Source organism: Moschus berezovskii, chromosome X, assembly GCF_049115385.1.
Source record: "Moschus berezovskii isolate FMDL1 chromosome X, NW_MosBer_1.0, whole genome shotgun sequence".
In the NCBI taxonomy this organism is placed as follows: domain Eukaryota; kingdom Metazoa; phylum Chordata; class Mammalia; order Artiodactyla; family Moschidae; genus Moschus; species Moschus berezovskii.
The window spans coordinates 126,667,284-126,739,372 of record NC_142488.1 but is presented as its reverse complement, the minus strand read 5'-3'; the positions used below and the strand labels follow the sequence as shown (position 1 = coordinate 126,739,372).

At 43.6% G+C, this 72,089-nt stretch overlaps 1 protein-coding gene across 1 annotated transcript; it reads right to left on the bottom strand.

Moving 5' to 3' along the window:
* Positions 1-37,793: 37,793 nt before the first annotated feature.
* On the bottom strand, positions 37,794-60,941 carry VGLL1 (vestigial like family member 1). The gene is made up of 5 exons (XM_055393843.2): positions 60,828-60,941; positions 56,347-56,565; positions 45,250-45,669; positions 43,536-43,595; positions 37,794-38,065 (listed from the first exon to the last, which is right to left on the bottom strand). The coding sequence occupies exons 2-5, from the start codon at positions 56,546-56,548 to the stop codon at positions 38,022-38,024; spliced, it is 726 nt and encodes a 241-aa protein (XP_055249818.1). The 5' UTR covers positions 56,549-56,565; positions 60,828-60,941; the 3' UTR covers positions 37,794-38,021.
* Positions 60,942-72,089: the final 11,148 nt, after the last annotated feature.

The following is a 72,089-nucleotide window of genomic DNA, read 5'->3' as shown; positions in this document are numbered from 1 at the left end:
GGACCCTGATTGTGTCCGACCTTTAAGTCAAGAGTCCTTGATCTCAGGGAAGATGTCCCAGCCACTGTCATTAGTGGTTCAAGCCAAGCACAGCAAACCCGTTTCTCTTATCATGTTATAGGTGACCATGTTGCCTACTTCGAGTCAGTGAGACAAAGAAGTTCACTGGGAGGTTTCTGGAAAAATTTTTCCTCTTTGATCAAGGAGAGAGGTAGAGAGAGAGAAAATGTCTGCCCTACACCCACTTCCTGATTTGGGAAGTTGTCAGGCCATTGATTGGGTAATGCTGAGAGCTACTGAGTACACCACTAAACTGTCTTTACCCACTGAAGGTAGCAGTGTGTAAGGATAGAGAGAAAGAAGGGTAGGGAGGGTCTTAAGCTGTGGTCTTTTCACTGGAACTGTTTCCAAACTTTTTAATATGTGAGAAAATGAAATGTATTTGTCATTTAAACCAGTGTTAGTTATTCTAATACTTGAAGCCCAAAGCAACCTAATTGATTGCTTCTGTTGTTCAGTAGTTCAGTCGTGTCTGATTTTTTTGACCCCATAGACTATAGCACTCCAGGCTTCCCTGTCCTTCATCATCTCCCAGAATTTGCTCAGATTCATGTCAATTAAGTCGGTGATATCATCCAACCATCTCCTCCTCTGTCGCCCCCTTCTCCTTTCGCCTTCAATCTTTTCCAACATCAATGTCTTTCAAATAAGTCGGCTTTTCTTATCAGGTGGCCCAAGTATTTGAACTTCAGCTTCAGCATCAGTTCTTCAAAAGAATATTCAGGGTTGATTTCCTCTAGGAAAGTGATACTTGACACAAATAAACAAAGCAACATGATACAAGACACAAATAAACAAAGTGACATGACCAAGAGCGCTCAGGTCATTGGCATCAGTGGAAGGACTAGATCTGGAATGAATATGGAGTTTGGAATTAAATCTGTATTTTTTTTTTTTGGTTCTTTTAAAAAAATTTTTTTATTGAAGTATAGTTGATTTGCAATGTTGTGTTAGTTTCTGCTGTACAGAAAGGTAGTTCAGTTATATATACATATTTTTAATATTCTTTGCCATTATGGTTTACCCCAAGATACTGACTATAGCTCCCTGTTCTATACAGTAGGAACTTGTTGTTTATCCATCCTCTACATACACTACTTTGCATCTGCTAATCCCTAATTCCCAATCCTTCCCTCCCCTACCTCCCCTCCCCTATGACAACCACAAGTCTATTCTCTGTTAGACCCATGTTTGAATCACTAATTTCCTGTGTGCTCTTGGGCAAGTTACCTGATCTCTCTGGACCTGTTTTTTCCTCTGTTGCATGGGGTTAATACGAGCATCCACCTCAGGCAGTTGTTGTGAGATTTAAATAAGATTACATAATGTGGCTGAAAGTCAGTGAATGTCAGCTCGTTCTGCTTCCTCCTTGACACTTGGTCCAGTGTAATCTTTTTTTTTCTTGATTTAACAAATATATTTATTGTAACAAATATAATTTTAACAGAGTAATAATTTGTAAATTGATTGTTTTATTTTTTACAAAATGTCTTTGAAACAATGCAATCTTTTGACCTTGTCTTTTCAAGCCACTCCAGTATTCTTGCCTGGAGAATCCCATGGACAGAGGGGCCTAGTGGCTACCATCCATTGGGTCACAAAGAGTCAGACATCACTGAGTGACTAACACTTTTGCATTCTTTCCTTTAGAACTATATTAGCAGTTGTGTTTTCATGATAAAATATTAACTGTATACAACCTCATAGTACTTAGAGGATTACTTTTATTTCATTATACACATTTTAATAATGTGTACAATGTGCCTCCTCTTGGTAAGTCCCCCAAAGGGTAGATTGCTTAGTACATTAGTTCAGTTCAGTTCAGTTGAGTCGCTCAGTCGTGTCCGACTCTTTGCGACCCTATGAATCATAGCACGCCAGGCCTCCCTGTCCATCACCAACTCCCGGAGCTCACTCAAACTCATGTCCACAGAGTCGGTGATGCCATCCAGCCATCTCATTCTCTGTCGTCCCCTTCTCCTCCCGCCTCCAATCCCTCCCAGCATCAGAGTCTTTTCCAGTGAGTCAACACGTCGCATGAGGCGGCCAAAGTATTGGAGTTTCAGCTTTAGCATCAGTCCTTCCAATGAACACCCAGGATTGATCTCCTCTAGAATGGACTGGTTGGATCTCCTTGCAGTACAAGGGACTCTCAAGAGTCTTCTCCAGCACCACCATTCAAAAGCATCGATTCTTCGGCGATCAGCTTTCTTCACAGTCCAACTCTCACATCCATACATGACCACGGGAAAAACCATAGCCTTGACTAGATGGACCTTGGTTGGCAAAGTAATGTCTCCGCTTTTTAATATACTATCAAGGTTGGTCATAACTTTCCTTCCAAGGAGTAAGTGTCTTTTAATTTCATGGCTGCAATCAGCATCCACAGTGATTTTGGAGCCCCCCAAAATAAAGTCTGACACTGATTCCACTGTTTCCCCATCTATTTCCCATGAAGTGATGGGACCAGATGCCATGATCTTCGTTTTCTGAATGTTGAGCTTCAAGCCAACCTTTTCACTCTCCTCTTTCACTTTCATCAAGAGGCTTTTGAGTTCTTCTTCACTTTCTGCCATAAGGGTGGTGTCATCTGCATATCTGAGGTTATTGATATTTCTCCCAGCAATCTTGATTCCAGCGTGTGCTTCTTCCAGCTCAGCGTTTCTCATGATGTACTCTGCATACAAGTTAAATAAGCAGGGTGACAATATACAGCCTTGACGTACTCCTTTTCCTATTTGGAACCAGTCTGTTGTTCCATGTCCAGTTCTAACTGTTGCTTCCTGACCTGCATACAGGTTTCTCAAGAGGCAGGTCAGTTGGTCTGGTATTCCCATCTCTTTCAGAATTTTCCACAGTTTATTGTGATTCACACAGCCAAAGATTTTGGCATAGTCAATAAAAGCAAAAATAGATGTTTTTCTGGAACCTTCTTGCTTTTTCAATGATCCAACAGATGCTGGCAATTTGATCTCTGGTTCTTCTGCCTTTTCTAAAACCAGCTTGAACATCTGGAAGTTCACGGTTCATGTATTACTGAAGCCTGGCTTGGAGAATTTTGAGCATTACTTTACTACCGTGTGAGATGAGTGTAATTGTGTGGTAGTTTGAACATTCTTTGGCATTGCCTTTCTTTGGGATTTGATTGAAAACTGACCTTTTCCAGTCCCGTGGCCACTTCTGAGTTTTCCAAATTTGCTGGCATATTGAGTGCAGCACTTTCACAGCATCATCTTTCAGGATTTGAAATAGCTCAACTGGAATTCCATCACCTCCACTAGTTTTGCTCATAGTGATGCTTCCTAATGCCCACTTGACTTCACATTCAAGAATGTCTGACTGTAGGTGAGTGATCACACCATTGTGATTATCTGGGTTGTGAAGATATTTTTTGTACAGTTCTTCTGTGTGTTCTTGCCACCTCTTCTTAATATCTTCTGTTTCTGTTAGGTCCATACCATTTCTGTCCTTTATTGAGCCCATATTTGCATACAATGTTCCCTTGTTATCTCTAGTTTTCTTGAAGAGAACTCTAGTCTTCCCCATTCTATTGCTTTCCTGTATTTCTTTGCGCTGATCACTGAGGAAGGCTTTCTTATTTCTCCTTGCTATTCTCTGGAACTCTGCATTCAGATGGGTATATCGTCCTTTTCTCCTTTGCTTTTGGCTTCTCTTCTTTTCACAGCTATTTGTAAGGTCTACTCAGACAGCCATTTAAGTTTTTTGCATTTCTTTTTCTTTGGGATGGTCTTGCTCCCTGTCTCCTGTACAATGTCATGAACCTCTGTCTATAGTTCATCAGGCACTCTGTCTATCAGATCTAGTCCCTTAAATCTATTTCTTACTTTCATTGTATAATCATTTGGGATTTGATTTAGGTCTTACCTGAATGGTCTAGTGGTATTCCCTGTTTTCTTCAATTTCAGTCTGAATTTGGCAATGAGGAGCTCATGATCTGGGACAGTCAGCTCCCGGTCTTTTTTTTTTTTTTTTTTTTGCTGACTGTATAGAGCTTCTCCATTTTTGGCTGCAAAGAATATAATCAATCTGGTGTTGACCACTTCGGTGATGTCCATGTGTAGAGTCTTCTCTTGCATTGTTGGAAGAGGGTGTTTGCTATGACCAGTGCATTCTCGTGGCAAAACTATTAGCCTTTGATTTTCTTGATTCTGTACTCCAAGGCCAAATTTGCCTGTTACTCCAGGTGTTTCTTGATTTCCTACTTTTGCATTCCAGTCCCCTATAATGAAAAGGACATCTTTTTTGGGTGTTAGTTCTAAAAGGTCTTGTAGGTCTTCATAGAACCGTTCAACTTCAGCTTCTTCAGCATTACTGGTTGGGGCATAGACTTGGATTACTGTGATATTGAATGGTTTGCCTTGGAAACTAACAGAGACCATTCTGTCGTTTTTGAGATTGCATCCAAGTTCTGTATTTCGGACTCTTTTGTTGACAATGATGGGTACTCCATTTCTTCTAAGGGATTCCTGCCCACAGTAGTAGATATAATGGTCATCTGAGTTAAATTTGCTTATTCCAGTCCATTTGAGTTCACTGATTCCTAAAATGTCGACGTTCACTCTTGCCATCTCCTGTTTGACCACTTCCAATTTGCCTTGATTCATGGACCTAACATTCCAGGTTCCTATGCAATATTGCTCTTACAGCACCAGACCTTGCTTCCATCATCAGTCACATTGACAACTGGGTGCTGTTTTCACTTGGGTCTGTCTCTTCATTCTTTCTGGAGTTAGTTCTCCACTGATCTCCAGTAGCATATTGGGCACCTACCAACCTGGGGAGTTCATCTTTCAATGTCATATCTTTTTGCCTTTTCATGCTGTTCATGGGGTTCTCAAGGCAGGAATACTGAAGTGGTTTGCCATTCCCTTCTCCAGTGGACCACATTTTGTCACAACTCTCCACCATGACCTGTCTGTTTTGGGTGGCCCTACACAGCTTGGCTTATAATTTCACTGAGTTAGACAAGGCTGTGGTCCATGTGATAAGATTGGTTAGTTTTCTGTGACTGTGGTTTTCAGTCTGGATGTTCAAGCTGGTTTTAGAAAAGGCAGAGGAACAAGAGATCAAATTGCCAACATCCGCTGGATCATCAAAAAAGCAAGTGACTTCCAGAAAAACATCCATTGCTGCTTCATTGACTATGCCAAAACCTTTGACTGTGTGGATCACAATAAACTTTGTAACATTCTGAAAGAGATGGGAATCCCAGACCACCTGACCTGCCTCTTGAGAAACCTGTATGCAGGTCAGGAAGCAACAGTTAGAACTGGACATGGAACAACAGACTGGCTCCAAATAGGAAAAGGAGTACGTCAAGGCTGTATATTGTCACCCTGCTTATTTAACTTGTATGCAGAGTACATCATGAGAAACGCTGGGCTGGAAGAAGCTCACACTGGAATCAAGATTGCTGGGAGAAATATCAATAACCTCAGATATGCAGATGACACCACCCTTATGGCAGAAAGTGAAGAAGAACTCAAAAGCCTCTTGATGAAAGTGAAAGAGGAGAGTGAAAAGGTTGGCTTGAAGCTCAACATTCAGAAAACAAAGATCATGGCATCTGGTCCCATCACTTCATGGGAAATAGATGGGGAAACAGTGGAATCAGTGTCAGACTTTATTTTTTTGGGTTCCAAAAGCACTGCAGATGCTGACTGCAGCCATGAAATTAAAAGACACTTACTCCTTGGAAGAAAAGTTATGACCAACCTAGATAGCATATTAAAAAGCAAAGACATTGCTTTGCCAACCAAGGTCCGTCTAGTTAAGGCTATTTTTTTTTCCCCAGTGGTTATGTATGGATGTGAGAGTTGGACTGTAAAGAAAGCTGAGCGCCAAAGAATTGGTGCTTTTGAACGGTGGTGTTGGAGAAGACTCTTGAAAGTCCCTTGGACTGCAAGGAGATCCAACCAGTCCATCCTAAAGGAGATCAGTCCTGGGTGTTCATTGGAAGGACTAATACTAAAGCTGAAACTCTAGTACTTTGGCCACCTCATGCGACGAGTTGACTCACTGGAAAAGACTCTGATGCTGGGAGGGATGGGGGCAGGAGGAGAAAGAGACAACAGAGGATGAGATGGCTGGATGGCATCACCAACTCGATGCACATGAGTCTGAGTGAACTCTCTAGTTGGTGATGGACAGGGAGGTCTGGTGTGCTGTGATTCATGGGGTCGCAAAGAGTCGGACACGACTGAGTGACTGAACTGAACTGAACTGAACCCTCTGATGGAGAAAGATAAGAGGCTTATGAAAACTTCCTGATGGGAGAGACTGACTATGGGGGAAACTGGGTCTTGTTCTGATGTGCAGGGCCATGTTCCGTAAATCTTTAATCCAATTTTCTGTTGATGGGTGCAGCTGTGTTCCCTCCCTGCTATTTACCTGGGGCCAAACTATGGTGGAGGTAATGAAGACAATGGTGACCTCCTTCAAAAGATCCCTTGCATGCACTGCTATAGCCCATGCCCCCAACCCTCCAGCAGGCCACCATCGACCCAGAGCTTTGCCGGAGACTCCCGTACACCCACAGGCAAGTCTCCTGTGGGGTCACTGTTTCTTTCTCCTGGGTCCTGGTGCACAAGGTTCTGTTGTGCCCTCCGAGGGTCTATTTCCTACACTTTATTGCTGCCTAAAATACCTGCTAAACTTGCTAAGTAATCACATTTTCTTAAACAATTGAACTGAAACATGTATTTATCATTCATAATACTAGTTAGCCGGAGAAGGCAATGGCAAGCCACTCCAGTACTCTTGCCTAGAAAATCCCATGGACAGAGGAGCCTAGTAAGCTGCAGTCCATGGGGTCGCTACTAGTTGGACACGACTGAGCGACCTCAATTTCACTTTTCACTTTCATGCATTGGAGAAGGAAATGGCAACCCACTCCAGTGTTCTTGCCTGGAGAATCCCAGGGATGGCGGAGCCTCATGGACTGCCATCTATGGGGTTGCACAGAACCGGACACGACTGAAGCGACTTAGCAGCAGTAGCAGCAGCAGCATACTAGTTAGCATTTATTGAGCACCTACTGTATGCCAGGTAAATATCATTTCATTATCAGAACCCTGAAAGATAGGTATTATTGCTATAATAAAATAATAACTTTATTGTAATCAGTATTAATATCAATATCGATAGCATCAACATTAATTAATATCAACATTAATGGTAATATTTGCTAGTGTTAACATTCATTATTAATGTTGATTAATAATATTAACATTAATATTGATTATGAATTGATATGCACTGTGTGCTATGAATTAAGATAGATATTATTCATTCATAGTATTATGAATAAATATATTGTTTGTTATAATAACTTTACAGGTGAGGAGTGGGGGTCAGTAGTGGGCTGTAAGTTCTCCAGGTGTGCACAGTTGGTAGTGGGTATTCAGTTACAACACAGCCCAATTCCAAAGCCTGTGTTCTTTCCACTGTGCCACATAGCTTCCTGTCATAACTAGAGTAACTGCCTTAAGGAAGCTGCTCCAGGTTTAAAATGGAAAATATATCTACAATAACATATTTTAAGTGTCTCAGGGGTCTTATAATTCTTTGGTTCCCCAAATAATTTAAATAGTGCTAGATACTCACTGAGCATTCCTTGATTGACTGCTTGATTGATAACGGACTGGTTGATAAACAGCAATGATCTCTTACTTACACCCATTTCCTTCTGAAGAAATGTTTATGGGCCTGACAGTGATGTGAATCTTATCATGCTTTCCAAGATATGTGTTATATTTGGCTGCAGGACATCCACAATGGCTGCAGGATGACCTCATAGCAATGACAATGCTATGAGACTTGTGAAAGTCTCGAGGATACAATTAACAAAAAGAAAGCTGATCACATAATTTTTTTTAAGGTTACATATAGCAGTACCTTTACACAAGGAAAAATGAAAAGCCTGGAGACTTGATTCTTCATTAGTCCTTCATGCCGAAGTCGAGAAATGGATATGAATCAAAGTAGTTTGTAGAACTAAAATCTTAAGTGTCATGGCCGTAACTCTCCAGTAGATGGTGAAGTGAAGTCGCTCAGTCGTGTCCAACTCTTTTCGACCCCATGGACTGTAGCCTACCAGGCTTCTCCATCCATGGGATTTTCCAGGCAAGAATACTGGAGTGGGTTGCCATTTCCTTCTCCAGGAGATCTTCCCAACCCAGGGACTGAACCTGGGTCTCCCACATTGTAGGCAGACAGATATATAAGCTGAAATTCTTGACATTTTATATATTCATGAACCTGAAGGAATAGAATGAATGGGGGTAAGAGTTGGTGTGTATTTCATGAAGAAAATTAAGTTTGGTGTTTAAAAGAATGTATTGCATTTTTATTTGTGTAATTTCAGATTGGTGGCCTGTGGAAAACTAGAGAGAAGAAAAATAGAGCCTAGTTCTTGTCCAGTTGCTAACTTACTGTGTGACTTTCCTTCCACTCTCTGGAATTCCGTCCCCCCTTCTGTACAATGAAGGTTTGATCTTGTGATCTGTAAAGTCCCTTTATGTCCAAGTCAGCCCATTTTCTTTCCTTCTACTCCCCAGGTCATTACCGCAGAAGGAAGAGTGGACGTTCTTGAGAAAAATCCCTTTGAGAGAAAACATCCCATCTAATGAACCTGGAGGACCTTACACAAAGTGAACTTAGGCAGTCACAGAAGGACAAACACCACTTAATAGGACGTCTATGAGGAATGGACTTCCCTGGTGGTTCAGATGGTAAAGCGTCTGCCTACAATGTGGGAGACACGGGTTCAATCCCTGGGTTGGGAAGATCTCCTGGAGAAGGAAATGGCAACCCACTCTAGTATTCTTGCCTGGAGAAGCCTGGTAGGCTACAGTCCATGGGGTCGCAAAGAGTTGGACATGACTAAGAGACTTCACTTTCACTTTTCACTTTTCATGAGGAATCGAAAACAGACAAACTCATAGAGGCAGAGAATGGAAGGGTAGCTGCCAGGGGCTAGAGGAATGGGGAAAGAAGGAAATATTAGTCAAAGGGTACTAAATTTCACTTATAAAATGAATAAGTCCTAACAGGGAACTATATTCAATATCCTGATATAAATCATAATGGCAAGGAATATAAAAAAGAATGTATATATGTATAACTGAATCTGATATATAACTGGACCAATGCTGAAGGTGAAACTGCAATATTTTGGCCACCTGATGCGAAGAACTGACTCATTGGAAAAGACCTGATGCTGAGAAAGATTGAAAGCAACAGGAGAAAAGGGTGGCAGAGGTTGAGATGGTTAGATAGTATCAGCAACTCAATGGACATGAATTTGAGCAAACTCTGGGAGATAGTGAAGGGCAAGGAAACCTAGTGTGCTACAGTCCATGGGGTCACAAAGACTGTGTTATTGTGGATTGTACTCATCAGTCTCCCATCGAAGACAATGAAGCTTCACTCAGTGGCTGTCTAGTGTTTTGTCTAGAGCAGCACTCCCCTTCTGGAAAAATGCTCTTTTCTCCACTCCCACCATGTGATGGAAGGAACACTGCTATGTACAACAAAAATAACTGAATCACTTTTCTGTACAGCAAGAATTAACACAACATTGTGAATCAACTATACTGCAATAAAAAAGATGAATAAGTGCTAGAAATCTATTGTATGGAATAGTGCCTGTAGTTAATAATACTCTATTGTATACTGGAAAATTTGCTAAGAGAGTAAATCTTATGTTTAAGTGTTCTTATCACAAAATAATAATAATAGTAAAAGAACTGGGAAGAAACTTTGGAGGTGATGGATATGCATATGGAAAAAGTTCTCATGATGGTTTCACAGGTGTATACTTACCCCAAATTCATCAAGTTGTGTATGTTGATATTTAATGCACAGCTTTTTGTCAAACAGACCTCGGCAAAGTGGTTTGAAAAAAAAGAAAATACTCTGTCTTGAGTTGAAAGTACATGGAGACTATAAGGCTCTTCATTATTGGAGCAAATAGAATGTTTCCTGTGTGTATTAGGATTCTTGTGGCTGCCAGAGACTTAAACCCAGCTGGAATTTTACTAATGCCAAAATGGGAGCCTTCTTGTTCAATGTAACGAAGCCACGGGAAAGTCGAGGCCAACTGAAACAAAAGCCTGTGATAACTGACAGGATTCTCTTTCTTTCTCCCTTTCCTCTCCCTTTCTTTTTCAGACTCCCATCTCTGCCTCTCTAAGTGTCAGTCTCATACTCTCAGACTAATATCTTGACACACAGCTGGATACATAGTAACTGGCCAGATCTGTACTCATATCTCCCAGAGTTGCTGTCAGAGAGGAATTTCTACCAGTTTTTCCTAAATATATTAGAAGTCTCAGGAGAAATTTTGATTGGTCTAGCTTGGATCATGTGCCCACATCTCTACCAATCACTGTATCCAGGCAACAGAGTTTGGCAAGAACATAGCAGTGTTCCTTCCATCACATGGTGGGAGTGGAGAAAAGAGCATTTTTCCAGAAGGGGAGTGCTGCTCTAGACAAAACACTAGACAGCCACTGAGTGAAGCTTCATTGTCTTCGATGGGAGACTGATGAGTACAATCCACAATAACACCAAAAGACTCTTTTTGTACTCAGGGGATGCTATAGACTGAATGTGTCCCCATCAAAATTCATATGTTGAAATCCTGATGCTCAATGTCATGGCATTAGGAGGTAGGGCCTTTGGGAGGTGATGAGGTCAAGAATGTGAAGGCCTCATGAATGGGATTAGTGCCCTTATCTCAGAGAGATCCCTTGCCCCCTTCAACCATGTGAGGACACAGCAAGAAGATGCCATCTATAAATCAGGAAGTGGGCTCTTACCAGACATCAAATCTGCTGGTGCCTTGATCTTAGGCTTCCAGCCTCCAGAAGTGTAAGAAATAAATTTCTGTTGTTTACAAGTCATCCAGTCTATGCTAATTTTTTTATAGCATCCAGAAAAGATTAAGGAGAGTCATGGAAAAACAAATACATTGCTACGTTGAATGCAAAGGGCTGAGGGTTTGAATGTGTTTTACCAGTCTCTTTTCTACAATGCAGACTTGCAGTTTGGTAAGAGATATCCATTTTCTATAATGTCTCTCAAGGATTAAGCAACAGAAACTTCATCCATTTTTATTATTCATAACAATACTTGATACTTACACACTATGGCATTTTCATCAAAGGATCTCAGAACATACAATTAGCAAGTATTAGTCAGTTTTCAGATGGGAAGTCAGAGGTGCTGAGAAGGCGAAGCCAGGCACTGTGAATCTGCCTGGGATGGTAAACTTCTGGAAAGTACCTTTTCTAACCCTGGCCTACTCAGCCAGTTCAGAGGGGAGGTGCCCTCCAGTTCAAAAGCACTATTCCAGTCAAAATAAAGAAAAGACAAAGGTCATGCTTTCATGGAACCTGAGATTCTCAGATATGGAAGAGTACTTGGAGGTCAGCTAATTTCCCATCTCTGCATATTTTTTCCTAGATCATCAGCCATCTAGAGGTTGAACCCTATTCACTAAGCAACACATTTTATTCCTGAAATGGGAATTTCATTCTTTACATTGGAATCCATCTTTCCCAGGCAGTGATTTTTTTTATCCACTCTTGAAGACATGTTCTGTGACTGACACCCAGCTAAGTGTAGGGCTACGGAGTGAGTAAGCACTGGTCCCTGTCCTCCAGGATCTTGGTGTCTAGTGCAGGATAGCTGTCTATGGTTTAGTGATGGGAACCCAGAATCACACATGCTGACCTCTGTCCAGAGAGGAAGCCCTCCTGGAAGAGCTATCCCCATAGTTGATTTTTGAAAAGATGATAGGAATTTGCCAGATGAGCAAGGATGGATTCTGGATGAGGTGGAGGTGAGACTGGTGTATGCACAGGCTCAGAGGTGAACAAGAGAATGACTAATGGAGAGAACCACAGGTAGTTCGGTGTGATTGGAGAAGTGATATTTGAGGTTTAAGAGGCCAGGTTGATTCAGAGAGATGTGGGTGGTCCTAGAGATTGCCACACAGAGTGAAAGAAGTCAGAAAGAGAAAAAAATATATCGTATAATATCACACAGGGAATCTAGAAAAATGGTAGAGATGATGCAAGGCAGAAATAGAGATACAGATGTAGAGAACAAACTTATGGTTACCAAAAGGAGGAAGTGGGGTGGGATGAATCAGGAGTCTGGGACTGACATATATACACTGCTGCTGCTGCTAAGTCACTTCAGTCGTGTTCAACTCTGTGCGACCCCATAGATGGCAGCCCACCAGGCTCCCCCGTCCCTGGGATTCTCCAGGCAAGAACACTGGAGTGGGTTGCCATTTCCTTCTCCAATGCATGAAAGTGAAAAGTGAAAGTGAAGCCGCTCAGTCGTGTCCGACCCTTAGCGACCCCATGGACTGCAGCCTACCAGGCTCCTCTGTCCATGGGATTTTCCAGGCACATATATGCATTACTATGTATAAAATAGATAACTAATGAGAACTTAGTGTATGGCATAGGGAACTCTACTCGGTGTTCTGTGGTAACCTAAATGAGAAGGAAATCCAAAAAAGAGAGGATATATATATACGCGTGACTGATTCCCTTTGCTAAACAGCAAGAAACTAACACAACATTGTAAAGCAACTATCAGTTCAGTTCAGTTGTGTCCGACTCTTTGCAGCCCCATGGACTGCAGCACTCCAGGCTCCTCTGTCCATGGGATTTCCCAGACAAGAATACTGGAGTGGGTTGCCATTTCCTCCTCCAGGGGACCTTCCTGACGTAGGAATCTAACTTGTGTCTCCTGCATTGGCAGGGACATTCTTTACCACTGAGCCACCTGGAAAGCCCATAAAGGATAATAAGGGAATATACTACAAACCTCTCTGCAGTCCTAAATTTGCAGGAACTTGTACACAAATATTCATAGCGGCTATTTATAATAGCCCCAAACTGGAAACTGCCCAAATGTCTTTCAGTAGGTGACTGGTTAAACAAATTGCAGTACATCCATACTCTGGAATACAGCTCAGCAAAACAGAGGAGTGTACCACTGACACATGGCAACAACTTGGATGAGTCTTGAGGGAATTGTGCTGAGGAGGAGAAAGCTGATTCCAAAAGAATAAATACTGTATAAGTATTATATAACACTCTCAGAATGGCAAAACTGTAATGATAAGAGAGCAGATTTGTGGTTCCCAGGGATGAGGAGAGACGAGGGGAGAGGATGGGTGTGGCTATAAAGGCATCACACAAGAGTTTTGTGGTGACTTCAAGGTCAAGCATTTTGATTGTGATGGGGGTTATACAAATCTTCACATGTAATAAAATTTCATGGAGTTATACACACACGCATACACAAGTGTATGTATATAACTGATAGAACGTGAATATGGTCCCTAGATTTTAGCGGTAGCAATTTCTTGACTTCCCTATTGTGCTATAGTTGTATAATAATAAAGAATGCTCAAACTACCACACAGTTGCACTCATCTCACATGCTAGTAAAGTGATGTTCAAAATTCTCCAAGCCAGGCTTCAGCAATACGTGAACTGTGAACTTCCAGATGTTCAAGCAGGTTTTAGAAAAGGCAGAGGAACCAGAGATCAAATTGCCAACATGCACTGGATCATCAAAAAAGCAAGAGAGTTTCAGAAAAACATCCATTTCTGCTTTATTGACTATGCCAAAACCTTCGACTGTGTGGATCACCATAAACTGTGGAAAATTCTGAAGGAGATGGGAATACCAGACCACCTGACCTGCCTCTTGAGAAACCTATATGCAGGTCAGGAAGCGACAGTTAGAATTGGACATGGAACAACAGACTGGTTGCAAATCAGGAAAGGAGTACGTCAAGGCTGTATATCATCACCCTGCTTATTTAACTTATATGCAGAGTACATCATGAGGAACGCTGGGCTGGAAGAAGCACAAGCTGGAATCAAGATTGCTGGGAGAAATATAGATAACCTCAGATATGCAGATGACACCACCCTTATGGCAGAAAGTGAAGAGGAACTAAAAAGCCTCTTGATGAAAGTGAAAGAGGAGAGTGAAAAAGTTGGTTTAAAGCTCAACATTCAGAAAACTAAGATCATGGCATCCAGTCCCATCACTTCATGGCAAATAAATGAGGAAACAGTGGAAACAGTGGCAGATTTTATTTTTGGGGGGCTCCAAAATCACTGCAGATGCTGATTGCATCCATGAAATTAAAAGACACTTACTCCTTGGAAGGAAAGTTATGACCAACCTAGACAGCATGTTAAAAAGCAGAGACATTACTTCGCCAACAAAGGTCCTTCTAGTCAAGGCTATGGTTTTCCAGTGGTCATGTATGGATGTGAGAGTTGGACTATAAAGAAAGCTGAGTGCCAAAGAATTGATGCTTTTGAACTGTGGTGCTGGAGAAGACTCTTGAGAGTCCCTTGGACTGCAAGGAGATCCAACCAGTCCATCCTCAAGGAGATCAGTCCTGAACGTTCATTGGAAGGACCGATGTTGAAGCTGAAACTCCAATACTTTGGTCACCTGATGCAAAGAGCTGACTCATTTGAAAAGACCCTGATGCTGAGAAAGATTGAGAGCAGGAGGAGAAGGGGACGACAGATGAGATGGTTGGATACCATCACCAATTCAGTGGACATGGGTTTGGGTAGACTCCGGCTTTGGTGATGGACAGAGAGGCCTGGCGTGCTGCAGTTCATGGGGTTGCAAAGAGTCGGACACGACTGAGCGACTGAACTAAACTGAACTGAGGGAAAGGCTGCTCATATCTTCCGTGTGTATTTCTTTGCATCCTCCTATGAATTTATAATTGACCGTGAGTACTCAGTCATGTAACTTCTTTGTGACTCCCTGCACTGTAGCCCACCAGGCTCCTCTGTCCATGGAATTTTCCAGGTAAGAATACTGGAGTGAGGTGCCATTTCCTACTCCAGGAGATCTTCCTAACCCAGAGATAGAACCCGACTCTTATCTTGCGTTGGCAAGCGGATACTTTACCACTGCATCACTTGACCCATTTTAATTATTTCAACATAAAGCATTATTTAAAAAACATTTGCAGACCTAGTGAAAGACTCCATATACGAAATCCTTAGTCAACTGAGAAAGGCTGCATGTGCTGCACTGTGCTTACTTAGTGGCTCAGTCGTGTCCGACTCTTTGAGACCCCATGGACTGTAGCCCGCCAGGCTCCTCTGTCCATGGGATTCTCCAGGCAAGGGTACTGGAGCGGGTTGCCATGCCCTCCTCCAGGGGATCTTCCCAACCCAGGGATTAAACCCAGGTCTCCTGCATCGCAGGCAGGTTCTTTACCATCTGAGCACGCATGCCTATTATTAGTGCTGTTATTACTCATCTACCTTCCTGGTCCCAACTTTTCTCCACATATAACAGCCTCAAAGGGGGTTTCCCAGGTGGTGCTAGTGGTAAAGGACCCACCTGCCAATGCAGGAGACATAGGAGACACGGGTTCAATCCCTGGGTGGGGAAGATCCCCAGGAGGACATGATAACCCACTCCAGTATTCTTGCCTGGAGAATCCCATGGATGGAGGAGCCTGGTGAACTACGGTTCATAGCATCACAAAGAGTCAGACATAACCGAAGCGACTTAGCACACATGCACAACAGCCCCAAAGAGTATTGTAGAAGTAAGCAGCTTTGCCCATCATGGTCACTCCAGGGAAAATCAAAATCTTTTTGTTAACCTAGCTGAGGTATACAGTCCTCTATCACTCTGCCTCCTTCTAGTCCTTCCTTGATTCAAGACAGCAAGATTTCTGATTGGACAATAAAACTTATTTTTATTAAAACAGTAAGAAGCACTTCAATAAGGGTGAGTTTCATGTCTAGTAAGAATAAGAGTTAACAAGAGCACCAGCATCTTCAGCTTTATATAATTGTATATGTATTAAATATAACAAGTGTGGTTTGTCATTAATTTATAGGAATTTAGACATAATAAAGACACTCTGCTCCCTTGCTTTGGAAATCAGCTTATTATTAATTCAAATATTTCCCACTTTACCTGGCCTCGGTTAAGAACACGGGCACTGACATGAGGTAAATAATGTATGTTTATGGATGTGAGAGTTGGACTGTGAAGAAAGCTGAGCGCCAAAGAATTGATGCTTTTGAACTGTGGTGCTGGAGAAGACTCTTGAGAGTCCCTTGGACTGCAAGGAGATCCAACCAGTCCATTCTAAAGGAGATCAGTCCTGGGTGTTCATTGGAGGGACTGATGCTGAAGCTGAAACTCCAATACACCTCATGCGACGAGTTGACTCACTGGAAAAGACTCTGATGCTGGGAAGGATTGGGGGTGGGAGGAGAAGGGAACGACTGAGAATGAGATGGCTGGATGGCATCACCGACTCTGTGGACATGAGTTTGAGTGAACTCCGGGAGTTGGTGATGGACAGGGAGGCCTGGCGTGCTGTGATTCACGGGGTCACAAAGAGTCGTACACAACTGAGTGACTGAACTGAACTGAACTGAACTGATGTCCCCGCTCTCACACTTACAGATTGTGAGAATGTGAACCATTTGTATTGAATCCTATAAGCCTCGTTTCCTTACCTATAAAATGAGGTCTTAATCACAACTACGGAGAAGGCAATGGCAAGCCACTCCAGTACTCTTGCCTAGAAAATCTCATGGACAGAGGAGCCTGGTGGGCTGCAGTCTGTGGGGTCGCTAAGGGTTGGACACGACTGAGCAACTTCACTTTCACTTTTCACTTTCACATATTGGAGAAGGAAATGGCAACTCACTCCAGTATTCTTGCCTGGAGAATCCCAGGGATGGGGGAGCTTGGTGGACTGCCGTGTATGGGATCACACAGAGTTGGACACGACTGAAGCGACTTAGCAACAGCAGCAGCAGCAATCACAACTAACCCAGACGGTTGCTGGCGTAAGCCAATGAGATTTTGAAAAACTGGTCATCATGACACCTCCTGGCATATAAAGTGAAAGTGAAAGTGTTAGTCACTCAGTCGTGTCCAGCTATTTGTGACCCTATGGACTGTAGCCCACCAGGCTCCTCTGTCCATGGGATTCTCCAGGCAAGAATACTTGAGTGGGTTGCCATGCCCTTCTCCAGGGGATGTTCCTGACCCAGAGATTGAACCCAGGTCTCCGCATTGCAGGCAGATTCTTTACCGTCTGGACCACCAGGGAAGCCCAATACACAGGAGTAGTTGTAGTATTATCATCATCATGATTATTATTTCACCACCCACCTCTTGTGGTGGCCAAGGCCTAGAACCCATGGTTTTAGGTGTCACTCGTTATTGTAATTCTGAGTGAGACTGGTTCTTTCATTCTGCACCCTCTCAAAAACTTTAGAGAATATCTTCAGGTTCCAAGTAAACCTGTACTTATTTGGGATCTACACTGTGGTTTTCACTGAGTTTCATTCTGATATTTAGGTTTAGTCAGAGGTAGAGTTCAAAGCGGAAAAGACGAAAGGCTCTTTTATGCAATTATAACTGAAAAAAAAGTTTCTACAAAATGGAAAGTGCTGAGTGTTGCACAAATCTGAGGTCAGTTACTTTCTCAGGCCAGACAACACTTAAAGCTTTAATTCACTCAGCACTCCCACCACCTGTTAGTCACACCATTCCCATGGCTAAGGCAATGCTTTTACCAATGAAAATTCCTTTCTGGATTGCCTTCTGGGTATAGAACTATAGAGACACACATTTTACATGCCAAACTAGAGAACATTTTGTCTGGTGCAGTCAAGAAATAAACCCCTGGGTGAATGGAAGATCCAGGAACATCTAGTTGAAGGATCCTGCCAACATAAAATAAATTTGGTGGATTATTCTTCTGCCTTGTTTATGAGTTTCACTTTTTCAATTTTGGGATGCATTGCTTGATAAGAGAATTAGGAAGAAAAGCAAGGTTACCAGATATGCCTCCCTCATCCCAGCTAATGGCATACTACTGAGTGTTTTTGATGCCATTTCTTTAGGAAGTTTTCTCTGACCTTTTCTCCAGCTCCATTAGGTTGGGGCCTATTGGAATCTGTAGGAGAGCAAAATTTGCCACCCCAAGATATCTCTTTGTAATGGGGATTATTTCAAGCTGAAAACAATCAAGGCACAAAATGACTCATGAAGAAGCTCCCCCTAACCACCTAAAGAGTGTAGCTTGAGGACCAATTCCAGGCTGGGAGCTACCATCATTGGAAACTATAGTGAGACCTAAGTGTGCACACAGGGCAGAACCCAGCAAAGTCTCTTATAAATCCTCTTTGTATCCTATTATCTCCACACAAAGCAGCAAGCATTTGTTTACCAAATATTTGCTTTTCCAGCTCCGTATGAATTGCCTTTCTCCCCTTTGAAGCCCCAAACCGCTACCCTGAATATCCTCTTTTGTCTTTAGCTGAAGTTAGTATTTAAGGTGAGTGTTTCAATCATTTGGGGAGTTAGTTTTCCTGGGTCTCTACCAAGTATATATGTTCTTAAACTTGGCTTGATTTTCTCCTGTTAATCTGTCTAATGTCAATTTAATTCTTAGACCAGCCAGAAGAACCTAGAAGGATAGAGGAAAATTTCTTACTCCCCAGTAGATCTCACAGTGTCTTGTTCCTTTCTTTCAGAGTGCTCATCACACTTACAATTAAATAACAAATCACATACTTGTGAGTGTAGTGTGGTTTTTTTCCTGCTAGACTGTACACTCTGTGAGGACAGAGCCTGTGTCCAGTTTGGCCACTGCTTCTGGGACTCCTAGCTCACAACCTGGCACATATTGGATGCTCAGTAAACATTTCTGAGTTAATCCAGTTTCCCCACTATCCTTGATCTGAACTAGCTTGATGACCTGTGCCTTGCCAACAAGAAACTTGAACAGAATACAAAGGAATCAATGAAAACTCAAAGCTTAGCCCAGGTTTCTTGCCAAGAGTTTATTTGCAAAGGGATTCCTTCCGTTTGTAACATGAAGGGCCCACATTTCTTTCCCAGAGGCTTGGATGAACTAGATTTATTTCCTCTTCTCAGGGGTGGAGTAAAGTGTTAAAGTACTCCTTCCTTCCTCACCTCCATTTTAGTTTCATTTTTAGCTTGCTAATCTGACCTTTAGTTGTTTTGTTTTTTTTTTCTAAAGACACCAAACACAAAGAGTAGGTATTTTACCCCAGTGTTATTACCAAAGTGAGACTACATCTATTTCTTAGAGTCTCTGTCGTTAGAGACCCGTTTGTTGTTCAAGGTTCCTGCTTCCCACACATATGCCAGAATGTGATCCATCCTTATCCCAAAGTCATTTTTTCTTGGAAAAGTTAGGCTGTGATGTTTATATGAATGTAGATCATTGAGTAAAGAATGGTGTGGTTTAAGCTTTGCTCAGGAAACCCAAGGACTTAACAAATGCCAGACTTCTGAATATACGACTTAGGAATTACTCCCCCAAATGAGACATTTGGTCCCATTTAGTTCAGAATTTACTAAATGCACCCAATTTCCTTCTCCACCTGGCTAAACCCCTATAACATTCAGGCAAAAACTGGAAGACCTCAGGCTGGCCTATGGTCAAGCAAAGTTCTGTACTGGGTGGAAGGCTGTCCTAGAAAATGAGGCCCCCTCACACTCACAAGGCAACTTATTAAGAATTACATAAGTTCAAAAAAGTCTGAGACACTTCTTGAGAACTCCTTTTAAAAATAATTATTATTCTTCACTCTTTGGCAGAATATCTTGGCAACATATTTTAAAATATAAGAAGACATTACTTTTCTGCCTCAGTTTCCAAGAGACATGGCTACTCCTAATGATCTTTTGATCTCAGCTTAAGATGCCACATCACCTTCTCCAAGAAGCCTTCCTTCACCCCCACCAAGAAGGTGTCTTCCTCTGTGCTTCAAAAGCTGTCCTGGTGTATCTGAGCTGAGCACTTAACCATGTACTCCCTTTTACCTGTTTCCTTCTGTCTCTCCCACTGGACTGAGATCCTCTGAAGGCAAAGAACACATCTTTTCTGGTCAATAAATTCTGCCCTGGGAATTCCCTGGCTGTCCAGTGGTTAGAATGTTGTGCTCTTACTGCTGAGGGCCCCGATTCAATTCCTGGTCAGGGAACTAAGATCCCACAAGCCTCGCAGCATGGTCAAAGGAAAAAAAAATCTGCCCTTTCTTGTTTCTGGGTCTTCACTCCTAATTTTCCTTCAAGGCTTTTGTTTAAGCGCTTCTCATATTCCCCACCCTAGACTGAAATCCTGAAGCCATGTGGCTTCCTAGAGTTACTGAAACCACAGATTTGCTAGTCTAGCTCCAGTGGTTATGGTAGTCGATATTTAATAACTGGTTTCCTGAAAAAAAAAAATCCCTAGTTATAGTGATCGCTGATTTCCATGGTATAAATACTTCTACCATGGTCAATTTCAAGCCATCAGTGTGCGGTCACTCAACATCGACTTGGGAAAAAGCACAATCAAAAAAAAATGATGAGGAAGTAATATACTTTGAGTACTTATTGCCTGTCTTAACTAAGTATATTTGATTTAATTGTAAGTTTTTATAATTTAATTTTTAATTTTAACTTTTATTTGTTTATTTGGCTGTGCTGGGTCTTAGTGGCGGCATGCGGGGTCTTAGCTGTGGCATGCAGGATCTTTAGTTGTGGCCTGTGAACTCTCAGTTGTGGCATGTGGGATCTAGTTCCCTGACCAGGGATTGAACCCAGAGCCCCACTCAGAGTCTTAGCCACTGGATCACCAGGGTAGTCCCTATATAATTTAATTTTTAATAGCAGTGTGTTCAGTAATCAGTTTTCTAAATTTCTGAATATTTATCCACTCTCCCGAGCCAGCAAGAGCTCATACCAGCACAACCAAGCTCCCTCTTACTTCTTTTCTAGGAGGGACAAAAGTATGGATTTGCTGGGCTGTCTCCAGTGAACATGGGTGAGTGTCTCCTCTGAGCTCAGTTCTGCTGTTTTACCACAAAGGCGTTGGAGAAGAAGAGATTTTCCTCTACCCTTCTTGGTTCTTCTGGCTGGCCTAAGAATTCAACTTACATGAAACTGATGAATATCAGAAAATCACACAAAAGTTTAATAAGACATAAACATGGGAGAGACCCAGGCAAAATCAGTAACTCCCCAAACGTATGAAACCCTCACCTTAAATACCATCTTCAGTTAAAAACAAAAGAGGATGTTGGTAGTGGTTTGGGACTTCAAAAGGGATGGGAAGGCAACTGACCTAGAGATGGTCAAGCAAATGTTTGGTAGATGCCAAGGGACAGAGTGGACTCTGATCTCTAGGCCCTGTTCTGCCTTCCACCCCCAGCCCATATTCTCTGCAGATGTCTCTATTCTGGAACCAGGTCTCTGAGTAAATTCTTTCAGGCACTTAGAGAGAAGGTCTTGAGTATTTGGGGCCTTGATTATTTTCAGCTCAAACCCCTGACACCTCATAGCCATATAACACCTCACAGCCAACTTCCTACCCACTAAGCTCATGCATCACTCCCTGCTGAGAAACTGAATGAAGCTCTGCTAAGCACCTTACCCTGTATTTGAGGAGCAGGTACCCACTTTCTTCCTAAGGAAGCAAGCAAAATAGTCCAAGTTTGGTGTTAATGCCAAATTCACACCAAATCCCTTACAGCAAAAGAAAATTCTTGTCTTTCCAAGCCTCAGACACTGATCCAATTATTTCAAGACCCATTAGAATTCATTGAATTCCAACACAATGGAAGAATTTAGACCTTTCTCTGAGGTTTCTTGGAATGGTTTTGACTATCCTAGAGCACCAGACCAGCTACCAACAGGATGTGTGTGTGTGTGCACGTGCTCAGTGTCCAACTCTTTTGACTCCATGGACTGTAGCCTTCCAGGCTCCTCTATCCATGGGATTTCCTAGGCAAGAATACTGGAGTAGATTGCCATCTCCTTCTCCAGGGGATCTTCACAATCCAGGGATCGAACCCATGTCCCCTGCATTGGCAAGCAGGTTCTTTACCTCTAGCACTACCTGGGAAGCCCCCGACAAGATAGAACTACAGAATAGTCACGATGTGTTTGAGACCAAATCCCAGTCACAATAGGCCTACTTTTCAGGCACTAGTGGAATGTTCTGGAAAAGAACTTTAAATAATCAAAGCAATACCTCACACACAATGGATGCTTCCTACCTATGTGCCAAGCACAGGATAAGGTCATCCTCACAGACTAATTCATAAGGCCTCATGTAAAGACCTCAACCGGGGGCACCCTCATCTAAATTGTCAGCATGCTGGGGCTGTTGCCAACCCAGTGAGATCAGACTGTAGTTGGGATCAAAAGTTTCTGCTTCATTATGTGTCAGAATGATGTCGTGACTCTCTAAGAATTCACAGTTGGGGGGAAAAGTCTCTCAGGGACAATTCTTTTTTTGCCAAAATGGTGCCATTCAGAGTTGTAGGAGATGTGGCTTCCCCAACAAGGTGCCCAAGTCACCTTGACTCACTCCTTTGAGAAGCACGGCAGGAAGACATCCTGTGGGCTTAGTTTTGCCCCTCTCTGACATCCGTTCAGAGAGTTGAAATCCGTTGGCTTTTCAGGGCAGTGGGTGACACTACCCACGGTCCTTAAAGATCTTCAATAGGCTGACATTTCGCATCATTTGCATAAATCAAAGTGACGGAGGTGCATGAAGTTGCTGAGTTGGGGAGATGATCATAGAGAAGAGAAAAAGACATTTCATGTTCTTACTGATGAGTGAAATAAGTAAATTTTGAAAAGGAAGTGAGAAGCTTTGTGGGAGGAACCTTCTCAGGGAGAGGGCTGCAGTGGTGCCTCTGTCTTGTACCCCAGTAATAAAACGCTGGGGAAATGCCTCAAGACCACCCATTATGTGCACCCTAAAACCTAACATGTAGAATCTACATTCTCCCTGGAAACAAGAGAGTCTTGATTAGGTAAATCCTGATCTCGGAATACAAACTCTCTGTGTCACATGGAAAATTGAATCTGGTTTCCTCTAAGTGAAACTTGAGTCTTGGTCCCCTATGGCTGTTGATCTTTATCTTTTCCTGCAAAAATAAAAAGTGGTTTTTATTTTCCTTACTGTTGGTGTGCAGAAAGAGCCTAAATCAGCTTCCAAGCTGCTTTGTTCAAAAGGATTTTCAGTGGAAGTAAACTAAATGTCCATAGACAGAGGAAGGATGAAGGTGATGGGGTCCATCTATACAATGGAATATTCAGTTCAGTTCAGTTCAGTTCAGTCGTTCAGTCGTGTCCGACTCTTTGTGACCCCATGAATCACAGCACGCCAGGCCTCCCTGTCCATCACCAACTCCCGGAGTTCACTCAAATCCACCTCCATCGAGTTGGTGATGCCATCCAGCCATCTCATTCTCTGTCAGCCCCTTCTCCTCCTGCCCCCAATCCCTCCCAGCACCAGAGTCTTTTTCAGTGAGTCAACTCTTCTCATGAGGTGGCCAAAGTTTTGGAGTTTCAGCTTTAGCATCAGTCCTTCCAGTGAATACCCCAGACTGATCTCCTTTAGAATGGACTGGTTGGATCTCCTTGCAGTCCAACGGACTCTCAAGAGTCTTCTCCAGCACCACAATTCAAAAGCATCAATTCTTCGGTGATCAGCTTTCTTCACAGTCCAACTCTCACATCCATACATGACCACGGGAAAAACCATAGCCTTGACTAGACGGACCTTTGTTGGCAAAGTAATGTCTTTGCTTTTTAATATGCTATCTAGGTTGGCCGTAACTTTCCTTCCAAGGAGTAAGTGTCTTTTAATTTCATGGCTGCAATCAGCATCCACAGTGATTTTGGAGCCCCCAAAAAATAAAGTCTGACACTGTTTCCACTGTTTCCCTATCTATTTCTCATGAAGTGATGGGACCAGATGCCATGATCTTTGTTTTCTGAATGTTGAGCTTCAAGCCAACCTTTTCACTCTCCTCTTTCACTTTCATCAAGAGGCTTTTGAGTTCCTCTTCACTTTCTGCCATAAGGGTGGTGTCATCTACATATCTGAGGTTATTGATATTTCTCCCAGCAATCTTGATTCCAGCTTGTGCTTCTTCCAGCCCAGCGTTCCTCATGATGTACTCTGCATATAAGTTAAATTACTCAGCCACAAAAAAGAACAAGATAAATGTCATTTGCAGCAATATGGATGGACCTAAAGATTATCACACTGAGTGAAGTAACTCAGACAAAGACAAATATCACATGATATCGCTTATATGTGGAATCTAAAAAAAATGGTACAAACAGACTTATTTACAAAACAGAAATAAAGTTGCAGATGTAGAAAACTAACTTATCCTTCCAGGGTGTAAGGGGAAGGGGATAAATTGGGAGACTGAGATTAACATACACACATGACTATATATAAAAATAAACGATTAATAAAGACCCACTGTATAGCACAGGGAACTCTACTCAATACTCTGTAATGTCCTATGTGGGAATAGACTCTTAAGTAAATATATGTATACATATAACTGATTCATTTTTGCTGTACACCTGAACCTAACACAACTTTGTAAATCAACTATACTCCAATAAAAATTTAAAAAAAACAACAAAAAAAGGAGTTTCAAGAGTTCAGTGAGTGTCCCAGTTCTCAAGTGTTTATATGCACAATAAATCATTGTGAAATACAAAAAAAAAAAAAAAAGAGTTCAGTGAGTGAATAGAAAAGGCAAGCAAGCAAACAAACAAACAAAAACCCCAAGTGGTACAGCAATTTGGGTCAGAAGTTGAAAAAACACAATTGTTAGGCCTCATTCAGGAAGGAAGATCTTTTTCATGTTAATCAACTACTAATTATAAAATAGGTGAGAGCAGGCGCTGTGAGGGACTGAAAAGGCGGAGGCTGGGGCGGTGCTACTTCATAATTTAGTCACCCTGGATTGGAGAGTGGGCGTTGTAAGATTTGGCACCAAACCCCAGAGAGTCACTCTGTAGCGTGGGTTTCTCTCACTTTGGGCTTTCAGTTTGGATACCATGGGGTGGGGGAACTAAAGTCATTGTCAGACCAAGTTATCACATTACTGATGTCCACTGCCCAGAACCAAGTCAAAGGGAGGGGATTTGTGGTCTAGGAAGTAACTAGAAGGAAAGTGATCTCAACGCTGCTTTTGTGTTAGAATTGCTTGGAGAGCTTTAAAAATTCCTGGTGTCCAGGCTGCACTGTGAATAAATTAAATCAGAATCTCTGGGAGGAAGACTCAGGAATCAGTTTTTTTAAGTTAATTAATTAATTAATATTAAATTACTGTTGATTGATTGTTTCACTTATTTACAGGTATTGGTATTTTTAACAGCAACAAAAACCTCCCTAGGTTGGCTTCCCTGGTGGCTCAGTGGTAAAGAATCCACCTGCCAATGCAGGAGACAGGTGATTTCAAGGTGCAGTCAAGATTGAGAATCAAGAATTAAATAGCAATAAAGCATAGCTAAAATAATCAAGTATTCTAATTTGTTCATAGTCTGTATTTTCTCTTATAGTTGGCATGCATCATGTGTGATTCGCATTGTTGCCTCATATTAGCATTGAGATACATGTAAACTGAATACCTAATCAAGGGTCCAAGTATGGGGACTGACTTTGAGCAGACAGTAGGCTGGCAAAGCCGATGCCCTCCTCAAAGAGATGGGCCCCTGTGAATTCATGGGCTTGGCACTTGGTGTAGTTGGCCAATCAGTTGCTACCAAGTGATCAAGGTGGAGCAGAGATCCGAGAACCAGACATGCAGGTGGATCTGGGATTCTGAGGAAACAGCATGGAGAGGCATTAAATATGGAAGCCCCCGGACTTCCCTGGGGATCCAGTGGTTAAGACTCTGCACTTCCAATGCAGGGAGTGCAGGTTCCATCCCTGGTCGGGGAACTAACATTCCACATGCTGTGCGGTGTGGCCAAAAAAAAAGAGAAACAAAAACCTATGGAGGCCCCCTAGATGGGATGATGCACCGGAACAGAATCAGAGAGGGAAGGAGCTTCATTCTGCCCCTAGAACTCTATAAAGTTCTTGATTTAGGTGCAGGCAGTAGCCACCCTCCTCTTTGGCGGGGGTTTTGGAGTTTGAGGGGATCTGCTAAGGCATCTGCTTCCTGGTAGGTCTGAGTTAGTTTCATATTCAGCGTGTTTGAGTCAAGAGCCACCTGTCAGATGGAGGACAAACTTCCAAGGTGCCTAAGACTTTTCTGGCTAGGAGAGCTGTGTGCTGCTGTGATGGGACTGGTACACCAGGCCATTCCTCCATGCCTGAAGTCCTTGTAGCCTTTGGGGTCTGCTTGTGAAGATGGAACCCAATAAATATTGCATTGCAGCTCATTTGAGGACATTCAAGGGCTTCCCTGATAGCTCAGCTGGTAAAGAATCCGCCTGCAATGCAGGAGACCCCGGTTCAATTCCTGGGTCAGGAAGATCTGCTGGAGAAGGGAAAGGCTACTCACTCCAGTATTCTTGGGCTTCCCTTGTGGCTCAGCTGGTAAAGAACCTGCCTGCAATGCGGGAAACCTGGGTTCGATCCCTGGGTTGGGAAGAGTCCCTGGAGAAGGAAAAGGCTACCCACTCCAGTATTCTGGCCTGGAGAACTCCATGGACTATATAGCCCATGGGGTCGCAAAGAGTCGGACACAATTGAGCGACTTTCACTTTCACTCACCTAACAACCCTTGATAGAGTGCCTGATGAATTTCAAGTGCTGGTGAGAGAGGACTTAGTAAGCTAAGCGGGGCTTTTGGGGGAAGAAAGGCTCACAGAACAGGAGGGGAACAATACAGAAAGAGTTCCTAGAGGTACTGAATCTTAGAGAATGACTAAGTGCTCCCTAGATGAAAAGAGCTGGGAAAGACATTCTAGGCAGAGGAGACAGAGAAGAAAAAGCATGTTTCTATTGGAGACCATGCGCAGATCAGTATGGCTGGGGTGTTAAGTGTTCAGATGTGTGAACTGAAGGAGACGGAGGGACCAAGAATGAGTCCCAAAGAGGAACTTCCCTGGTGGTCTAGATCCCAAATGTCCCAACTGAAAAAAGATCCCGCATGCCACACCAAAGATCAAAGATCATGTGTGCCAAATAAATAAATGCTTTTTCTTAAGAAAAAAAAAGAATGACTCCCAAAGAAACTGACCATCACACATTGCTGGTGGGGTAGTAAAATGGCAGCGGGTGTGGAGAGTGACTACTAATGAATACAAGTGTCATTAAATGATGCAGAGAAAACAGATGGCCGAACACATTTAAGAGGGACTGGTGCCTATGGGACCTCCAGTTACTTATGTCCAGTAGCTAGGAAGGTGGTGAGTCTCAGGCTCCTAGGAGAAGTCTTGGTAGGAGCTGGCGACTTTGGAGTCATCAACTTGGTCATCAATGGTCATTGATGTTATGGGAAAGGATGCCATCACTTAGGAAGAAAGTGTAGTGTGTGAGGGCTGTGGGCCAAGGAAAAATTCCTGGAGAATACTGACATTTAGGGGATGGCAGAGAAAGAAGAGTTCATGCAGGAGCCAAAAGAGGAGCCTCAGGAAGATTTGAGGAGAAACAGCCAAGTCGGAGGAGGGATTGTCATGAGATCCCAGGGCATTGAGATAAAAGATCCAATTTAAATACTATTATATAATTAAGTCTTTGCCCACATTCCTAGTACCAGTCTATACTGACCCTTTCATGCAATGATCAATTCTCTGTAATTAGAAAGTTCCCTTTAACAAGAGAATTTTTTCTAACAGAAACATTTTTTAATTGTCCTCCCCCCAAACCCTTTGCTACAAAATGCATTTAGAGGCAGACCTCGGATATATTGTGGGTTTGACTGCTGCTGCTGCTGCTGCTAAATCACTTCAGTCATGTCCGACTCTGTGTGACCCCATAGATGGCAGCCCACCAGGCTCCCCTGTCCCTGGGATTCTCCAGGCAAGAACACCGGAGCGGGCTGCCATTTCCTTCTCCAATGTGTGAAAATGAAAAGTGAAAGTGAAGTCGCTCAGTCGTGTCCAACCTTTAGCGACCCCACGGACTACAGCCTACCAGGCTCCTCCATCCATGGGATTTTCTAGGCAAGAGTAGTGGAGTGGCTTGCCATTGCCTTCTCCGGGGTTTGACTGCAGACCATGATAATAAATCAAATCTCACAATAAAATGGGTCACGTGAATTTTTTGGTTTCCTAGAGGATATAAAATTTATATTTACACTCTACCATAGTCTATTAAGTGTTCAATAACTGTATATCTGAAAAAACAATGTATATGCCTTAATTTTAAAGTACCTTATTGCCAAAAATTGCTAACCATCATCTGAGCCTTTAGTGAGTCAGAGTATTAACATCAGAGACCACTGATCACAGTTAACCATAACAAGTAGAATAACAATTAAAATGTTTGAAATATTTCAAGAATTAACAAAATGTGACACTGAGACACAATGTGAGCAAATGCTGTTGGGAAAATAGTGCCGATAGACTTGTTCGATGCAGGGTGGTCACAAACTTTTAATTTGTAAAAAACCCAGTATCTTCAAAGCACAATAAAGTGAAGCCCAACGAATAGAGTTCTGCCTGTATTTGCCTATTGCATATATGGTACATATTATAATGTCCTTTTTGGATAACTCTCATGCTAATAAGAGACATTTCTAATTAGTAAGATGTATACCAATAAATAAGCCATAAAGATATATTGTACAGCACAGGAAATACAGCCAATATTTATAATAACTTTATTTTTCTTAATATATATATTTTATTGAGGTATAGTTTGCTTACAATGTTTCAGGTCCACAGCAAGGTGATTCAGTTATACATATACACATACAATATTTTTCAGATTATTTTCCATTATAGGTTATTAACAAGGATATTGTTATATTGATATAGGATATCAATATCCTATATTGATATAGGATATTGACTATAGTTCCCTGTGCTATAGAGTAAACTTTGTTGCTTGTCGCATATCTATTTTTTTAATTAGAAATCTAGCATTCTTTTCATACCAAGTCAAACAACTGGAATCAAAACATCATAAATGTTTTAGCTAGGTAAAAATTCATAAGTTTTCTAAAATACATATTATACGTACTTTTTATATATGTGTATACAAAGGCTTTTCTACTATGCTTAGAAAGAACATCAAAAAAAGCGAAACTGGAAAACATAAGTAAATGAAATGGGAGCACTGAACATGAAATAGAAACAGTGAAACAAACTAGATAAAAGTAAAAGATCCTCATATAGTCCAGTTGTTTTTAAACATGACTGCTGATTAGAAACATACGTGGAGCTTTGAAGAAAAAAAACCATACTTGGGCATTTATATTTTATCTTATATTCCAAGATAATTCTGATACACATCTGGATTTGAAAAGGTGATTACAGATTTTTCTATTAAACGGTAGTTTTGGTGGTCTAGAAAATAATGACTTTAAGTGGAGTAAAATGTATCAAAATTCTGAATCACCATGTTGTCCACCTGAAACTAACATCATGTTGTAACTTAACTAAACCTCAGTAACAATTTTAAAAAAATACACATCAAATAAGCATCTTAGTCTCTCAAAACATGATTTAACTGCTAATGTATGAGCCATATGTCTGGTCACTGATATGAGTGGTGTGACTCCAGAGGCTTATCAGCACATCACTTGCGGATGAGATTGTTTTTAACAAGAGCATTGTAAGTTTCTCTTTTACAAGTCCCGGTCCCTGGGCGAGTTTCCTTGCTTCCCCTGCCCCTAGAAAGGCAGAGATCACCTATCTAGGGCAGAATTCATTCCTCCACACTCAGCAGCCCTGTTATTCCTGTAGATCATCCTGAAAATAAGAGGAAGAGGTGTGGTCCCCAGAAAACTGAAAAGTGAGCTGTCAGTGTGGACTAGGCACACATGCCCTAAGTTGCCTGCCTCACGTTTTGACAGTGATATTGAACGCTGACATTTATTAAGTGCTAACTCTATGGCTGGCATAAGCCTTTAATCATTTAGTGTTCAAAATTAACCTTATAAATATGGTTATCCTTCCCATTTCAAAGATAGGGGAAACAAGGCAAAGAGAAGTAAAGTGACTTGCCTGCTGCTGTCTAGCTGGAGCCTAGTAAGACTGGCAGCAATTGGCTTAACTGTGATCTACCGCCTCTCAGGAAGGGCTTCCCTGGTGGCTCAGTGGTAAAGAATCTGCGTCAAAGCAGGAGATGCAGGTTCAATCCCTGGGTTGGGAAGACCCCTGGAGTAGGAAATGGCAACCCACTCCAGTATTCTTGCCTGGGAAATCCCATGAAGAGAGGAGCCTGGCGGGTTACAGCCCATAGCGTCACAAAGTGTGACACAACTGAATGTGCATGCGTGCACACACGCACACACACACATCCCGCCCCTCAGGAAGCAGGAGCGCAAAGCAGCGCAGTGCAGGGGTCAAGTGAGTAAATTCGAAGTCAGCTAGTCAAGTCCAAGCTCTGTATCCTAACAGCTGGCTGTGCTACATTTGGCAACTTAGCACCTTCTCCGAGCCTCTGTTTTCTAATCTATACCAGGAGGATGTGAATACTCGCTCTGCGAACCTCACCCGTTTGTTGGGATGATCAAAGAGATGTATTCCAAACGAAGGCTTAAAACGACAAAGCTCTGTGCAAACGCGAGTAGGTGATACTATTATTTTCGCAGAACCACACTCGGCAGTGGACGCAGAGTAGGAGCCCAGCACCGCTGCTGAGGGGACCTCAGCGATCCCGGTCCATGCTCTGGCGACACGATCTGCACTTTACTGTAACTCTCTGCTTGGGAATCTGTCCGAGACTTGTTCGGGACTTGGCAACTCTGTCTCCACAGTACCTGGCTCAGTCCCTGGCCCTGAGAGAAGCCTAGGACAAGGTACCAGTTTGTGGGGGTGACAGTGGGAGCGGCAAGAGGAGGAGAGGCCGTAACAGCAGCACTTTGAAGGAGCCACTTTCTGGGCGGCTACAGCACCAACCTGTGGCCAGCAGAGGGCAGCAGAGACCCTTCCGAAGCCCAGACCGTGTCAGCGCCAGCGCCGGAACCCCGCCAGGAGCCCGTGCAGCCCGGGCCTTGCTGGAGATTCAGCCTCTCTCTAGGGAGGCCTGGCGCGCTGCAGCCCATGGGGTCGCAAAGAGTCGGACGCGACTGAGCGATTGCACTGAACTGAACTGAACCAAGGGGTGGAAATTGCGCTCCGTTTAACTAAAATGTTTTCTGACCCTTTAGCAGTTTGCGAACTTCGGCCTGAAACTAGGGCAACAGGAGTCGTTTTAGTCACCAAGGCCATCCCCAATGTTCTTCTAAGCCACCGCGTCCACGAGCTCTGAAACTCTCCGTGGAGGGACAGTGGTGCTGCCCGCTTCCTTGCCACAGAGCTCCATGAGTTTGACAAAAGGTATTATCAAATTTGGAAAGAGTTCCTGGCTTTAGAAGATTGAGAACTGGAAACTTCTGTTTTTTTTTTAAATAGTGTATTCAAAGTCCCTTAGAGAGAGCTGCCATCTACATATTATTTGATGTTCTATAGTTAATAGAAAGGCTCATAAGTCCGCACTGGGAGTCACTTAAAGTGGTTGAATGGATGGTAATTATTTTAGCTAGCAATGGAAAGAAGAGCCCAGCATACTGGTAAAGTGGCCTGCTTCTACTAATTGATGGGCCAACCTTATTATTTTATCCATTTGACACCAAAAGGCTGCTGGGACTAATGGCCTTTCGAGAGAAGGCAAAAGCTTTCTATTTATTCACCTTATTCTCTGGCTTTTCCAGGGTCCCATTTTAATACCCCTTAATTACTCTATAGCAGTTGAGTGAAGGGGTTAAGAGTAATGGGCTTTGGAGTCAGACAAAACCAGGTCTGCATCCCAGCTCTAACAGCTGCCTGGGCTGGGCCACTTACTACCGCTCTGAGCTTTAATTTCCTTATCTGTAAAATGGCAACTAATTCCTGCCTCGAAGGGTTATTGTAAAGATTCAATGAGATGATGCATCTAAAGCACTTAGCCCAGAGCGGGGACCGATGAGTGCTCAGTAAATCATAGCCCTTGATATTACTCAACTATTGTAAGAATGCTAAAACACACGCATATGCAATTATGAATTCACATTGAGGATAGTCAGTGGCCATGATAAAATGCTCAAATCAAACCCTCTTAAAGTAATGAGGTTCAGAGGGATGAGGTAATGCCCCAACGTTGGTCAGAAACTGCTAGAGATGGACCTTAAGTCCTGTCTGTCTGAGGCTAGAACTAAGTTTTCCATGTCAAATTTCTTCTGGAAAGGCAATCAACTCTTCCCTCCAGCCTGAGATGTCTCAGAGCCCTGGTGTAAGGGGCTGCCCTGCGTCCCCTTGGACATCCATCCTAGAGCCCACGGCTCTAACTGAGGCTGACTCCCAGGAAGCCGAGTTATTTGCCTAAAGTTACACAGTTGGCTGAGCAAGGAGACCTGGAGAAAGAGTGGGAAATCCATTGTTCCTTAGCCTTGACCCTGTAGTCCTGGAACATAGAGTATAATTAATATTCAAGGCATCCAGTTATTCATAAACATGGCACTGGGGATACAGTGATGATCAGGACAGACCCAGTTCACTGTCTAGTGGGGAAGACAGACAAGGGGATAGTCAACTGGGATAAACATGGGGTGTCCAGTGCTGTGATGGCTCCCAGGGAGCCATGGGACCTCAGAGGAGGACAGCTAATCCAGACTTAGGTGGAGGTGAGGGTGTGGGCCCAGGGAGGATCTGTTCTCTTTGTTGGCCAAGAGTAACATCAATTGGTCAGTGACACAGTGCTATTTGCATTCATTTTTTGACCAAACATTTACTGAACGAGGTCCCTGTGCCAGGCACTGTGCTAGGCACAATAAAATACAGAGATTACTCAGCTCTGGGTATTGCCCTTCTGAAAATTGGTGCTTTCCTTTAGGAAGTAGGTGGCATGGTGCTTTTCAGTTTATTCAGAATTATCAACTCCCTCACCTTCAGGAAACAGGTAACAATAAGTCTGAAAAATTCATTAGTTGGATTTCTGCCTGGTTAAAACATCTGTTGATTATTTGTTCTTTTTGCATCACCAAATTTGTTATTTTGTGAGCACAAAAGTACACCTGAATTTCTGGAACTTCTGCACGATTATAGGTTGTGATATTAACTAGTGGAGTCTTGAGCACTGATCTTTGCCTTTTGAGGATGAAATCAAACTCAACGTCAGTGATATTAAGCAGACATGTTAGCACTAAGGTTTGTCTCTTGGTTTTGGCTTCCATTTTTAAATTCTAGTTTTATTCCATTTAGAACCGTGACATTTTGCACCATAGGTTTGTTCTACCTGAGTATATAAATTTTTTAACCGTATATAAATAGAATCTTGCTACTTCTTTTGGAATTCCAAAGTATTTCTCTTTTTGGTAAAAAAGGCAATATACTTTCAGGGTACCAAACTCTTCTGACCTAGAGTTGGAAATGCTTCTAATTTCAATAATTCTAGAAGTTACTGATGTTAAGCCAGTTAAAGTGAACAGATTACCATTGCAGTTAGTTTTGGGGATACAAATCTTAGCAAAAGGGTTGGGAAATTCTGAAAAATGTATCCCAATTATCTTCCTCACAGTCCCTTTTCTGACATTAGTAAGTTAGATGCAAACTAACAGAAAATGAAAATGTCATGCTATTTTGGCCTATGTTATTTCAATGTATTTCACTTTCCAGCTTCGCAAAGAATATATTCAGAATATTTCCAATGAAATCCTCTGCAGTTGCCTTCACAACATGACCAAATCATTACTAGAAAACTAGGTTTTTGTACCATCTTGCAGGATCTTACTTCCCTGACTAGGGATCAAACACAGGGCCCCAGCAATGAAAGCTTGAGTCCACTGGACCACCAGGGAATGCCCTATAAATATATTCTAAGTGAGTGATTCTTTAAGAAAATCTCTGTGGGTGCAGGTCATTGTAGATTGTTTCATAGAGAGATTTTACGTGCAAGGAAATGGTCAGCTCCTGCATTCTGATATTATGATGAGCTCTGTGGCTTGATTTTCACCTTATCTGGAGAATTATAGATTCAGATCTGCAATCTGAAAATTCCAGATCTGCATTGACTATGGGGTTGGGGAGGCAGCAACAAGTGTGTCCCATCAGTTCTCTCTTTCTTCTTTCTGGGACATCGTTTAAAAGTTCCCACGACTAAGAAAAATATTTTTTAGACTTTAAAATGTGATAGAAAGCGCATCACATGAAATTTATCATCTTTAACTGTTCTAAGTGTACAGTTCAGTAGTGTTAAGTATAGTCACAATGTTGTACTGCATATCTCCAGAACTTTCTATCTTGAGAAAATGAAATTGTACCCATTAGACAACTCCCCGTTCCTCCTCCCACCTCTAACAGGTTTTATCAAGGGATCATCACCAATCTTTTATGGGTCAGTGTTCTCACTAAAGGGAATAATTGTTGCAGAAACTCTTCTCTCCCTCTCCCTGCCCACTACTGGGGAACAAAAGAAAGATTCTGAAGTAGTGATGTTTTATCTTTTGTTAACTCAGATCTCAGAGCTGAGTTATGTTTCCCACCATCATTTCCCACAAGGGCTAGGAGCAGAAGTTTTGAGACCTTGAAATGCAGGGGTTTTGTAATAATAAAAAGTTTAAATTAATTTTTTTAAAAAATTGAAATGGCAACCCACCCCAGTATTCTTGCCTGGGAAATCCCATAGACAGAGGAGCCTGGTGAGTTACAGTCCATGGGGTCACAAAAGAGTCAGACATAACTTAGCCACTAAGCAATAATCAAGGAAAAAGTTGCAAAGAGATCACCCTGGGCTAATAGAACATTTTCCTTAGAAAGGGGAGAGCTGGTTTGGAATTCTGGCTCTGAAGAATTTCAGGCTGTGTGACTACTACAGACTGAATGTGTACCCTCAAATTTCTGTTTTGACCTAACCCCCAATATGGTATTAGGAGGTGAGGCCTTTGAGAGATTAGGATGTCATGAGGGTGGAGCCCTCATGAATGAGATCAGTGCCCTTATGTAAGAGACCCCAGAAAACACTCTCACCCCTTCCTTTACCTGAGGACACACCAAAAAGAGTTCATGAACCAGGAAGCAGGTTCTCACCAGACACTAAATCTGCCTGTACCTTGATCTTGGACTTCCCAGCTGTGAGAAATAAGTTTCTGTTAAGCGACCTGTATGTGTGTGTTCAGTTGTGTCTGATTCTTTGCAACCCCATGGACTGTAGCCCACCAGGTTCCTCTGTCCATGGGATTCCCCAGGCAAGAATACTGGAGTGGGTTGCCATTTCCTACTCCAGGGGATCTTCACATTTTGAAAAAACAAATGGGTTACAAAATTATTTTCAATTATGTCAAGCTAAAGAAACAGTTATGGAAAGGGCAGAGATTATTGTTTATATGGGAGAAAGATGTGATACAAAGATAGCTACTTAGTTTTATCTCTGGAGGGGTTACTTTGTTTTCTGTGTTACACTTGATACTGATTTTTAGAATGGAAAACTGCTTCTACACAAGTCTCAACTGGCTTATTTGGAATTCTTGAAAGATAGTTTTTGCTTCCCGAAAAAAGGAAACTGTTACCTTTTATTGCTTTTTTAACCCAGGTACCATTCAAGTGAGTTTCCAGCCCATTGAAAACAATTCCCATTCTTTCAGATCATAAAGTTCAGGAATGGGTGTGTTTTGGGGGAGGGGTCGCAGCCAGTGAGTCAGAGTGGATCAAGCCACTTGTCAGTTTTGAGAAACTATAGAGAAAAATGTGTTTATGGGCTCTAGCCCTATTGGGCCTGACTTTCCAGTTTCAAACCTTGATCCACCTGATTCCACCCCTTCCCCAGACAGCTAGCATCTCATAAGATTATCAACTGGGAGTGTAGATTAAGCCCCACAGATAATATATGGGGCCGGTTTGTGTGTGTGTGCAGTCAGCAAGAGTAAAATGACAAAGGTAGTCAAATGCTTTTCAAGTTAGCTTTTTGGAAGTGAAGGGGAAAGTGAAAGGGGAAGGATGGTTCTAGACAGATGATCTGGCAGGGATTTACTTGTATCAGAAGAGCTGTGGTCTTTCAGACACGGGCCTTTTCTTTCCTTTGTTAATATGGGAAAATTGGCTACTGCTTTCAGCTTTATACAAGAGAACTTCCAGCTGAGTGATTTTCGGGAAAATAACATCCGATTACCCACGCCACACCAAATGCCAGCCCTCTTGAAATCATTTCTTTTTTTTATCCTAAATAGCATAATTAAGAGTTCAATTCTGATGGTACATGTTATCTTCTAACACAGATGAATCTTTCTACAGCGAGCCAAGATAAACACCCTTTTATAATGATGCATCACAAGTGCTAGAGTCAGCCTCCACCCAGAATTTTCCCAACCATCACCTAAAAACAAACAGCACTTTCGAAGGAAAATAACTTTGAAGGGAAATGTACTGGCTTTTTTTTCTCTTAGTAAATCTCAGAAACATATGTAACACATTGGAAAAACTGATGGAGACAAGAGAATTACTCTATCACTACCAAGGTTACCGATTCACTCATGTAAAAGCTGTGGTCTTTATTTACACAGCAGATGGGAGAACTAAATATCTAAGAGCCACCTTGATGGTAACCCTTGGTAAGTATTATGGTGGAGAGAAAAGAGCCCTGAGATCAGACCTGGGATCCAGCCTGGGCTACATGACCTTGGGCAGGTCATTGGCCAACTCTGAGCCTTAGTACCCACATGTATTACGTGAAGGTAATCATGTCAATCGCAGAGTTGCTGGCAAGTTTGCATGAGATCATGGACGTGAAAGAATTAAGAATAGCTTAATCCAGAATTTTCACTTTATTATTAACCCTTTGAGCTATGGGAACAGGGGGTGTATGTGTGGGGAATGCTGAGGGCAGGGATACCGGGATTGTCAGAGCTAAGAACCAAGCTCATGCTGGACAGTGAGCTGTCTACCAGATTGGAGATGGAAGAATTTGGAGCAATTGGTCATTTCATCCAGAAGAATCTGCAGGGAGGCCCCGCTGCCTGGTATCCACCCGGGTGGCCCCAGTGGTTCTGTGCTGAAAAGAAAGTGACTGTTTTCTCCATGTCACTGACAGTGCAAGAGCTACAGGAAAGATCCCGTGGTGATGGCAGTCAGGCGGGCCCCTATGTAAGGCTGTCAGGTGCAGACGAGCGCACGTGGGGTGTGGAGACCCAAGGTCCTCCTCAGAGGGAGGGCAGCCAAGTCATGGAGCTCATCTAAGGATGCTCTGGATCCAGAACTTACTCTAGGCCTGGCTTGGGAAGGGACAGTTTGCTTATTAATTTGCGAGTTCCTTGTCAGATTGCTCAGTGATTAGAATCAGTTTTTTGGAATTGAGTGATCAAATTTTCCAAGTGACAGTATCTCACTCATCAGGGCTAGCCTGAGACCTCTTCAGCTTCCATTCAAACTTCAAGGATGCAGGAAATGTCCTGCCTCCCAGCCACTCTCTGTGGGTCTTGCCAATGCCATTAACAGGGAAGCTGGGCATCATCTGGTTAAGGCTAGAAAGTGTCAGACTGTTTCTGGAATCTCTCTATTCAGTTGGAAGAGTAGGACAACCCCATTGGGTACCACGTGGTCAGTGTTGGCGTGGGCAAGTGTGCTGATGGAGGGTAAGTTGGCCAATTGCTAAGTAGGAGGGCAGTGAACACAGAGGGTGAAATTTGTCATTTTATTGGGAACAATCTACGGGTTTGCTCCCCACCACTAAACAGCTCTTTTAACCAGCTTATATGCTCGAGATTCACTTAACAAGTTTAAAAAAAACAAAACATGCTGCGGGGCATAGGTGCCAAGATAAAGTATAGAATTTCAGGGAGAACAGAAACTTGCTTTGAACCCAGTGCTCTTTGGTGGCAACAAGAGAAAAGGACGGTGATGTCTCCAGACCCTCTGGATTCACAGTAGAAAACCAGAAGGAGGTTCGGAAAAAGGAATTCTCTTCTTTAAACCCGTGTTCAGTAAAAGAACAGATCTCTTCTTCTCTCTGGAGACTGGCTTCCTGAAAAATAGAATAAGCTTGATGAGGTAGCAGCTGGCTTGGTGCCAAAGGAACCCAGGTTTGAATCTTGACCTCACCACTCCTAGCTGTGTGACCTCAGGCAAGTTATCTAGCTTATCTGAGCCCTCCTTTCCTCATCTGGTAAATGGGAATACTAATGATACCTACCGCCTACATGAGTTAAACACATGTAAAGCCCTTAGAACAGTATCTGGAACAGACAGGCTCAGTAATATTTATTAAAGAGGTAGTGTCCTTATACGGAGTAGAGTGGAATTATTGTGTGCTCACACTGCAGCTAGCTCACTGGGTAAGACCAAGGACAGAAAACTGACCCTGGCACTTACCTCCCTAAAACTTAACTCCCTAAAACTCCCTAAAACCCTAAAAGTTACTTAACCTCCCTAAAACTCCATGTTCGCATCTGTGAATGAGGATAAAAACAGCACCCATGGTGCAGCGAGCTATGGGTTCTTATTTTACCTCATTTCTGTGGTTCTTGCCATTCTCTGCACCTTCTAATGACCTTTGGTTCGTGGTGCCTCAGTCAGCCATTCGCCATGGTCACACACTAGACCTTGTCATCACATACACAGGTGGCACCCCAACCATCTCAATTTCAAACTACCATCTCCCAATGTCATTGGCTTAAGCAGTCTTATCACCACATTTTTACATAATCTCATCCTTCAATCCATCAACCTCTACTACCTGGCACCTTCCATCTGCCTCCATTTCCTTCTTTGAGCAGCTTAGCTACCATGATCCCGTGCTATGGTCCCTCATTCATCATGCTCACTTGTCAAAATCTCAACCCTAGATGAGCCAGAGTTTGGCTTCTCTGTGTGTAACATTAACCCCACAGCCCTGGTGAAAAAAAAATCACACAAGTCAGCCAGCTGTTTCACTTAAACTCATGATGTCAGCCTTTATAGCTGATTCAAAATCATTTGATTAGTATGTTTCCAACTCCCCACAAACAAGCCCGCAAATCTAGTGGCATCAGTGTCGTTATCCCCCATCTTTTGTCTGCTTTCAATGGTAGAATGTCCCCTCCTCCTAGCAAATGCCAATGCTCCCCCACATCCTTGCAATTGTCTCCTGCCATGAAGTTATTGTCATCCTCTTGTCATCCATCTCTTCATCTCTGTATAGGCTCTACGTTTATATTTTTTCTTTCTGGTCACCTGAGTTATTTTTTGGAGGCTAATTACTTTTCTGTATAGGCTCTAATATTTGCCTTCTTTAAAAAATAAATAAATAAAAGACCCTCTCCACCCCACTAATCTCTCTAGCTACTACCTTACTTTTATTCACCTCCCTCAATGCTAAGCTTCTCCAAGAAGCTGTTGCCATTTACTATCTCCACTTTCTCAGCTGCCATTCCCTTTTCAACCCACCCCATCCAGCTTTCATCCACATGCTATTAAGGAAAACTGCTCTTAACTCGGAGAAGGCAATGGCAGGCCACTCCAGTACTCTTGCCTAGAAAATCCCATGGATGGAGGAGCCTGGTAGGCTGCAGTCCATGGGGTCGCTAAGGGTCAGACACAACTGAGCGACTTCACTTTCACTTTCACACATTGGAGAAGGAAATGGCAACCCACTCCAGTATTCTTGCCTGGAGAATCCCAGGGATGGGGGAGCCTGGTGGGCTTCCGTTTATGGGGTCACAGAGTCGGACACGACTGAAGTGACGCAGCAGCAGCAGCTCTTAACTACATTATCAAAAATCTCTGATGCCACATCCAATAGAAATTTCTCTGGCCTTCTCTTATTTGATCTCTCAGAAGCCTTTGACACAGGTGATCACTCTCTGTTTGGAAACTTTCTCCTCTTTGAGTTCCTGTAACACCACACTCTCCGGCTCTTCTCCCACCCAGGGACTGCTCCTTCTCTGTATCGTCTGCTCGCTTCTCATGTCCCCCAACTTCTAAATATTGGCACACTCCAGGACTCTGTCCTCTGCCCTTTTCTCTGCCTGGGTGACCATTCAGTGGCTTGCAGTGTCGTTTTCATACCAAACAATCTCAAAACTTTACTCAGGCGCTCCCCCGCTTCTGAACTCCACACTTACATACAACTGTTGGAGGGGGCCATCCGCTTGCATGTTTTATCATCACCTAGAGTGAATGTGGCCAAGGCAGAGTTGTGTTCTACAATCTGCCTCATTTCCACACATGTACCAGTATCCACAGAGTTGCTCATGCAGGCAAATGAAAACCTAAACAGCCCGCATATTAACAGATCTCAAAGACATTCACTTCATCCAACGTCCATGACTGCCATCTGATTCGGGCCACGATCTTGTGCTTCTGGCCTCCTAACTAGTTCTTTCTCCAATGCATCCTCTGCACAATAGCTCTGTGGCCTTGTTAAATGCAAACTGGATCACACTTCAAACCCTGCCATACCTCACTGAGTCACTTAGAAGAGAAAATCAACCTCCCACCATGATCCAGAAGGTGCTGTGTCTCCCGGCCCCAGTTGATCTTTTGGGGCTCACTCTGCCCACACTCATGATTCTCCCATTCCTCACTCACTTCTGGTCTGGGCAGGGCAGCCTCCCCCATCTCCATCCCAGCTCTTCCTAAAGCTCCAGGCATCCCTCAGTCCATTTGGGTCCCTGCTCACACATCACTTCATCACAGAAGCCACCCTTGACCCCCTTTATCCAAAGCTGACCTCTGTCTTGCTCTGTTTCAACACTTGGTATGTTTCCTTCAGACTTACCATAACTTGCAAACATTTTATTTTGTCCTTTTTTTTTTTTTTTGGTGGAGTCTACCTTCCCCACTAGACTAATAACTGTGAGAGCAGGGACCAAGAGAGTTTTATACACTAATATATATATATATATATAAGTGCACCATGTCTGGCAATATTTTCTGTAGACATTGAAGGAATGTACAATGAACCACTGTCTATTTCTGCAGATTAAAAAAATCAAATTCACTGAATATTTTGGCACCAGTTTTGGGGAGTCCCTCCAGAGAGGTCCCTCCAACTATGCTTCCAGCAGATTGCTCTTCTCTCCACATGGTCTCTGCCTCATGTGGGTGTGTGGTACCCACTCGAGAAGACTAGACCATATTGGAGGGGCATATTTCCTTCAACAAATATTTATCTGGGGCCTAACAGAGGAAATCTTTCAGACTACCAAAATCCTTCCTGACAGTTTCATCTAGCTCACTTCAAAATCAGGTCAATATATGGGAAATCCCTGGAGGACCCATGGTTAGGACTCAGCGTTTTCACTGCAAGGGCCCAGGTTCAATCCCTGGTTGGGGAATTAAGATCCCACAAGCCATTTGGCATAGCCAAAACAAAACAAAATTCCCAAATCAGGTTAATATAAAAATATATCAAGACTCAGACATATAAAGAGGCTACTGAGTTCCACACCAAAACTACTCAACCAGGAAGTGATGGCGCAGAATCTGGGCATTTCACAAGCTCCCCTCTGGTTTTCAGCATCAGGCAAGATGGGGAAATGGGCACTGTGCTCTCTTAAGAATGTGGGTTTTGAGGGGTGTTCCTGGTCCTTTTTTCACCTAGGAAGTCACCCCCTTCCCACTCTCCATGTCCTGTTGCCTCCCTCTTCCCAGAGCCACAGTGGCAGAATAGCCAACAGGGGGCTGTTGGCATAGCCAGGTACCCATTCCACACTTCCTGTCAACTATTCTCCACATGGCCCTTTCTCAGGGTAATACTGCTCCTTTGCATGCTTTCCAAGTTTCTGCACCCCCTCATCTTACTCAGGATACTGTCCTGGCCCACAGATGGACAGTGAGCCCATATACAGTGAAGCAGTCATACCAGTTGCTAGTCTTCACTGCTGTACACTTGATTTAAGTTAGAATTGTTTTTGATGACTTATGTTTAATGTAATTTATGATGTTGATGATTATGACACTGTGAGAGCAGAGAAATAATTGTAGCCCTGCCACTTACTGTATGATCTTAAGTCAAGTCCTTTCACCTGTTTGAGACTCAGTTTACTCATCTATAAAATGGGTATATTCATTTCTTCACTCATTCAGCCTCTGTTTACTGCATGCCTCATGTAAGGCACCTAAGATGTCCTCATACATGAATCACAAGGTCATTGTGGGGACTGAGCTCATAGCCACCACCGATACATGGTGTTGCTGTTAATTTGGTCCTATGAGCAATTGAAAGCATCAGGCTTTTGGTAATTCTAAGGCTTACAATTTTGTAAATGTAAAAGCTCTTAACAAGTACTTAGGAGACTTGATAATCCTGATTTCATACATTAGAAGGTGAGCAGAGCTCACCCCTTCAGGAAGACTTCCAAGAAGCCTAATGAAACTGTGCTAAGGCTCTTGGATCAGCCCTAAATCTATCTCGTCACTTGGGCACAACCAATTCCTCACGGAGTGTGATTTATGACTTGCTTGTTTCACACAACGGCATCAAAAAAATTTAATTTATACTCTATCGGCAGATAGATTTTTACCATTTCCTTTTTTGATGTTCTTTTATTGTTTTCGGCATCTGCTCACTCATTCATTAGAAACATATGTTCTGACCTGCCACAGGTGCCAGGATGGGTTAGTACACCCCTCAAAGTTTTGGCCCTCAAGGAGTGGACATTTTAGGGAGGTCTATATATTTCGCTCACCCCCACTCCACACCAAACTGTAAAGTGCCAGAGATCCGAGGCTGTGGTGGCAGCTCTTCCCTTGATGCCTCTCAGACACACAGAGTGAGAACAGCTGAAGGCACACGGATGCCCTCCCTAAAGGCACTTTTTGCTGCCTTACCGTGTGCTGACTTACTAGAGTCATTTCCATTAGAATTTACATATCAATACATATATGTAAATTAATCCTCATCAGAAATCTGATGAGGTGGGCATTATTTTAATCCTCCTTTTATAAATAAAGCTACTGAGGTATGGAGAGGTGAAGAAATGTGGTTCAAGTTCCTGAAGCTAGTAACTAATGAAGGTGGATTCAAACCTGAGTCATAAAGGTCCTCACGTCAAACCAGAGATTATCCTCATCGGGCGGTTCTTACTGACACCACTTTCAAATTGAATGTGGAGCCCAGAGTCCTAGCCTTTGGTATCAGGTGGCATTTTCTGACTGCAGAGTCCTGGGGTGGCCCTATGTTCTAGGCTGAAAACTGAACATCTGGGAAAGAGCAGGCTAACCTTCATGAATTTGTTCATTTTCCTGCATCACCTTGGTTACCTCACTAAATCCAGCTCAGATAAAAGAACTTAATAGAATTGCTTTTACAGCCAAATTAGAAAATGGGCAAAACATTTTACAAGATACAAAGTCTATGGACTCTCTGAGACTTAAAGGTAACCAATTCTAAGGGTAAAAACACTAAATAACAGAAATGAGAGTCATTTGAGTTGCTGGAGATCCTGGTTTTTCTGCTGAATTTGTTCTCAGGATGCAGAGACAAGATATCAAAGACAGAAGCAGACACTCACTTTCAACTGCAAAGCTGGCACCAGCAGGTCCACCATCAGGGGGGAAATAGATTTTCTTAACTAGGAAAGAAAATATGATTGGGAATGAAATCAGGGACTGGGTTAGAAAGTGCATCGTAGCCCCCCCCCAGGAATCCCAAATCATGTGCTCCTCAATTTTGACATCTGACATGTTTTATCAGATGCTATAAAACCAGAGACACTTCTGTTTTGTATGCCCTTGGGGGTTTGTTCCCATATTATGGGCAGTGTTTCTGATCAAGGGTTGCTGACTTCCTCAACAGATCCTGGACTGTCAGCCACTGATTCATCCAGTGGATATCAGCATTAGTTGGAGAGTGTAAAGAGTTGGCAACTGTTGAGACTTTGGTGATAAACATTTGTTTGAGAATGCATTTAGAACTTTTGGGACTATGATAATGCCTGCATTGTGGCTTTGCCATGATGTGCCTGGCATATACTAGATGCTTGCTAAATCTTTGCTAAATTTGATTTGAACTGCATGGGACGCGATGATTTGGGCTGTGTTCTAACCATCCATCGAGACAGGTTCCGCTGTGTGTGCGCACAAGCATATACACACAGTTGGCCTCGTTTTCCCCTCTGAATCCAGCAGGAACAGATTTTTTAAAAAGAGTACAAGGGTGGGAATTCTCATAGGTTTCCCAAGCTTGACATTTTTATGATTTACTCTTTAAGTACATTGCTAATCAAACTCTGCAAATGATGGAACGGTATTTTAACAGGAAATTTGTTTTTGACATTAGGATGGAACACAGCATCTGACTTTAGGCCTCGGTGTAACATAAATATACTTAGTTCGGAAGTAAAAGCAGCTTCTGGCAATTTCTTTCAGGCACAGACCAGGGAGCTGTAAAAGAAAACTCATCCAAGGTGCAGAAAGCCAAAGATGGAGACTCAGCCCCAAGAAACTATGAAACATCTATTATTACCAATATTTCATGTGAAGGGCAAATCTTGTAGGAGAGTCGCTAGTTTTTTTGGTCAAAGTATACTTCAGCCCAATTCTTTCCCATCCTTTTACAAAGAAGGGAGTCTTGTTTCTCGATGGGTATTTTGCATCTAGTAGGTGCTAATTAAATATGTCGGGTGAGTGAGTAAATGGAATAAAACAGTGAATGAGCGTTAAGGAGGTTTTCGCTTGGGGGAGGAGTAGGGGTCAGGGAGCAAAAGCCCCAGACAGTCAGGCACCATGACGGTCTCCAGGCAGCAAGGGGGCGGCCTCCACTGTCGCTTTCAATTTTAATGTGTGGAGCAGATGGTCGGTATAGACGGCCCTTGTTTCTACCCAGGAGTCTGGCATTATTACAAGTTGCCAACCTGTTTGGAGGATAGTTTTGAGCCTGTAGGTGTACCACTGAGTTCTGTTTTACACATGGGTTATCTGGCAGTTCACAGTGAAGTGAATGCAAGACCCTAAGATTTTAGGCAGCAGCCCATCATTTTTCTAGGCTATGTCCGAGTCAGCAGACCAGGGTGAATATTCTGGGCCAAGTAGAGCTGGCTCGCTATCTATACAACGCTTTAGTCATTAAATAGTGATTATCGATACAGCCTAGATGTTTTGTCCCTCAGAAAGCCCCACAGCTGGAGAGGCAGCAATTAGTCTTCCCATCCCATCTCATGCCAACTCACTATCTACCACAACAAAACAGAAGCAACCCTCCAACAGGACTTGGAGGCATTTCCTTACAGTGGGCTGAGCTGGGAGGCAGGTTGAAGAGCAATCCCGTGCTTCCGGCCATCTGGGCAGAGTTGCCATCCTCCCACGAGGCAGATTCCTGAGGATGGGTTAGGCATCTCTCTGGCTGGAGGAGACTTAGGAGGGGCTCATATTTCCCCTCAGGCTGGGGCTCTGGAACCAAGTGCCCAGTGGAAAAAGCATGAGGGTAGCCAGGTTCTGGGAAGCTGGGGCTGGTGAGGGAGGAAAAATGCCACAGCTCGCCAGGCTGAACAGAGGGGCCCCCGGTCAGGGACAGTGGGTACTGATCCACAGGCATGAGACTAGATCCATTCAAGCTGCAGCTGGCGGCGCCATTTGCAAAAGATACTTCCGGCTGTGGCTTTGTCCACGGAGCAGAGAAACGCCACTGATTTGGAGGCATGTCACTATCTGGGAAGGAAAGATTTAGAAGACAGGTTTGTTTATTGCTTTCAAAATGGAATTAGCTTTTTTTATAGTTAACACAGGGGCTTCCCAGGTGGCTCAGTTGTAAAGAATCCATCTGTCAATGCAGGAGACTCAGGAGATGCCAGTTTGATAGATCTCTGGGTTGGGAAGTCCCGTGAAGGAGGAAATGGCAACCCACTCCAGTATTCTTGCCTGAAAAATGCCATGGACTTACACTCCAAAGGGTTGCAAAGAGTCAGACATGACTGAGCGACTGAGCATGCACACACCTACTATGTATGGTTAATATAATGTATTTTTTAATGTGAAAAATGTAGAGAAGGTTAAAAAAATCACTCTAAGCATTATATCCAGAGACTATCAGTGTCTATCTTTACGTGTATTTCTTCCTAGGATGTTTCTATATATGTACACATTGTTTTTCCAGTTGCTGTCATGTTATTAAAATATCACAAACATCCTACTATAGCAACAAATAGAACCAACACCAGCTTTTCAAATCACTGCATGGTATGCCATCAGAAGGCAGTAACATGACTAACAAACACAATACTTGGGCAGCTCAGTTATTCCACTTTTTCAGTTAACAACATTGGGATAAGCATCTTCATATATACATCTCTACATACTTGTCCGACTAGCCCCCCAAGGAAACTTTTCTAGAAGTAGAATTACTTGATTAAAGGTGATTTGTGTTGTTTGTTGCCATTGTTTGACTTTTATTTTATAGCTGGTGTTTTGAATACACTGAAGAGAAGAACCCTTCATAAAGTTTTGTGAAGCCTTTCCTCTTCAGTTTATTCCAAACACTGGTTGCCGGTATCATACAAGTCTGGGGTTGAAATTTCATTTTTAAGAATGGTCTGGGCCATGGGGATGTTAAGAGACTGGACCAAGTTAGCAAAGCAGATTAGTCAAGTAGAGATCGGAGCTGGAGGGGGTCAGTGATGGGTAGGAAAGTGGTTGTTTCGTGTGCTGTCATGTCTGACTCTTTGTGACCCTGTGGCCTATAGCCCACCAGGCTCCTCTATCCATGGGGATTCTCCAGGCAAGAATCCTGGAGTGGGTTGCCATGCCCTCCTCCAGGGGATCCTCCCAACCCAGGAATCGGACCCAGGTTTCCCACATTGCAAGCTGATTTTTTACCATCTGAGCCACCAGGGAAGCTCAGTTGCTTGGACTTCTTCCTATAAAAGCAAAATGTTCAAGGTCAAGCGGTGATTCAGGTTCTTCCTGTAAAATTCTTGTGGATGAGCTAATAGGGATGAAGTCTATTTGGTCTCAGAGACACTATTCAAATTGTGCCTCTAACAGCGGCTGAATTGGAGTTCTCAGAGTCTTGGGCAGCTTGACATGGATGGATGTTTTCCCCATTTTCAACACCCACTCAAGCAAGAGAGGAGGCGGCAGAGAGCCCTGGCAGATGGTGCTTAAAGCCTGGAGGTTCTCATCTATCCAAGATAATGAAGGGGGCGTGGGTGTGGAGACAAAGGGAGACTGGAGGGCTGGCGAGGCTGTTTGGCCCCTTCCCTTCCTCGTACCCAGCGTTCCTTCCCACTCAGCGTTCCTGAATGTTCAGTCTGCCTGGATCTTTTCTGATAGGTCTGCCCAATGATGCTGGAGTGTCTCGCCCACCAGCACAGCTTTTCACGTAATATAGATGGTAAGGGCGAAACAAGCCCTAACCTACATAGTACAGATATTCTGCTTAATTTTTCATATTGTTCATGAGCGATGAGCAACGGCTGGCTTCTTTTAATGAGATCAAGGGCAATGAAACAATTAGCAAGATTTGTTCCTGAGGATGACTGCTACTTTTGAAAACTGCTATCCGCCGGATAGCAGCAATTAGAGGCAGTTATCTGTGTGGGATCGTAGCAATTCAGGGCCGCTGTGTAGCACAGAGTGATTAAGCTGACCTAGGCTAATCACTGCTCCTGCTTCATATCGAATGAGGGTACTGCATGTCCTAAGCACAAATGAGAAACAATGTCTAGCTTCTGACAACTGGGCAGTTTCCATCTGAACTGGCCTTCCAGATCTCATACATAGTACCAAGGTTTGGAAGGCTGGAAATGTGGAAGGCAGGGCCCCAGCGTGTTTTGAATATTTCCTTTAACCGCTTCCCTTCCAGAATCGTCTGACTGAAAGGTTAAGGGGAGTGGGTGGATGTGCCTGTCCAAGGTCCCACTTGGTCACTTAGTGCACCAGAGCGCAGTTTGGATGGGAGCACGCTGGAAGACAGAGTCCCAATCCTGAATTCACAGCAACCCCACTGTAGGCCTTGGGGGCCCAGAAGAGTCAGCTTTCCAGGGCAGGCTTGGGTGCGGTGTCCCATGGAGTGGACACCCTGGATTTTGGTGGCCTCTTTCTCAGGCTTCTTGGACAAACTGCTCCAGTAACCACACCCATCTAGTCAGGGAACCACTGGACTGGCTCATAGTGGCCAGTGCAAATAAGTGGCCCTGGCGACACTTCCTTACCCGAGTCTCCCCTCTTAGAGCCCCAGGCAAGACTCCACTGCCTTCTCAAACCCCAGCCTACATTAATGAATGGAGAGCAAGCAAGGAACACTTTGGGGACATTTAGGGAAGGTTAGGTTTTTCATATTCTTTTTTTTCCTTCAGATGTGAGTCCATACTAGGCAGTGTTTACGAAATATTAACCACCCCATATATTATGATGTCTTAAAGTGGATGCAGCTTTAGTCATTTTTAAAATAGAAATATAATTGGCTTACAATATTGTTTTAGTTTCAGGTATACAACAGAGTAACTCAATATTTTTAGAGCTTATACTCCATTTAGTTATTCTAAAATATTAACTGTAGTCCCTGAGCTATACATTACATCTTTGTAACTTCTGTCCATAGTAGTTTGTACTTCTTAATCCCCTTCCCCTATTTTGCTCCTCCCCTCTCCCCCAGGCTGGATCTTTCTTTCAGTAGGAATACAAAAGTCTTCCAACCCCTGGACTCCTGCTCTGAGCATCTAGCCCCTGCCTCTTAGTTCCATCCATGCCTCTAGCATTCATGAAGCCCCTGGTTCTAAGACCAGGTCCTGTTCAGAGAGCACAAGTCCCCATTTCCTCCCTATCCCTTTCGGATGAAAATGTCAAGCTACTCTCCAACCTGTTAAGCAAACCCAGAGACATCACCCATGCCCACCCATAGATGCTTCTGAGAGCCCCAGAACCCTCTAGAAAGTACCTCTAGGCATCAAGGAGTTTGTTTCTACCCCGGAGGATCCTCCCTACACTCTGTCCTTGCATGGTGGCCCTGACACCCTGTTCCAGGCTGGCTTCTGGACACACCAACTTCAATATCAACCCCTCAGAGAGGCTCCCCCTTAACAGTCAATGACACCGAGCACATCCCCTCCCATGGATGGAAGGGGACAATCCATGTAAAAGGTTTAGCATGGTGCCCAGGACGTTATAGGCACTCAAGAAGTGAGAGCTGCTGCTGTGGTTAATATTATTAATTATTATTTTGGTTTAGAAACACAGTGTAGGCTCACATTCACGGGTTTCTCTCCTGGCTTGCAACACTCTACAGGATCAACCAGGAAAAAGCCAAGTGGTAACGCAGGGGGTCTGAGGAGTCTCTCTGCCCTCAGTCATCACAGAAGGGAGGGGAGGAAAGGCCAGAGCCAAGGAGTCTGGGAAGCAGCAGTGCTTCAGGACTGATATGGAGGATGGAGTAGATACTGGCTATAAAAGAGAGATTTCCAGGACTTCCCTGGTGGTCCAGTGGCTAAGACCCATGTTTCCAATGCAGGGGTCCAGGGTTCCATCTGGTCAGGGAACTAGATCCCACATGCCACAACTAAAGATCATGCCTGCTGCAACAAAGATTGAAGATCTGTGTGTCAACTAAGACCTGGTGCAGGCAAATAAATAAAAATTAAGGGAGATTTCAGAAGCCTTTGCTCCGTGTGTCAATTCCCAGAAATAATCCATCAAAGGTGGGCAGGAAAGACTGTAAATCTAGAGGAGCTTTTGTTTACTAAGCACTTACTATTGGCCAGGCTCTTTGTCTAGCATTCTGGATGCATCTCAGGTGAGCTTCACAGCCATCCAGATGAGAAAATAGAGACTCAAAGTGGTTAATGTAACTCGCCTAAGGCCACAGAACTAGCAGGTGGAGAGCTGGCTGAGTCTCAGCTTCACGCTTGGTCGGCTCTGCCTCCTATTATCTTGAGAATGCACCCACTCCTGCAGCTGGAAAGGTGGCAGATGAGCATAACGGGCATAACATTTCTGGCAGCAATTTATCAGCAGATATCAAAACCCTAAAACTCAGTGGACTTTTTGATGTAGTCATTCTACCCACAACAATATATTTTAAGAATATAATCAATGATGCATGCAAAAGTTGAGCTGCAAGGATATTCAATGTGATATTTACATACAGTGAAAGATTGGCAACAATCTAAATGTCCAAAAATTTTAACAGATTTGAAACACCTATAAAAAAGGATACTCTTGAGGCATAAAATGATGTCTTAGTAGAACATGAAATGGCAGTAAAGATATATATGGTTTATTACCCGTTAAAAAGCCAAGTGATGTTAGGTTGTAAAACTTAGTATGGGCGTCAGGATGTGCATGTGGTTTTGCGTCCTGAATGCTTCTCTGTGTTTTGTAAAGTTTCAAAACTTAACACAGTATCTTTGTGATTAGAAAAAGTTAGCTTTGCTTTTTTTTTTCCCCTGAAAAAATTAGTTTTAAAGTAAAGACTTAAGAACCCACTCGACTCAGTGAACCTGAGTCACAGCTGTGAAAGACCAGTGCATAATTGCCTGGCTGCCTCCCATCTATCTTTCCTTCCTTCCTTCTTTGTCCCCTCTGACTCCACCTGTAATATAAATGCTGCTTTATGATGAAGTTGAAGCTGACAACCCTCTGAAAACACACACACATATCTTGCCCATGAAGTTCCCAACTTTGGCCTGATCAATGTGCACACACAGACACTCCCCTCTCTGCCATTTTGGCTGGTGGCATTTGTCTCTGATTTATTCACTCCAGAAACAAAGAAAATATTATTTGTATTAGCTGAGGTTGAACTAACACTAGAGACAGAGAGACAGCTTGTGGGGGACAGCTGTGTTTCAGGGCACCCAGTGTGTGTGGGGGGAGAGTTTCCTACTCAGTCTCATCCCCTCCTTCACAACCACCTGTCTAGGCCCTTTGCTGATTAGCCAGCTTCCCTTTCCCAACTAAAAATGGAGATGAAATACAGAACATGTGCTTGTATTTTGAAAATGGCTAAGAGCCCTGTGCATGCGTGTTCAATTATGTCCAACTTTTTTTGCCACCCCATGGGCTGTATGCAGCTTGCCAGGCTCCCCTGTTCATGGGATTTTCCAAGTAAGAATACTGGAGTGGGTTGATTTTCCCCCTCCAAGGGATCTTCCTAACCCAGATCTCCTGCATTAGCAGGTGGATTCTTTCCCACTGAGCCACCTGGAAAGCCCAGTAAGAGCTCAGTATTTAGAATCGAATGATCTGGTTGTGAACAGCTGCCCCTTATGAGTTGTGGGACCTTGAACAAGTCACTTGATTCTCTGAGTTTCAGTTTCCTTATCAGGAAATGAGCATGGTGAGAGTTAACCAAAAGATTACTGTGAAGATTCACTAAGATAATTCATGTGCCAGCCCCTGGGAAAGGGCCTGGAACATAGGAAGCACTCAATAAATGTTTGCCATTAGAAACATTATTAGTGAGAGTGCTAATGGGCAACAGTGTGGATGACCTAGAGACTGTCCTACTGAGTGAAGCAAGCCAGACAGAGAAAGACAAATATCATTGATATTGCTTATATGTGGAACCTAAAAAGAACTTATTTATAAAACACAGACTCACAGACACAGAAAGTAAACTTATGGTTACCAAAGGGGAAAGAGGGAATATAAATTATGAGTTTGGGATTAACAGATACACTCTCACAGGGAACTATATTCACTATCTTGGAAGAATCTGGAAGGGAAAAGAATCTGAAAAAGAATAGATACGTATTATATACTTACATATAACTGAATCATTTTGCTGTACACCTGAAACTAACTCAACACTGTAAATCAACTATACTTCAATTTTTTAAATTGAAAAAATAAATATAAAAGAGAGAAAGAAACCCAGCATTTCTTCCTCACCCCCACTGGATTCTGGAGGAGAGAAGGAGACTGGCTATAAAAGACCTCGAAGGGCTCAGGCTGTACGAATACCTTCTCTCAGCAGCCCTTAAGTGAAGGGAGCCATCCCTGGGGCCCGGCTCATGGCTGGGAAAGGAAGAATACAGGGTGGGTTGTGCACCAAGACAAGCCCCCAGAAATGGTAATTTATGAAGCTTCTCCAAGTTACCTACTCTGAAATCGCCAATGTCCTTTTAAAAGGGAAATAATTCAGATACTTTCAGCATGTGTTTTCTTTTCTACAAGTAGGGCCAGTATAAATTATACCTAAGGAAATTAAAAAAACAACTTGGATTTGAAAAAAGCAGTCAGGAAATTCAATGGCATTTCCTAGCCACATGGGCCTGTCAGAGCACCCTTAAAATGTGGGTGAGCCCACCATGGGAGCCCATGAATGGGAGCCTGTTCTCAGCTTAGCTGGGGCCTCGCTGAGGCCAGGCAGCCTGGGGCAGGCCTGTAGGAGCTGAGAGGATGCTAAGTGTCGGTGATGAAGAGCCGCTTTATGGATTTCCCACCATTTTCGAAGCTGAGTGCAGTTCATAGAACACCTCCAGTGAGAACCACTGGGGACACTTCTTCTTTCAGGGGACCCTCCCCGGAGGCAACAGAGCTTATGAGAAATTTGACTCCTAACTGTGATAAGACAGGCCTTGAAGAAAAGAGGCTTTATCCTTCATTTGTTCAGTCAGCTGGACAAACACCGGCCTAGCTCACAACACATGCTGCGAGGGAGATCTCTTCACAGTCAGGGGATCTGTGAGACTATCACACGGAAAACGCGACAACACAGAAGGTAGGTAGAGAAGAAAGCCGCCTCTGTTTGGCCAGAGAAGGCTATCTTGGGCCAGATACAAGACCACATCCAAGCTCCCTTGGTGGGCAGGGGCTACATAGAATACAAAGCAAAGTCAGCAGAGTTAAGAAACAGGGCAGCGACCACCCAGCAGAAGCCAGTGGACAACTTGGAGGCTGAGGGAGGGTCCTGCTGCCTTGCAATCCTGATGGTTTGAAGGCGGGCCCTCACACCCACTGTAGACATTCAGAAAACCTGCCTTGAGCCTTCACACACCACAAAAATTAACTGCCACCTACATGGCACTTACTATGTGCCACTTGACATGAGTAATCTCACTCATCCTCCTTTAGTTCAATGATACTCAGTTTTACAGATGAGGAAACAGAGGCCCAGAGAGATGAAGTGATGCGCCCTGAGGTCACATGGTTAAACAACAGTAAAGCTGACCCCGCCCCAGGGCGCCGGGGTCTAAAGCCATATACCAAATGATACTGTCTCTCCAGTAACCCCATCAATGACAGACATCAGCACCCTGTGATCCAAATCACAATTTCATTCATTCACTAAATATTTATTGAGTACCTTCCATGTGTCGGACATTAGGGTGGTACTTGGAAAACAGCACTTAACAGACCGACAGAGTCTAGGGGGTAGGAGGAGATAAGAAACCCGTAAAATGCACAACATGCCCCATGGTGACGCATGCTAAGAGAAATAAAACAGGGAAAGACAGTGACAGGGTGGGGACTTCCATGTTTTAAATAGATTGTTCAGGAAGGCCTGTCTGAAAGATGACATTCTAACAGATTTCAATGAAGGGGAAGTCTTGCAGTTACCTGGGAAAGAGCATTTCAGGAAGAGGGGAGAGAGGAAGTGCAAAAGGCCTGAGGCAGTACTGTACCTGTCACAGGCTAGAGAGAGCAAGGAGGCTATGCTGGGGCGAGGGAGGTGGGAGGATAGTGAGATCAGAAAGGTGATAGGGGCTCAGGCAAGTGAGGGCCCCCTGAAAGACCTTGGATTTGATTCCAAGTAAGACGGAGAAGGCGATGGCACCCCACTCCAGTACTCCTGCCTGGAAAATCCCATGGACGGAGGAGCCTGGTGGGCTGCAGTCCATGGGGTCGCGAAGAGTCGGACACGACTAAGCGACTTCACTTTCACTTTCAAGATGAGAAGTTACTGGAGGATTTCGAACAGAGAAGTGATATGGTACAACTTTCTGACTGCTACTTTGAGAACAGACTGAAGGGGAGCAACGGTAGAAGCAGAGAGACTGATGAGGCAAAAATCCAGTGGGGAGAGGATGACTCTTCAGACTAAGGGGACAGCAGTGGAGGTGGAGAGACATGTTCAGAGCTCAGACAAACTTTGAAGGTAGAACTTACAGAGTTGTTCAAAGGGTTGGATGTGGGGTATGAGATAAAGAGAGGAGTTAAAGATGACTGCAATTAATTGGAAGGATGCACCTGCCATTTAGTGAGACTATGGACAGAGCAGGGTGAGGGGAAGATCAAGAGTTCAGCTTGGGGGACGTCCCTGGTGGTCCGGTGGTTAACACTTGGCATTCCAGTGCAGGGAGTGCGGGTTCGATCCCTGGAAGGGGAGCTCAGATCCCACATGCTTCTCAGTCAAAAAACCAAAACATAAACAGAAGCAATACTGTAACAAATTCAATAGACTTTAAAAATGGTCCACATCAAAAAAAAAAAAAATCTTAAAAAAAAATTCAGCTTGGGACCTGTTTGGTTTAGATTCCTATTAGCTATGTGAAGTGAAGATATCTACTAGGCAGCTGTGTAGATAAGTCTGAAATCCAGTCTGGGTAAAGATACGATATTTCATCAGCACAAAGGTGGTGTTTATGTAGATGGTATTTAAGACAAAGAGACTAGAATAGATCCCCCAGGGCGTGAATGTAGAGAGAGAAATTGAGATCAAAGTCCTAGGGCCCTCAAATGTTTAAGAGATGCAGCCTTGAAGAGAAGAGGACATTCAGCAAAGGAGACTGAGAAGGAGGGCTAAGCAGGGAGACAGGTGGAAAACCATGAGTGTGATATTATGGAATCCAAGTGAAGGAGGTTATTCCAACAGGAGGGAGCAATCAACTGCAGCAAATGCTGCTGATGAGTCAGCTAAGATGAGGACAGAGAAAGACCATTTGCTCTGGAAAGTGGAAGTCTCCCACGAGCCTGGATAAGAGCGGTTTCAAAGAGTGATGAGGATGACAGCCTGAGTGGAGCAGATCCGAGATAGCAGGAGAGGAAGAGGAAAGAGCATGCAGGGACACCTCTTAGGAGTCTGGCTGTGAAATGAAATCAAGAAATGGGACAATAAGCAACCAAGAATTGGTTATATCTCGGGTTGGGTTTACCAGGCAAGCAGGAGAGAGAAAATGAGGGATGACAAATTGCTGGTGCTGACAAATGATGGTCATATACTCAAGGCAATATGTTTAGAATTAACTCAGAGTCAAATAGCCAAAGTGGAAGATTTAGCTATGCATGAAGAGCCTAGGGTTCTGACCCTTCCTAGGAGCCAGATAGAGCCTCTGAATCCCATTGATCACATGGATGGGCTTTTACCCACGCATCAATTCCCCAAACGACTCAAGAGCAGCCATTCCTGCAGCTGCTCTGAAGTACTCAGTACACCCTTAGACAGCACCTCCGTGCTCTCCACCCAGCCCCTGGTCCCCAGCGTTAGCTTTAGTACCTGCTCCTACTATGCTCCCCTTCCACAAGTTTCCTGAACTCCAAAGAGTCTCTGAGAAAACCATGTCACCTGACTGGAAAAGTTATTTCTAGGAGAGAAGCAAATTCTGAAAGGCTAACGAGGCTAATACACCAATTCCCTATCCAGACCCAGAGTCTGGCCAGTCAAGAGTGATGGCTTCTGAAAACTGGTGAGCTCTTCACCCACAGGCAGAGGCCCCCTCCTGGGAGGCATGTCCATCCTCCAACGGGACCAGGGCATTCAACCCATAAGCTCGGCACCTTTTGGCATAGCTGTCTTGAAGTAAGTGTTTTGAGATGAGACAATGCTTTAAAAAAAAAAAATCACCCAATAGTGTGTGCAATAGACACCCCCAGTGCTGTTAAGGGCGGGGAGAGGGATGCGGATAGACATTCATTTTATCCACCTCCCTCTGGCCCCACCGCAGCTCCCCACAGCACCCACTATTAACTGAGAGAAGGCTGGGTATTTCTACAGGGGACACATATGCCCAAGTCCTTTGGTGTCCTTGCCCTGTCAGACCAAGGTAGTAATAATAATAATAATAATGGTGCTCTCATCGCATACTGAATGTGAACCCAGTGTTTAACATAATTGAGGACACAATGAAATCGGTATATTAATTTGATTCAAGTGTCCTTTTTTTCCATTTTTTTTTGCCCACGCCATGTGGCTTGTGGAATCTTAGTTCCCCAACCAGGAATGGAACCTGTGCCCCCTGCAGTGGAAGCATGGAGTCTTAACCACTAGCCCACTACGGAATTCCATAAACAGTGTCCATTTTCAAGCGAAACTTCTGAGAAAGGGGTGTGGCTTCTCACTAAACAGCGTGATGTGCCTTTAGCAAATATACACACATCTCAGAACATCAGAACTGTCCTTTGATGATAGCCCGATAGGGAATTCCAGCCCCTCCCTCCCGACATGCTCACCATTCCTCAGCAGCACATCTCCGCTCGGGCTGGAAGGGTTCTGTCCCTGGGGGCTCTTGACATTGCCCAGAGCTCTGGAGAAGTGTTCATCCACCACACTGCTAATGTCCCCTTGGAAATAGGTGAAAAGGACACAGCGGGAATTCCATTCAGTTTTGATAGGGCTCTGTGTGTGGACGGTGGTCTTCGTCACGTCTTCCATGGTGACTCAGGGGAGAGCTGCGGAGCAAACGCAAAATATTACTGGCACTCTTTTTCCAAGTGGTTTGGCTAAGTTGGCAGAAGTGGCTTCCTTGAGGACAAGCAGTTTGCACCTAAGGTTCAGGTTCTCTCACTGGGGCTCCCAGGAGCTGCGCAGCTGCTGAGCAGTCTTCAGGAAATAAGATAAAGTGCTGAAGGGGTCCTCTCTTATAAATGTGAAAGAGTGTCTGGGAACGTGATTAGAAGAGCATCAGGAAATAAAAAAAAAGGGGGGAGGGGGGAGAAAAAGGACACTGAAGCCAAAGACTGCAGTAATTTGCCAGCTGGGGAAGTGTCTGCCTCCCACTAGATTCCCCTGAACAAGGGCATGAGTACTCCAGTAGACCTTGACTAAGCAATCAGTAGATACTGACAATTTGTTTCCCTAGCAAACCTTGATTTCTACCTTGCCCACTTCTGTGCAGGAGCACCAAACACACCAAATTCTCCTGCTCTCCCTGACATGGTGATTCGTGTGGGATGGGGTCCTGCACCCACCCCCACCCCATCTTAGAATTAGCAATTACAATCAACCAGTCCTAAGGCCTCCAGACAGACATACTCTGCCCAGAATCACTTAGAAAATGTCAGAGCTTTAAATCCAGGTCCATATTCTGTTTTATTTTTTTTTTCGGCTGCACCGAGTGGCTTGCAGAATCTCAGTTCCCCAGTGAGGGACTGAACCCGAACCATAGCAGTGAAAGCCCAGAATCCTAATTACCAGGCCGCCAGGGAATCCCCAGACAGATACACTCAATGGAGCTAACATTTTGCACACTGATACTCTGTTGGGAAAGAGCACTCTGTTCACCAGGCTTCCTGTGCGCCTAGAGCGGTGCCTGCCACCTAGCTCAACATCGAGCATATGCGCCAACAGTCATCTGCTGAATTGCCTTCAACTTAGCCTCAATGGGTCCTACCTGTGAGCTCCTTGAGGGCAGAGGTTGTCCTTTTTTGCACCCAGGCAGGGACCAGGCACGCAGACGGAACTGCAGAGAGGCAGTGGCCTTCCTTTACCAGGGAAATAACAGGTCTGGGTGCTTCGTCACCTCTGGCCATCCAATCCAACTTGCCCAGAGTTCTGGCTAAAGACATTTTGAATCTAGTCATTCTGATGCATATAATGCAAATGACTAGAGTTGAATAGCCGGTCTCCTGGTCTAGTCTCTGAGATCCAGGAGGATGGGGGCCATTTCTTATTCATTTCTTTATCTCTAGCACCTAACGCCAAGTAAACAATGGCTGAGTGCTGAAATGCCATTTCGTGCAGAGAAAGCACAATGCAAGGAAATCACACCAATTAGGGCTCAGAGGACCTGGACTTGCCCTTGACTGGGTGTGTGCCTTTGGGGAAATCACAGCGCCTCTCTGGCCTTCAGATTCCTCTAGGGTAAAATGAAGAGGTTGGGGTAAAGGAATCCTGCAGCCTATTTTATTTTTCTGCCAGAAGTGTCAGTCGATTATCATGGGAACATTAGGAGGGAATCTGGGAGTAAGCAGAGGACCCTTCTTTAAAAGTTCTCCTTTCAGAATCTTAGCCTCCGTCACAGCTGGATTCTGTTGTCTCTAGAAGCTTTTGATTGAGCATGTCAATCTGTTTCCCACTGGGTGATAGACACGTTAAGCATCACCAGGCACCACCCTAGAAAAATGAATCCACTGTATTCTTATTTCAAAAAACATGGGAACCACCACGTTGAAAAACCATCTAGCTGTGTTTCTAAAGTTAAATGTACGCTTACCATAAGACCCAGCTTCTAGACACATGTAACCAAGAGAAACGAAAACAGATGTATGCACAAAGACTTCTACGTGAGTGTTCATAGTGGCTTTGTTTATAAAAGTGAAAACAGCCCAAGTGTCCATCACCAGGAGAACAAATAAACGAACTGTGACATTTTCATACAATGGAATGTTCTTCAGCCATAAAAAGGCACAAACTACATCCACCCAACAGCATAGATGAATCACAAAAACATTAACCTGAGTGACAAAAGCCAGACACAAAGACTGCATATTGTATGACTCCACTTACATGAAACAGACACAAATAATCTATGGTGATAAAAATCAGGACAGCAGTTGCCTTGAGGTAGAGCTTGGAAAAGAGTGAGAGTGGACTCACAGGGGTGCTGGAAATGTCTTACATCCTGAAGAGGGTGAGGGTTACATATGGATGCAGATGTGTCAAAACTCATCAAATTGTGCAGTTCAGATCTGCAAGTTTCACTGAAGGCAAATTATTCCTCAGTGAAAAAGCACAAGATATCTTCAGATACTTGGGAGTTCGAGCAATAAAACAAAGGTGTAATCCATGAGCACGTTATGGCATAAGTCAAAGTATAATCTCACTTACCTGTGGAATTTTAAAGAGCCAAACTACAGAATAAAATGGTCGTTCCCAGGAGCTGGGGGGGAAAGAACCAATGTTGTTTAAGGGAATAAATGTGCAACAAGCAGTGAACAAGCCCACACAGTGCAGTGAATCTAGACAATACTGCATTCTAATCATCAAACTTGCTAAAAGACTAGAATTTAATTATTTGAACCAATAACAAGAAAGGGTAATGATGCATCATGATAGAGGTGTTAATTATGGACATGATGGTAATTGTATGACAATATATAAATTTATCATATTAACATGTTGTACATGTTAAATCTACACAATGTTATCTATCAAATATATTTCCCAAAAATAGCAAATAAAATGAATAATAATAAAGCGATGGTATTATGAATGACCAAGTAATGATAAGCATGGATGCAGTCTTTTTGCTAAAGCTGCAGTTCACAGAAGACCTATTCTGTCTCAGAGGCTCCAAATATATTTTCTCCAATGTTTACAACCCTCAGACTAGGTGCTATTATCCCCATTTTAAAGATGAGCAAATCTGGGCTTAGAGAAAGAGGAAATCAAGGGCCGAAGTCATGCAGCTAGGTGGTGGCAGAGCTGAGGTTTGACCCCAAGTCTCCCTGGCTTTGGTGTCTGGCCTTTTCTCACCATCCCTTTCTACCTGTCGGGGCGAACAGTCCCTTCCCCTCCATGGGACCCCCATCCTGATCCAGTCCCCTGGCTCCCAGTCAAGCCGTCAGGCGGTCTGTCTGTGTGTTCTCATGGGCGTCTTCTGGAAGCCTTCATCTGCAAGGGCAACCCAGCACCTTTGTGGGTCTTGCCCTCTTACCCTCTTGCCAGTGGCTGGTGCTGTAGCTCAGGTATGACCCAGCCTGCCACCTCTCCTTGCTAAGTCTCCCTGAAGCCATGAGAAGCAGCTGGCTGGACCCCTGAGACATCAATGCCGTGAACCACGCTCCTAGCCTCCCTGGGCAAAGACCACAGGCTAGTTCCATAGAAATAGAGCAGATCCCCCTCACCTGGGGAGCTCAGACCTCACACAACTGCAGATCCCCAATAAATCTCAAGTCCTACACATGCCCCTCTTTTCTGTGCCAAACACATGGACACATACTCTAAAGGAAAGCCCTGGAGTATATCTCTGGATCACAGCTCACGAGCAGTTCCCTGGCTGTCCTCAGGGGATGAGGGTCTGTATTCAAGGGCTATTCAAATCTGTGAGCTGTTACCTGTTTTAATTCTTTACAGAATCACATCTCACTGAACCTCTGGAGTGACTTGAGCGGTTTCATCCCCACATGAACCCTCTTTGAAGGGTCTCTTTCCTGAGGAAGTGAACTGGTGGGGTGGGTCTGGCTTAGAAGGAGGTGCCGCAAAGCTGGAACTGAGGGTAGGACTTTAAGGCCAAGATGCTGCTGTATTGGTGCCTGGCTTTGTAGTGAAAGCCTCTTGCAGACAAAACCCTTGGCCTTGGCCAAGCTTTGCCAGCTGTGCAGTTCAGATAGTGTAATTACAATATTCCCCAGTGCTCAGAAATTTAAGACACCAAGTAGGCATTGAAATACTGCCTGGTTTTCGGCCCAAATATTTTGGGCCAAGAGGAAAGCAAGAGCAACAGTTTGGCCTCCATTCTACCAGGATGCCGACCTGCACACGCTTACCACCCTTCTGAGAAATGGTACCCAGCACCCCTGGGGTTGGGATGGGGAGTCTGAGAGGTTGTCACAGTGATCACTTGGAACAAAGCCCCAAAGGCACCGGAAGGCATCTCCTTAAGCAAAGCATGTGATGCCCCCCCTACCACCACCACCTTCCCCCAGCCCCAGTTCCTTCTCAGTTGAATTCCCATCCCTCCGGCCTCCCGCAAAGTTCCCACATCTCTCACCTTAATTCTCGACCATCGGTGGCGGAGACACAGCAAGATGCTATGGCCGGGCAAAGGTGTGTTTTGCTGGCCGGAGCTGCCTGGCCTGCTTTAGAGCAGATCGGTACTGGTCCGAGCAGGGCTTGGCGATCTTGTGCCCTCCCCTCGCTAACTTTCTACCCCTCTAGCTGAGCCTATACGAAGCATTTCCTGCTAGCTATCTATTAAGAATGCAGAAAATGTACTCCAACAAGTCAATCGGGTTGGGCACCTGCAGGAATGAGGAAAATAGGTAGTTCTTTTTTTATTTCTTTCTTTTTGCATTAAAAAAAAAGTGCTTAGCGATATTGTCTCTTAAAGTGGGCAGCCAATTGTTTGCCCGGAAACCACACACAGAGTAGTAGCGTCTCCAGCATCAGTGCTGGGGCTGGGATCCAACTGATGGGACTTTCAGTCTCCGAACCAAGAGAAAGTTCCTGTGGGAAGAGAAAGGGAGCCCAGCCCTCTAGGATTCTGGACTTTCTCAGGCTTCCATGGGCCCAGAGGGATCGAGGACTTCTCCAAACCTGCAATAGATGAAGCAGTTCAGGACTCCAGCTTCAGGCTCATAGCAAAGGAGTCCCAATCCACATTCTGAAAAATCTTCAGACCATCATTCAGACCCCAAAGCCTGGAGCCATTCTTTGCTTCGCCCATTCTTTGTTTCAACCATATTAACAGATATTTATTAAACACTTACTGTATGCCAGGCACCATTCTGGGAGTTTTGTTCCATAGTGAACAAAACAGACCAAATCCCTGCCTTCAGGGAATAATAAATATGTAATATGTTTTATGTTTTCCTACAGTATATGGACTTGTCAGGTGTCAGTAAGTACTATAAAGAGAAATTAATCAGCCAGGGAATAGGAAGTGTCTCATTTATCTAGGATGTTCATGAAAAAATTTTCTGATGAGGTGACATTTGATCAGAACCCTGGGTGGTGGGGGGAAGCATGTCAATACCTGCTTGCCTGATAACTGGGGGAACATCTAATACAAAAAGTGGGATCACACCCAACCTGTTCACAGAAGGGTGAGGAGGCCAGCATGGCTGGAGAGGAGGAGAGAGGAAAGATGCGGCCATGGCACAGAAAGCCTTCTCGGTCATGCTTAGGCTGTGGACTCTTCCTGTAAGTGAGAAGGAAACCCGTTGGAGAGGTTGGAGGAAACCATCAACAAATCTTGATACACAGAGCATCAAAACACATTCCCATCCCGTCCTTTTCTCAGTTAACTCCGTCCTTTGTCACCACCTCGGCCCTGCTCACTCTCCTGCAAACCCCCATCATTTTTCTGCAGGACCGCAGCTTCAGAACTCAGTACTTCCACTTTTCACCTTTCTAATTCTTCACCCCAAGACAGCTACAGTGATCATTTGAGGATGTGCATTAAACACTGTCACTCCTTGTTGAAAAGCTTCTAGTGGTTGTTCTTTCCTGACCTTGCCCCAACCTTGCTCCACTCCAGCCCCACTCACTGCTGACTGGTCCTTGACCCAGGATGCTTATCCCCCAGACCACCTCCTGACTCGCCCTCCTCTTCAATGAAACCTGGGCTCTGTCACTGCCTCCGAGAAGCCTTCCCTCACCATCCTATCCAAGCCAGCAGCCTCTCATACTCTCTTTCCTCTTCTCCCACTTCCTATTTGTTCAGGGTACTTTCCACCTCTGGATGTCATGTTGCAGAGCTCTTTGTTTATAGTTGGTCGCCCCTTCTAAAATCCTGCCTGGTATATGTATTACTAGGATTTCTGTAAATATTTGCTGAGTGAATGAGTGAGTAGTGAGGGGAGAGAGAAATTATTCAGGTATTCACACAAATAAATAGACGACCGCAAAGGCCATGAATCAGTATCTGGTGCCAGGTGAGGCTGTGATCAGGATGCCTGAATTCATCAGCGAAGGCCAAGTCGTCTTCCCTGCGCAAATAATGCTCGAGCTGAGATCCCAGAGGCTGAGAAGGAGTTAACCACGCGAAGAGGGGAGAGATGACTGGTCCAAGCAAAGGAAACAGTATGTTCAGCAGCCCTGTGGTGGGAGGGGCCTGGCAAATATGAGTCACGGGGAAAAAGGTAGGGAGACAGTGGCAGGGAGTGCCTTGCGAGGTGAGCTGGAAAAGTAAGCAGGAGCCAGAGCCAGCAGGGCTTTGCGAGCCCTATGGAAGAACTCTCTTTCCTAAGAAGAAGAAGAAGCTATTAAATGGTTTTATGGAGATGTGTGTTGAGAATGGGGAAGGGGAGGGAGTCAGAAGTGAATCAAACCCACGACCCCGATAGTGAAAGCGCAGAGTCCTAACCACTAGACTGCTAGGGACGTCCCCAGACATGCATTTTGAAAACTTTGGTCTGACTGCAATATCAAGAAAGAATGGAGGAAGCATGTGGCTGTGAAGAGATCACTTTGTGGTCTAGGGTAGAGAGGATGGTAGCTGCATCTGGGAGTTGAGGTGAAAGCAGAGAGAAGTGGATGGATTCAAGATGTATTTAGAAAACAAATTTGATACTGAATTGGATACAGGGAATGAGGGGTCTCAAAGATGATAACTCATAGGTTTGGAGGGTGCATAACTTCATTGATGAGTGTGCCTTGCAGAGCTATGAAATATTGCTAGTGTGTCTTCTTTAGGAGAGGAAATCAAAGATTTCTGTTTGAACATGTTGATTCTGAGGAATTTTTGAGCTAAGAAAGGATGACAGTAGTCCATAGGCAGATAGGTCTGAGTTGGAGATAGAAACATGGAAGCTAATGTTACATAAACCGTCATTAAAGCCTTGGACTCTAACTCACTCAGGAAGAGTAGAGACTCAAACATAGAAAAGAACTAAAGCACTCTAAAAAACTAAGGGAAAATAAAAGAAGCAAGACCTGTTCATGTAACTGCAACCTTTACAGACAGGTGGAAGTGACGAACCAACAGACATTACAGAGAAAGAATGGCAAAGGAGAGAGGATAAACATCACGAGAGTGTCAGGACCCTACAGCCCAAAGAGGACCATGTTTCAAGATGGTGGAACCCATCACCTGGGTCCCAGCTGCTGAGATGTGGGAGAATCTGATGCCTGAAAATTGGATTTAGTAGCACGGAAGTCATAAGTGATTTTAGTGAGAGATGCTTGCTGGAGTGATAAGGCCAGAGGCAGGCTCCAGTGGAATTGGAGAAGAAGAAAGTACCCACAATGTGAAGAGGAGTTTGCAGGAGTCTGGAGGTGAAAGAGCGGAAAGATAGAGCAGAACCCAGGAGTGGGAGCATCAGGGCTTGAATGACTTGGGATACATTTCAACATGATTAAAGACCAGTGGAAAGGATCCAGTTCAGACCAAGAGATTGAATATACCACAAAAAGAAGGCATTGTTAATATAAAGAAAATATTAGAGAAAGCAGAAGGAGAGAATGGGATCAAAGTCCAGGTGGAAAGATGGGCTTTAAATACAAGGATGGACTGTTCTGTTTTCAGAGGAGAAAAGGGACATAGAATGGTCCCAGACATACATAGTTTATAACTTTGGTACCTATGGTAAGTATTTATCTACTTATTTTCAGTAAGAAAGGAATTGGACTAAGATGCAAGAGATCTTGACTTTTGTATAAGTTCTTCCCCTAAATAGACTTATAGCCTTGGAGAAGTTCTTTCTCATTTTTTTGCCCATTTTTAAAAGGAGAGTGCTCTGTTAGATGATCTCTAGGATTTCTTACCGGAGAAGGCAATGGCAACCCACTCCTGTACTCTTGCCTGGAGAATCCCATGGATGGAGGAGCCTGGTAGGCTGCAGTCCGTGGGGTCGCTAAGAGTCGGACACGACTGAGCGACTTCACTTTCACTTTTCACTTTCATGCGTTGGAGAAGGAAATGGCAACCCACTCCAGTATTCCTGCCTGGAGAATCCCAGGGACGGCAGAGCCTGTTGGGCTGCTGTCTATGGGGCTGCACAGAGTTGGACACGACTGACATGACTTAGCAGCAGCAGCAGCAGGATTTCTTGCAACTAGACTTACTCTAAGTAAATCAAGAGAATGTGAAATTCAAATAGCACAGTGGTAAAGAATCCACCTGCCAAGGCAGGAGATACAAGAGATGAGGGTCAGGAAGATTCCTTGGAGAAGGAACTGACAACCCACTCCAGTATTTTTCCCTAGGAAATCCGATGGATAGAGGAACCTGGCAGATGACAGTCCATGGGGTCACAAAGAGGCACGACTGAGCACAGCACACACACACATACATTCAGCACTTCCAGTGGGCCAGCTACTGCACTAAGCAATTAATGTGTATTAAACCACTTAAATAATTCTGCAAGGTTGGCACTATTATTATCCAATTTAAAAACGAGTAAACAGAGCCACAGAGAGGTTAAGAGCTTGTTGGAGCCAGGCAGTCCAACTCTATAGGACTGTACACTAAACCACTGTTATCTGACCTTTCACAAACAATAGGAAATTTCTGGAAATTATACTCTGGAACCCACATCCTGCTCACACAGGAATGGAAGAAGGATGTTGGAGAAATGATTATGAATCTTCCAAACAGAGCCCCTGAAAAGCTCAGAATTCTCAGGGCTTAGGCGCTAGAGTGAGTCATGAAACAGAAAGTAGAGAAGATTGGTAAAGGTCTGCCAAAGGGGCTGGGCCATTCTCCAACTCTGTGCATAGTGTCTTGCTGTAGTGTTTAGCCCTGGCCATGGCCAGTGAGAGCAGCTTTCTAAATAAAGCCCTTCTTGTGCACAGAAAGGGAGCCCGGCATTGACTCTGTGGCTGGAGAGATAAGTGGGGATTGTCCAGGTAATTTGCAGACCACCATAAGGCTATGGAGAAAAAAGGACATGTTGGAACAGCAGTTAAACCCTCTAAAGCATGATACATCCACTAAGACACTTTCCCCACCTCTGATTGCCACCTGTCCCCCATCCATGCCTCATAAACGGGAATCCTCCTGTTGGCACATCCTAACTGTTCACCTGCACCGCTCTGTCACATTCTGAGAGAAAACCTGTCTGGTGAAGAGTGATTCACAACTGCCAAAGACTACAAATCAATTTACCAAAATGGAGCCATCTCAGTCCTTCATACGAATGGCCTGTCAGTAGACGTTTCAGGAAAACCAACAAAACAATGTAGAAACACTAGAATGAACAAGAAAAGAATTGACTTCTGAGGGGAAAGTTCATGTGGAAAATGTTTTAAAAATTCTACCTTGCATCCTGAGAGATGTCCAAGAGAATACTGCACTGCTAGAACAAAATTAGTCTGCTAAGAACAACTGCTGAGATAAAACAGGTCAATCATAATGGGCATAACTTGAAAATGGTCTTAGTAGCATGGAAGCCAAATCATGGAAGAACTGTAGGACAGACTATGGAATACAAAGGAGTATTTCATATTTTTTAAGGTTCCAAATCAGCAGGGAACAAATGGATGAATAAGTTGATGGTATCAAGACAACGGGTTATTCATTTGGAAACAAATTAACTTAGAGGCATATCTTAAAGTTCAGTTATCCCCTTTCTCTCCCACTTGAGTTTCTCAATCTCTATTGGATCATGTCCATCATTATTCAGATATGCCCATATATCTCCCATTTATAACACCTCACCCATCTCCACTTCCATTCTTTTGTTCTCCTTCGAAGCAACATTTCTTAGACTTGTGGTCCATGATTAGTCACTATCTCTACTTCTTACCTTTCCTTTCCTTCCTAAACTCAGTCAAGGGGGGTGTCCATTCTTACCACTCCAACATATCTACTCTTGTTGAGGTCACCAATCATCTCAACATTACTAAATTCAGAGACATCTCTCTATTCTTGTCCTTACAGGGGTTTAGCAGGGTTGATCACTTGCATTCTTCAAACATCCTCCTCTGGGTTTCCATGGCACCACTCTTTCTTGTTTTCCTCCGACTTCACTGCCTCTTTTTTCCCAATCTCCTTTGTTCAACTTCTAAACTTTGCGTTACCTCAGGGATTGCTTAGTTTTGGGCTCTCTCCTTTGATTCTATAATCTCTCGTTTGATAATCCCACCTCCAGAGTCATAAATATCTTCTATGTAACAACGACATTACATTACTTTGCCAACAAAAAGGTCCGTCTAGTCAAAGCTATGGTTTTTCCAGTAGTCATGTATGGATGTGAGAGTTAGACTATAAAGAAAGCTGAACACTGAGGAATCGATGCTTTTGAACTGTGGTGTTGGAGAAGACCCTTGAGAGTCCCTTGGACTGCAAGGAGATCAAACCAGTCCATCCTAAAGGAAATCAGTCCTGAATATTCATTGGAAGGACTGATGCTGAAGCTGAAACTCCAATGCTTTGGCCACCTGATGCGAAAAGCTGACTCATTTGAAAAGACCCTGATGCTGGGAAAGATTGAAGGCAGGAGGAGAAGGGGATGACAGAGGATGAGATGGTTGGATGGCATCACTGACTCGATGGACATGAGTTTGAGCAAGCTCCAGGAGTTGGTAATGGACAGGGAGGCCTGGCATGCTGCGATTCATGGGGTCGCAAAGATTCGGGCATGACTGAGCAACTGAACTGAACTGACACAAATTTACATCCCTAGCCCAGACCTCTCCTCTAATATGCACTCCAAACATCGTATGTTGAAAACTAAGCTCTGAATTCCTTGCGCTCCAATTGTTTCTTATGTTTTATGAAAAGTCAATACTAGAAGAGTTAAAGATAGAAACATAAAAATTAAACTATTAAACTACAAAAAGAATATGTAGAAATGTATATAGGGGACATATATTACAGTAAGTATCATTTGAGATGGGGGAGGTCTTTCAAGCATGCCACAAAGCTCAGGAGGTATACAAGGGAAAGATTTTTCCATTGACATACAGAAAACTCCTGCATACCTAGAATGAACATAGTTACAAGACCAAGCACAGAGAGAAACTTCTTGCAGCACTTATCACAAATGGCTACTATTTAGAATAGAAAAAGAACTACAAATCTTTGAGAAAAGCCAAGCAAGTCAATAGAAAACTTGACAAAGGATATGAAGAAGCAAATACAAGAGGAAGAAACGTCAAGAGCCAACAAGAGAGAACAGATGTTTCACCTCCCTAGTTATTAGGGAAATATAGATTAAAATGAGATCCCACTTTCAACTATCAGATTGGCAAACATTTTAAAGGTTAACAACACTTAGTAATTAAGAAAAATATGGGGAAACTGCACACTTTCACACACCATTGTAGTGAGTGGTGGTGTGAGCTCAACATTTTTGAGAGCAATTTGGCAAAATTTTAAATATGTACATGATTTATGATGCAGCATCCCTCCTTTATGAAATATATTTTAAAGAAATACTAAAAGACATTTAAAACTCAACTGGCATTTCGCACAATGTTCTGATTTATAACAGGATTTATAACAGGTCAACTGTGATCCTTTGAACGTGAACACTGTTCATCTGTGTAAACCTCCAGAGAGACTGATAATAACTGTTGGTCTTTGCTTAATTTAAAAACAAAACAAAACTAAAGCAAACTAAAGAATGTCAATTTACAGAGAGGTACAGTCAAAATTCCCTTTTTATCAGATGGGTAGAGCCTGCAGCTATTAGATAAGCAATGGTATTCTGCGGGTGTGGGGGAGGGGAGACAGTGGATATTTATCTAAAGTATTTCTTAAAAATTTATTATAGTTTATGGTAGGAAATGAAACACATTTGTGCTGCCCCTCTTTTCCTCTTTTATAAGTGAATTGCTTCCCATAATCTAAATTCACAGTTCAGAAATGGTCAAGCGTTATTCAAATCGTTTCCTACCATATTTATTTAGTAAAGCTAACACCTCATGAAGACTGCATTATCTAAAATCAGTGTTTCATTGCAATGCTTGGCAGCACAGTGGATATGTTCATTACAGCTGTGTTAACAGTCCATGTCGATCGCCACGTGACCTATTTAGCTTCTCCCAACACCACCAGAAGAAGTGCCCTCCCTCTCCTTCTGTTCTTGGTGGGCCTGACTTAACGCATCTTTGCAGCTCACATACTTTCCTTACGAAGCTTTTCCTGAATCCTGACCCCTCCCCCACCATGGAGCCGGGATCAGTGTTTATTTACGGCCCCACTGCTTCCAGGCCAGACTTCTATCAAGACTGGCTGCACCAGCAGCACCTGGGAGCTTGTTAGAAATGCAGCATCTCAGGCTCTACTCCAGATCTAGGGAATCACACTTTCTGGGGGTGGGGTCCAGTGTTTTAACTAGTTTTTCAAGTTTTGCATACTACAGTTTAAGAAGCACTGACCTAGGGGTACTTGACCAGAGCCTCATCAATCTCTGGGTACAAATGAAGTCACACTGACATCACTGCCCAGATGACACTAGCTCCCTTGGCCACCCACATTTATGGGACTCTCAGATCCTTTCCAGGTCTGCTCCCTCCCCCGCACCAAATATTTCTGGGAGTCCCTAGGGTGTGTTCACAAATGCGCCAGAGTTGATCAGGATGGTTGCTCATCCCCGCTGTGCCTGATCTCCACTGCTGCTCAATAGGAAACTTCTTTGAAAAAATCATTTTGTTCATTTATCTTTGGCTGTGCTGGGTCTTCGTTGCTGTGCAGCCAATGGGGCTCTCTCTAGTTGTGCTGCATGGGCTTCTCACTGCAGCGGCTTCTCTTGCTGTGGAGCACCGGCTATAGGGCACTAGGCTTCAGTAGCTGTGGCACCTGGTCTAATAGTTGCAGCTCAGAGGTTCCAGAGTACAGGCTCAATAGTCGTGACACATGGGCTTAGCTGCTCTGAGGTATGTGGGATCTTCCCGGACCAGGGATTGAACCCACATCTCCTGCATTGGCAGGCGGATTCTTTACCACTGAGCCACTAGGGAAGCTCAACAGGCATCTTTTAAGCTGATAGCTCTACACAATCCACTTAAGAGCTAGTTCAGTTCCTTAAGTGAGCAAAAGTATAACTGTGCTTTGGCCTGGCGGAGTTAGACGTGGGTAACTGCTGGTCACAACATAAGGCTAAACGTTTATCTGCCCCATAACTTGCATGGAGCAATTGAATTGCCCAGCCAAAGGTAGCTTGCTTGCATCTCTCCAACTGAAACATCCTACTGAAGTGTTTCAATCTGTAAGTACCCCCTCCTCTCTTGCACATCCATTTCTCTGCAGCAGACCATCTGCATAGTGTCATACACACTATGTGTGTGTGTGCTCATTAAAAAAAAGACTTCCAGTTCTGGTCTGACCTGTTAGAAACTTGAAAGTCACCACTGCATCCTAACAATAAGCAAAAAGCTACAAACTTAAAAATCAACAACTCTTCTTAGATTCATAAGACTAGTGAGGTCACAGGGCAAAACGCTGCCCCCAAATGGAAGAGACTGACAAGGGAACACAGAGAACTGCAATTTACTGGAGCAGAAACCACTGAGGAAAGTGGAGCTGGGGCAGGAAAACCTGAACTGCAATCAACTAATTGCTGGAGGATCAGTATGGACAAGTCTGAGAGATAAGATACTCCAGGGGGACCTAGTCAGCAGTGAGTATCCATATTTTATGAGTTTTACCTCCAGGAACTCAACCAGGTTCTCACAGTAAATATTCGAGAAAAATTCCCTTGTGCTTCCAAAAGGGGGAGGGGAAAAGGAACCATTTTGAAAAACACCAGAGCACTCTATTTTTTTTTTTAACAAGGTCTACCCTCAAGAGACACAAGAGAAACTAGTTAACCAGAGCCTAACCTACTAAGGTTTTTAGTGGCGCCTAACTGACCTGACTTTCACTTTTTACTTTCATGCATTGGAGAAGGAAATGGAGACCCACTCCAGTGTTCTTGCCTGGAGAATCCCAGGGACTGGGGAGCCTGGTGGGCTGCCGTCTATGGGGTCACACAGAGTCGGACACGACTGAAGTGATTTAGCAGCAGCAGCAACTGACCTGAGAGAAGGGAAATAACTCAACTCTAGCCCCCTCTAGCCTTCCTATCCCACCTAAGGAAGGAGAAAACGCTGAGAAATATTTGTGAGTTCATATTCCAGAGGCAAAGGCTCACTAAAAGACTGAGACCTAATCATAGGACTGTAGAATGCCTCCCCTTCCCCAACACCTTATCTGCATATCACTGAAGTTTTGTGCATCAGAGTTCCTTTCATCTCATACATCGTGTCTAAATTTCATGAAAAAAAGTCCAAGGCATACTAAAAGACAAAATACATATTTTGTTTTGTTTTTAAATGATCTTTTCAGTACAGAAAAAAATTTAATGAATTTCAACACATATTCATACGCATTCATTCTGAAGCTTTTATAACTTCAGGAAACTCAGAATGGAAAAGAACTCCCTTAATTTGATAAAGGGCATCTGTAAAACACTGACATCATAATAAATAATACATCAAAACACAAATTTGAAGAAACAGAGCAACCATCAGAACCAGATGTTGAAGTATCAGACCAGGAATTTAAAGTGACTGTAACTAAGTTGATGAGAGCTCTAATGGATAAAGTAGACATTTTGTCAGAACAGATGGACTCAGTAAGCAGATAGATGGAAATTCTAAGAAAGAATCATAAAGAAATGCTAGCAATCAAAAGTTCTGTAACAGAAATGAAGAATGCCTTTGGTGGGCTTATTCATAGACTGAATACAACTAAGGAAAGAACCTCTGAGCTTGAGGATATCTCAGTAGAAACCTCTAAAGAAAACAGGAAAAAAGAGTGGGAAAAAAATCCAGCAGAATATCCAAGGACTGTGGGACACCTACAAAAAGTGTAATAATAGACACATAATCAGGAGAAACAAAGGAACTGAAGAATTATTTGAAACAATGATGAGGTCCCCAAATTAATGTCAGACCAACCAACATCCAGAAAGCTGAGACAACACCAAGCAGAATAAATGCCGACAAAACTACATCCAGGTGTATTAGTTTCAAAGGACAGAAATCTAAGATAAAGAAAAATTCCTGAAAGAAGCCAGAGGGAAAAAACACCTTACCTGCAAGAGGTGCAAAGATAAGAATGATATCTGATTTCTCAGAAACCATGCAAACAAGAAGAAAGTGGAGTGAAATATTTAGTGCTGAGAGTAAAATTCTACCAACCTAGAATTCCATAGCCTGTGAAATTATCTTCCAAAAGTGAAAGCACAATTCCTTCAATTTTTGTTTGTCTAAGAAGGTCTTCATTCTTTTTCACTTTTGGATAAGTCATTCTTGATTCTTCTCTTGCCCTCAATCCCCACTCTATCAGCAAATGCTATCACCTCTCCCAGAGAATTATATC

Bases quoted from the DNA above. Each gene is read 5' to 3' on its own strand.
- VGLL1 (XM_055393843.2), bottom strand. From the start codon at position 56,548: ATGGAAGACGTGACGAAGACCACCGTCCACACACAGAGCCCTATCAAA. The intron at 43,596-45,249 runs GTAAGGAAATGC...TTTCTTTCCTAG, and splicing joins GCCTCCCAGCTCAGCCCACT to TTAAGAAAATCTATTTCCCC. The intron at 38,066-43,535 runs GTGAGTGTCTGC...TCTATTTTTCAG, and splicing joins TGCCAGCTTTGCAGTTGAAA to GAAGCCAGTCTCCAGAGAGA.